This window comes from Lagopus leucura, unplaced genomic scaffold (genome assembly GCF_019238085.1).
Source record: "Lagopus leucura isolate 7727_CA_CO unplaced genomic scaffold, USGS_WTPT01 Super-Scaffold_100001, whole genome shotgun sequence".
Taxonomy (NCBI): domain Eukaryota; kingdom Metazoa; phylum Chordata; class Aves; order Galliformes; family Phasianidae; genus Lagopus; species Lagopus leucura.
Window position 1 is genome coordinate 12,862,270 of NW_024962262.1, and position 62,236 is coordinate 12,924,505.

Below are 62,236 nucleotides of genomic sequence, written 5' to 3' on the forward strand. Positions count from 1 at the left end.
TAGCAGAACTCCTATTTAAAAACAGAACATGGAAGTGAGTGATTAGCCATCTGTTTCAAAGGTGCAGAAATGTGAACATCTGCACTGCCATCAATACTGTTAACTGCAATGAAGAGCACCAGTGGTAACCACTTCACTACCTAGTTGGAGGACAAAAAGCTTGGAAGGACAAAATACTTTCTTGTTAAATTTGCACAAGTTTTGTGTACTTCGCCATGTAGATATTGCCTTACAAGCAATTTTGTAAACATAGAATCATAGAATGCCTTAGGTTGGAAGGGACTTAAAGCCCACCAGTTCCAACCCACCTGCCGTGGGCAGGGCTGCCACCCACCAAATCTGGCTGCCCAGGGTCCCATCCAACCTGGGTCTGAACATGTGGTAGAGTTCTCTATTCTTGGTGAGGTCATCAGGGGAGCCAGCAAAACTGCTGCCTTAGACTTCTGGATGGCAGACTTTGAACTGTTCAGGACACTGGTAGGGAGGTTCCCTCAGGAGTCAGACCTGAAGGGTAAAAGGGTCCAAGAAGGCTGGTTGCTCCTCAAGAAGTTAGTCTTAAAGGTGTAGGAGCAGACTACCACTCCGTGCCATATCATGAGCTGTCAGGAAAGAAGACCAGCCTGGATGACCACAGAATATTTTTCTGAGGCTCTCAGAGAAAAAGAGAATCTATCTCCTGTGAAAGAAGGGATGGGAAACTCAGGGAGAGTACAAAGAACTTGCAAGGATGTGCAGGGAGAAAATTAGAAAGGCAAAAGCCCGGATTGAGCTCAACCTGGCCAGTGTAGTAAAAGACAATAAAAAACATTTTAACAAATATATAAACAATAAGAGGAAGGCTAAGGAGAATCTCCAGCTTTTATAGGATAAGGCAGAAAGCATGACCACTGAGGTAAGAAGAAGGATGAGGTTCTCACTGCCCTCTTTACATTTGTCTCTAATAGTCAGACAAGTTATCCTCTGGGTGCTCTACCCACTGACCTGGAAGTCTGGGATGGGGAGCAGAATAAGTCCCTCATAATTCAGATGGAAACAGAGGCCTACTACTTCATCTAGGCTGTCACAAGACCATGAGGCCAGATGGGATCCACCCAAGAGTGCTTAGGAAATTGACCTGGGGGTGTTGGTCAGTGCTTAGCTGAACACGAGCTAGCATTGTGCCCAGATGGCCAAGAAGGCCAGTGGTATCTTGGCTTGTATCAGAAACACTGCAGGCAGCAGGAGCAGGAAAGTAACCGTCCCTCTTTAGTCATTTCTGATGAGGCTGCACCTCGAGTACTGTGTTCAGTTTTGGGCCCCTCATTACAAGAACAGATGTTGAGGCCCTGAAGTGTGTCCAGAGAAGGGCAGTGAAGCCATGAAGGGTCTGGAACACAAATCACATGGAGAGCAGCTGAGAGAACTGGGATTGTCCAGTCTGGAGAAGAGGAGGTTCAAGGAAGACCTTATCGCTCTCTTCAATGACCTGAAAAGAGGTTGTGATGAGGTGGGGGTCACCCTCTTTTCCCAGGTAACAGCTATAGGACAGGAGGGAATTGCCTTAAGTTGTGCCAGCAGGGGTTCAGATCGGGTATTAGGAAAAACTTATTCACTGAGAGAGTGGTCAGGCACTGGAAGGAGCTGCTCAGGGAGGTGGTTGAGTCACCATCCCTGGGGGTGCTCAAGAAACATTTAGATGTGGTACTAAGAGACGTGGTTTACTGAGGAAATATTGGAGGTAGGTAGACAGTTGGATTAGATGATCTTGGAGGTCTTTTCCAACCGCACTCATTTTATGATTCTATGATTCTACCTACAGCAATGGGGTATCCACAGCTTCTCTGGGCAGCCAGTACCTCACAGACCTTTGAGTAAAGAACTTTTTCCTAACATTTGACCTAAATATCCCCTCTTTTAGTTTAAAGCCATTCCCCCTTGTCCTATCACTGTCAGTAAAAAGTCACTCTCCCTCCTCCTTTAATTACTAGAAGCCACAATAGGGTCTCCCTAAAGCCTTCTCCAGGTTGAACAAGTCCAGCTCCCTCAACTTTTCTTCATAGGGGAGTTGCTCCAGCCCTTTCATCATCTTCACAAATGTGATGCCACTTTATTTTTTTTTCCCTTTGGTTTATTCAGTTCAGCATTCAGTTGTGATCTTTTTTCATAATTCTTTTATGTATTTTTTTAAACTGTTATTTCATAACAAACAGCAGATGCTTCCAGGACTTATTTTAGAAACTGACCTTTTAAGCAGAGGCCCAGCAGCCAGAGAAAATGGCATTAGAAGACGTTACAGTGTGCTCTCTGGTATTATGACATGGCAGCTTTGTAGGATCTGCCTCTGAGAAGTGGATCTTTCCCAGCAGCCACTCTGACTATTCACAGGGTAAGGCACACTGTGAAAATACCCAGTTCTTCCATTATTTCTCCTGAGAACTGCTTCTCACCCGAACAGATGAAGAATCACTTCCTCATCACGCAGCTCCCCAGCTCAGCAATTACGAGGCTCAGACGTCAGAAGTCAAACTTGTCATTCTGGGAATAAAGCATTTGTCACTCATCTGTCAGGAGCTAAACACTTGAATCAAAAAGAACCAATGCTTTTCCCTTTGTTCCCTTTAAATGAAGGAGAGAGCTTAATGTAAATTTGTACTAACTTCACATGTTCATTAGATTCACATTATTTTCCTGAATGTCCCAGCAAAGACTGGAGGAAAAGGAGCAGTGAGCAGTGCCTACCGGTTTAACAAAACAAAACCATTTCTCTACAATTGATTAGTGATGCAGCTGTAGTTCCTTGATGCATTTTCTCTTGAGGCAAAGCTGGTTTAACAGGGAACCAGCCCCATTCTCTGTCTGATCTGCTTTTCTTCCCACAAACAGCCTCTCAGCTGTAGCAGCCTGATTACCTGTGGAGCTTTCTCATTGAATTCAAGAACAATCTGTATTAGCTTGTTACATTTGCTTTTAATATGCAGCCCAAATTACAGAGGGACTGGCAACCCAGCAAGTAGACATCACTATAGAAGTAGCTATAAATCATGACAGGCATCAGCAAAGACAGGAACTTCTTCAGCCAGTTTTACCATCAGAGAAAATACATGGTGTATTTAGTCCAGTGAGACATGAGAAATACAGTACCATTAAGTATCTGTTCTCCCAGTGAAGCAGTGTGAGAGCTCTATCCTAAAGCCCTAGAGAGGGGCTTTACTACAGCAAAGGGCAACTAGTCAAATGTCTCCGTTTCCTGTGTCTTCCTGTGATTCACCCTTCACACTTTTTCTATTAAGTCCACCCTTCCGGAGGAGCTTTAATTCACAAATTGCTATGCAAATCATGTTTCTAAATTTTTAGCTGTACTTGTCAGTCATTGCTATGTCCCAAGTTACACAACAGGATAAAAACAGAAGTTATGTGTATGTGCGTGCACAGATGGCATGTTCCTAATGTTTAAGATGCAGTACAACCCCAGCCTCAACAGTTGTATTGGTACAAATTATTTATTAAAAACATCCCAAGGAGATGTTTTTCCAACTGTTTCTGATGTTCATTTCATAGCTGCAAGGATCAGCCTTTTCCTGGGATGCCAGATTTTCCCATCTGCCTTCCTTCTTCCCTTGGAAAGCTATTACAGTCTGTTCTAATGGAAAACTGGAAGGTGTTCTTTATTCTTTCTTTGACCTCCTGAGGCCAGTTCTGTTCCTCCTAAGACTGGCTCTGCTCCATCCTTCCTTCTTCTCTATAAATTCCACTGGTTAAAAATAAGTACAGACAGAAACTTGATTCTGCCTTGTAAGAACAATCGTTTTACCCACTCTGAGACCTTTAAGAAGGTTTAATCAAATCTAAAGCATCAACATGTGTCAATTACTGTTCAGTGGATGTTGCATAAGATTGGTAAAACACAGTCTTGAACAGAAGATTGAACAGAGATCTTGAACAGCAATGGCTATGACGCTCTCAGCTTGCGTTGCCACTTTTTCAGGCTTTCAGACTACAATGATTAAATGATGTATCCACAGGCACTATGGTCTTTGGTAATAACATTTACTATGTATTTGTAAATAAATATATGCTTAAACAGAGCAGAATGTGCGTTGTTTTTGGATATGTGCTCCAGTACTGTAATGTCTGCCAGCAAACTGAAGCTGTGGTTGCTAACTCAGTGTGGCCACAGACCCAGCAGCAGGGGGAGAGCTGAGAACAGCATCACAGCCGTCTTCCTTTGCCAGGGTACCAGCATCCTCAGCCATGCTTTGTATTGTAACTCAGATGCCTGCAGATCAGCATGTTTGGAATTCTTTAGGAGGTCAGCTGACCACCAATTTCCTGGATGTTTTTGGCTTGTGATAGTTATCCTACCCTTGTAATTATTTTGTTTTTACATGTAATTAATTTTATTCTTCATTTTGTCAACATACTGATGGTATTTTTAACTTTCAGCCCATTCCTGGCAGCTTTTTACTTGCGAATCATATACTTCTCAAACAGTAGAATTCAGTTATTCTACAACATTAGCCCTAAACAATAAAAATTAATTTTAAAAGCCTTTAGGGCTTCTCTTCAGAAGCCTTCCAGAAGGTACTTGCCAAGATTGAACTACCTTAGCTGCATGATTAAAAATACTCCTTTCCCTGTTTTAAAAAGCAATTCTGCTCACTTCATACAGTTCAGTACAAACATTATGGAACCAGCACTGTCTTAAACTCCTGTCAGGAGCAACGCCTTGAATGCACTTAGCTAAACACTACTGGAAAGATCATGGATGTTGGCTTTCAGTTCCCCACACTGCATCTTTCTGTAGCTCAGAGGTCTCACTGAGCTGTATATTCTGAAGTTTACAAGCCATCAACTTCCGTGCCTCTGTTAAATGTTGTGGGAAGTATGAAGATTCTTCTGTAAAATAACATTCATATGAGCTCTTAATCCACTGTCTCCTCCCTAATTCATTTTTCTATTGTCAGTGAGTGTTTTTTGAGGGTTTCAGGCAGACTCCTTATTTTGCTATATGCACTGTTTAGCTTGTTTTTGCCTGTTTCTAATCCAGTGTTGAGTTGTTCTGGCATTAGGGCAAGATGTTCATGTGCTGTGCCCTGGCTCTTGCTGAGTTGCCCCCCTCCCCATCAGTTTTAAAAAGAGGCTGGCACTTCCTTCCTCTTTTTCCATGTGATTCTGCATCTGCCAAGTTTTTTAATGTTTCTGTTGATGACACCCACAAAAAGGGTATAAGGCAATTTCTGAAATTGTATATATATAATATTCTGAAATAAAACTTTCAGACATATTTACCATTCTGCAGTGGTCTACTGCTTTTCATGTAGGGATTTTGGAAAACTTTAGTGGAATGCAGTATGTACTATAGAATCAGAGAATCGAGGTTGGATAAACCACTAAGATAATCTAGTCCAACCATCAGCCCATCACCACCATGCCCACTAACCATGTTACTCAATGTGACGTTTGCCCTTTTCCAGCTGATTTTTGCCAGGTTTCAATAAGAAATCTAGCAGAACTAGGAGTACGTCTGTAGCTTTTTCCTTACTAACTGCTCTTCCCTGCCTGGAAGTGGACTGAAAAGCAGCATTTATTTTTATACATAATGGTATGAAATTACCATTTTATAGCTGGGAATTTGAAATACGCAGCACTGCGTAACACAAAGACCAAGTTCAGACAACAGCTGTGCAGCCTGGCCAGCAGTGAAACCTATGTTTACACAATCTGAATCCACTGCACTATTTGCTGGCCAAGTCAAAATCTGTGCCTGAATCATACCACTACAATATAAAAAGGCCGGCAGTGACTCCAGCGCTTCTGGAAGCTCACATTTTCAGCTGCAGCTCTGTTTTGCATTTTTGCTTGGTGCTTCTAGTTATTCCTGTATGGCACAATCTGGACTTTGTGTCCTTTCTACTTCCTCATGCTTTGCCATTTCCTAAGCTCCTGTGCATGGTTTTCACTTTTTTTTTTTTTTTTTTTTTTTAATTTATTTTTTTTTTATGGGCAATCAGCAATTTCTGAGATCCCCAAAGAGAGCTCAGCTTTGTTTCCAGCCTAAACTGGCGACTAGGCGCTGCAGTTTGCTAGCTTTGAGCCTCCTAAGACTCAGCGCCTGCCAGATGCCTCGACCCTTTTGCAACACAAAAGGATAACTATCTTTCTCAGCAACCTATCAGGTGTGATAAACTCTCCCCCCCAGAGGTGTGAGGGGTGTCCCGCTGCCTGTGTCCTTCATTCCTCCTCAGCCAGCACTCCTCATTCACACCCCATTGACATCTCTTCACATTCAGGGCAATGTCTTGGGTTGTTTGTTTTTATTTTTCCCCCAAATCGTGCAGCAGGACCGGCATTCAGACCGCTGGGAGCTGCATTGGTGCTGCCGGCTGCTCTGTCTGCGGGAGGAAGAGCTGTGGCCGGCAGACCGCTTCCTTTCATTCACCGCGATCTCACTGGCAGGGATTTGTTTTATTTCGCATTATTTTCTCTTTTATTTCGGTCAACCTCGGCAATGACTCGGAAACAAACAACCAACCAACCCGAAGGCAACAAGAGTTGTTTTATTTCCCCTTGTTTTTCCACAGGTTTGCTTCTCCTCGTCCTCAGCACCCCGCCGGGCACGGAGGCGGGCACTCCGTCTTCAGCGCCGCCCCCGCTCCCGCGTCCCTCCCGCCTTCCGAAGGCCGAGAGGCGGCAGCGGCAGTGCGGGCTGCCCCGGCGGGCTGAGCTGCCCGGAGCTGCGGCGGCAGGTGGGGAGCGGGGCCTGGAGGGGGCTCGGGGGGCCGCCCGACCTCAGCGCCCCGTTGCTTCGGGGTACGGCGACAACGATGAACGTGTCCCCGTCGTGTCTGTCCATGCAGTGGCTGGGAGCATTCAGGCAGCGCGGCTCCGGAAAGGTGAGGAGGAGAGGCTGCGGTGGGGCTTCATCCCCAGCGTGGCTTTCGGCTGGGCTAAATACCGAGGTTTTAAAAGCAGGTCTGAATTCTAACGCGTTCCCGATATTGAGGAGGTGGGAGGAAAAGCCCGACTGCTTTATGTTATGGAGAATGTGGTTTACTACGTGCAGCTCTGTTGGCTTGTTTTCTTCGGAGTGTTCCTCAATTACTTGTTGCTGTTTGGTAGTTCAGTAGAAAGAGCTTTTTCTGTGGCATAGCTGAAGTCGCAGCATCCTGGAAGAAAATGGCAATCTTTGATCAGTATTCTCAGAACGCCGGTTGCTTGTGATGTGAGCTAAGAGATGGGAGGGCTTCGTTTTGTTTTTTGGAGATAAAATCTTGAAACTCGGCAGTTCATGCCTGCCCATAATATCCGTGTGTTCAGTCTGGTGTCACAGAACCACTTAGCTGCTGGCTTTACAATCTGACCAGGTGAAAAAGTGTGGTTTATTTTTAAAAAATTCTGCTTTTTCTTTTTTTTTTTTTCATTATGATTATTATTTTTAAATGAGTTCCTGTAAGAACAGTACGATGGCTTGGGTTGGAAAGGACCTCAGGGATCATCGAGTTCTAACCTCCCTGTCACAGGCAGGGCTGCCAGCTGCTAGACCAAGTACTAAACCAGGCTGCCCAGGGCCCCATCCAGCCTGGCCTTAACCCAGGGATGGGGCATCCACAGCATCTCCGGGCAGCCTGTTCCAGCACCTCACCATTCTCTCAGTAAAAAACTTCCCCCTGATCTAAATTTCCCCTCTTTTAGCTTAAAACCATTCCCCCTTGTCCTATCACTGTCTACCCATGTAAGAAGTTGATTTCCCTCGTGTTGATAAACTCCCTTTAAATATTGGAAGGCAATATTGTAAGAAGTATTTTATCAAGTGTTATCAGTAATATATGTGTAAAGTTTGCTTGCACAATGTTTTGTCTCTTTTAGAAAGGGAAAAATAAAGGCCCAATCAGATACCAAACAGAATATTTTTCTAAGTGCTGACACTGAATATTTGCGATTCAGCATGCTTGCTCTGAAGCGTTATTCTTCTGTTGAAAGGGAAATGCTTTGCGGTTTGTAGTTTGGAAACTTCTGCTTTCCATGAGTCTGAGGGTATCTGTGCTAAATCTGACATCTAGATCACCTCACTCTCCCACAGGACTATGAAAAAGGAAACGTGGGCTGGCAGAGGGCAGCTACCCTTCTTGTTCCTTTCTCTTTGTATGGGATCACAGTGATCCCATATGTGGTCCTTTAGACACTTCTGCATGGAAACATCTAACTGTGATACAGTATGTTCTTCAGAACCAGGCATCCTCAGGGTCAGATTGGATCAGAATGCGACCCTGGACAGCTTGATCTAGTGGCTAGCTGCCCTGCCCACAGCAGGGGATTGGAACTGGATGGGCTTTAAGGTCCCTTCCAACCTTAGCCATTCTATGAAGGAAGGAGAGGTTAATGCATGACCCTTACTAGGAATTTGCAGTTTTAAGCAGGAGACCTGTTGCTTTGACGGTGCAGGTGTACCTTGCTTCCTTATGGAAGTATTTCAGTGCATCTTACTTCCCTCAGTACTTGTGCTAAACTGCTTGCCCTGATTCAGCTCATGCTGGTTTGTCAGTATGATTAAATCTGGAGATTGAAATGGAAATTGGAAATGCCATGACCACACAAAGCGAGGCGCTTATCTGCTGTAAATCTGCTCAATCAGTTTGAATGTGTTCAAAATTTTTTGCCAGCTTAAACTGGCCTGCAGTATGCTGGGTCAAGTATTATCCTGTTGTGTCATTTGCTTTGTGCAACTACCTTGCTGACGTCAACTCTGTATGATAACGGTATAACAAATTAGGCTGCCATGGGTGTGTGAGCACGTTTGATGTCAGTTGATACTGCTGGGTGATCAGACAGCCTGGAGGTCAGGGCTTCGTATACAGGCCTTTCCTTCCAGCTATTCACTGCAGCTCCTTGAACTCCAGGTAGTGGTAATCTCTTCCAAGAAAAAAATAGAAATAAAACAGGTGAGAGAAGAAAGTTTTTCTCTTTAGAGACTTGGTCTTATTTTTCTATCATGTTATTTTGTAATTATTTAGAACTCTAGGCTTCACAGAATGGTCCAGGTTGGAAGAGACCTCAAGGATCACAAATGTCCAGCTATCCCCTCCCCTTCCTTCCCTCCCCCCTAAGAGCAAAGCCACCAACCTCCACATTTAACACTAGATCAGGCTGCCCAGGGCCCCATCCAACCTGGCCTTCAGGCTTGGGCACTGAAAATCACCTGCCTTGCAAAGTAATGTGCAAAATACAGAGTTAAGATGCCAGTGGTCTTTATGCAGAGCATGCACTTGGTAAGACTGCCAGACAAGCAGCGGCCTTAGCACAGCTCCTTGTCCCCTGATGGTGGGGCTGAGGTGTCACTACCGGATTACTGCTGTCCTATAACCAAATTTTCTGTGTGTTTTTGTCCTAGTTAAGTGATGAAAGCCTAAAGGCGGATTTTACAGAGTCGGCGTTTTCTTCAAATCTCTCAGTGAGGATTAGCTGTCTTGCTCCAACACCTCAAATTTCAGTTCTCTCAGGTATGCTAATTCATTCCAAGATGCCTCCTAGGGAACTTGACTGGTATTTGTAGTGCTGGTAAAAGCTGTTAGTCTTGGTGTGAGCTAAACAACTACAGCCTTGTTGGAGAAAGAACACTGCTAATTGGCTTTTAACATGGAACAACATCAAAGTGCACTGTACGGTTTGGAAGGAGTCATTTCTTAGGTTTTTGTATTACCATAATTACTCACATGACTATCAGTTACAAAATTGAGGTATTTTTAATTGGAACCAAGCTATTTCTGGAAGTAACTTAAGATTTGTTGCTGGTGTTTTCTGGTCTGTTTTTTTTTTTTTCCTCCAGGCTTGACAGTGCAGAAACCTGTATTACATTTTAAAAATCTGCTTTTCCTTGAATCACCTAAGAACGTGTATTTAACAGATAAAGTCAGCACAGTAGTACGATTTCTTCTCTGTGATGCTGGGGAGTGAATAGGAAGGCTGTCAGGATGGCCTTTGTAGTAGGAGAGCAGAGCAGAATTGGAGACAATGTAGATAGGCTAAGTGTTGTGTCTTGCACAGAAAACAAGTTTTCAGCTCAGGTTACAGTATTCCTGTACAATTGAAACCACTGATAGTTATCAAAATTATACTTTTTTTCCTTAAAAGATCAAAATATACTTGTTTAAAAATCAGCTAGGTTTCATTTTCCCATTCCTGCACTTCAACTATACCATGGCTGGCTGCGTTGTCAAAGTGCTTCTAGCAAGGTCTACTTTGTAAATGCAGTCAATAAAAAATGCTGTTTTGCTGCTATTTTTACAAGAGCTTTGTTCCTAATGGCTGATCTCAACCGGTGTTAAAGCATGGCTTCACAAGGACAGCTATGCAGGAGCTCCCATAGCACAGCTTGAACATGATGTTTCTAATAGTTAATTTTTTCAGTTTCTGTCTTGAGGAGGGGTTGCTGTTTGTGGACTTGCTTTTCCAGACTGCGTGTTTTGTTTTGGATCCCTTCATCACTAAACTTTCTTATCTAAGGAGCAGTTTGAGCGCACGCTGGTTTCCAGGGGAGTTATTCATGGGGAGGTTTGTTGTTTTCCATTGAGATATGCCCAAGGAGAACAACGTCTGGGCAAAGTCTGCAGTCTGCAAGCTTTACTGCTTTTTTCACTAGTGGGGTTTGACATTCCTTATGGTCCTAACTAACAACTCTTTGCCCTGGAAATGAATCCCTTTGATTGTACCTATTCTTAGAATTTTACAACAGCCTTATCTTCCCCGAAGGAGACAGTTGTTAGCTTTGTCGTGGTGTGGTTGATAGTTTCTTCTGAAGAGCACAGACTTCGTGTCTAATCTCTCCGTTCCGAGATGATGGCAGTTCCTATGGAGCTTTTTGTGGAAGGTGTAGGATTCAGTTCAGTTTATTCTTGAATATCTACTGATAGCAGCGCACCCTCCTATATCACACTTCTGTTGCCACTCAACAGAGCTTTCCAATTTTTTTGTTAATCTCCAGTTTTGCAGTAGATCACGTAGGGCCATTGCACGCAAAGGCATTCCTATGAGCTCACTGTGACAGAACTGATTTCCTGTAAATGTTGCCACTTCTGCGTAATGGACTGAAGGTTACTTTAGCCTTTCTGATGGAGGAGTGTCTGACTAAACTGAAACATGCAAGCACGTGACCTTTTATTACTAGCTGTGCGTGTCTTTTTCTTGTCATTGTACTGATTCTGCATGTGTCTTGCTGTAATGTGACTTTCTGTTTACTGGCAATAGAACCAAACCATGAAAACAGTCTGTAGCAGGGCTGTAAGTTACCTATCTGTACCTCATCGAGGCTTGCAGAGCTAGGATGTTTCTGAGCATGCTGACAGTTGGCCACCATTAAAGTCTTAACTGATGTTTGGCTAGAAGAAGCATTCTTTGCAGTTGGTTTATGACTTGGCCTTATCAATGATAGAATTGCTTCCTGGTTGCATAAAGCGAAATCCTTCTTGAAGCAGGACGCAGTGGTGTGTGTATTCAGTTCTTCACTTTCTTCTCACTCCTGCTGAAAATAACGTGCATTTTATTCATGTTGTAAATTAACTTCTTTTTATTATCATCCCCTAACTCTTCTTTGAACCCTTTCTCTTCTTTTTTTGAACAGATGAGTACTCCAGGCCAGCTGTAATTGGACATGCTGGAAGTTTGGCATCATACCCAGATAGCGCTGAAGCTATCAAAGACATTTTGGTGTCTGTTCTAAGCGCATCTGGTCTGAAGCCCTCCCTGCTGTCAGAGCACACCAGCATGCAGGGAGCTGAGCACCCTGACAGCGACCTGGAGCGATGGGAGGAAAGCAGCGATGGGGAGAACGATGACGACACTGACAGTGATTCTGCACATCACAGCACTGCCTGCACACAGACAGACGTTAGGTTTACACGGCACCGAGCCTGCTGGGACAATACAAACTGTGATTCCTCTGGACCTGCCCTGGATACTTTCTTTCATCCACGTTATTCTGACAAGGATCCTGCTACTTCCTCCCTGAATGGTTTCACTCTTTCAGACATATCCCCTTTGAAGCGAGACTGCTTTACACAAGTGACGTTAACGGGTGGCACTGTCACTTCAGCTGTTGTGCATCCTGAAAAAGAATGCCAGAATATTTTCTCTGAACAAGACTTGGCTTTAACAAGGCTTCCTCTGGATTCAACTGTTAGTAAGCCAACAAATCTATTTAAATACCCTGCTGCTTCAGAGCCTGCAAAAGTCAGCACTGCTGACAGCAGTTCTCCCAGTACGTCTTCCCAGTTGGAGCCATTCAGTCAAACAGGTAACTTTACATTTCATAGGTCCCTTACTGTTTTGAGATCTTTGTGCTAGGAATGGAAATATGATGTAAATGTATGCAGCTCAGAAAGGAAATGGTATCCTGGGCTCCATCGGAAGAGGAGTGGGCAACAGGAACAGGGAGGTGATTGTCCCCCTCTGCTCTGCTCTTGTGAGGACCCATGTGGAGTACTGTGTCCAGTTCTGGAGACCCCAGTACAAGAAAGACAGGGAGCTGTTGGAGAGGGTCCAGAGGAGAGCCACGAAGATGATTGGGGGACTGGAGCACCTCCCCTACAAAGACAGGATGAGGGAACTGGGCTTGTTCAGCCTGGAGAGGAGAAGGCTGTGGGGTGACCTCATTGCAGCCTTTCAGTACCTAAAGGGAGCCTAAAAACAGGAGGGGAATCAACTCTTTGAAAGGGTAGATAACAGCAGGACAAGGGGAAATGGTTTTAAGTTGAGGAAGGGAAGATTTAGGTTGGACGTCAGGAGGAAGTTCTTTGCTATGAGAGTGGTGAGGTGCTGGAACAGGCTGCCCAGAGAGGTTGTGGATGCCCCGTCCCTGGAGGTGTTCAAGGCCAGGTTGGATGGGGCCCTGGGCAGCCTGGTCTAGTATTAAATGTGGAGGTTGGTGCCCTGCATGTGGCGGGGGGGTTGGAGCTTCATGATCCTTGAGGTCCCTTCCAACCCTGGCCATTCTTTGTGTGATTCTGTAAATGAAACTGAAATCGGCCCTGCTTACGGTGAATGCTAATGTTGTCATTCAAAATAGGGGGCAGGAAGGAAAGAGGAAGCTTCAAAATGAAGGAGGCATTAAAACAAGAGGCATTCTGGTTTGCAGTACTGCCTGTTGACACAGAAATGCTACTTTGGTATGCAGTCTCCAGTATCATTGATCTGTGATGAATATAGAACATCCCATGGATGAGACTTCCAATTGCTTCATCATTTCTTTGTTACTGCTTTTCTTCTGAAAGCAGATAGCAAATCTGCCGATCTTAGTGTGGACAGCCTCTGTGGTGCATCTTCCTGTGTTTGACATGAACTAGAAGACAGGCAGTTCTTCCATTCTGATTTTGCTTATTTTATTTTTTTGAAGGGAAGGAATTAATGTCTGGTGGTTGGTGACCCTGCATACAGCAGGGGGGTTGAAACTCAATGATAGTTGTGATCCGTTTTAACCCAGGCCATTCTATGATGCTATGAACATCCATTCTTGGTTTGACTAAGGCACTTGTACAGAAACTGGACTATTTTCACTCCTCTTCCCTTTCTCAATTGCACCAGCTGTCTCAAAACCTCTCCAGACCCAGATCAGATTCTCTCTACTTCTTATCAGTCCATATGGATGTCTGTTCTGCAGACTGATGGCTGCTAATGAATTGTGTTGGGCCTCTTTCTGTTCCTGCAGTGTCACGGAACTCAACTTCACTAGATGCTGAATCCCAGAAGGATGGTGCAACTGAAACCTGGTTATTATTTTTTTTCTGCTGGAAAGAGGAAAAACAGGAAGGAGCTGTCAGCCTACCTTTGTGTTCTGTTAAAAAGCAAAGGCCTGGAGGTGACTTTCTGTTAAGCTCTGTTTCCAAGGTCTGATGCTTCCTAGCTGTTTGCTGAAGGCACCTCTCAGGACTCGAGCTGGCAGTGATGCCTCAAATTCCCCTCTGCAGGAATGGGAGCCTTTAATAGTCAGAGCTTTGCCATCTGACACAGGCTGTTGTCAACAGTCAGGACGGCGAAGATGCTGGTTGTTTGCTTCCGTTGGGTATTTTGTTCGCTGACCCAGGCACAAAGTGTTTAAAGCGTGCCAGGTAGAAGCAGGGAGAAGGAAACCACACCCCGTGCTGGGAGCTGGGTTCAGCCAGTCATGCTGGTTTCTGGAGCTCAGTCTGGGAAACAGCCAAGGCTCCAAATGTCATCAGGGACCACAGGGCACGTGTATGAGAGTAAGATGTGTGTGACTCAGGTTTTTGGCACAGGTGGGACGTGTCACAGGTTTCTGTTGGGTCAGTCATGCTCCTGCTTCTCTGCAGAGGGAATATAGGAACACAGCAGACAGGTGGCTGAAGAAGCATGACATTAGTTTACTAACATATAATCCACAATGCTGTGCAATAAGGCAGGCTCTGCATCAGTCCTAGGCTTCTGTTCAGTACAGATTTCATCTTTCACTATTGCTTCTGGCTGTTTAAATCACTTCTGGGTTTTCCAGAATGGGGGTATAGAGATTGTGAAGTGTGATGTGGTTTAATTTTTTTTTCCTTTTATGATAGTCAGGACTATGAGGACAGGAAAAAGAATGGTAAACTGAAAAAGAAGTGCTTAATTTGAGGGCAGGAATGTCACAAAAGGCACCTGCTGTTGGCCTTTTTGATTGTTTTTTTGAAGGTGGTGGATTCTCACTTTTGTTTCTTATTGGAAAACAGGTGGGGGATACTCAAGAAAATGATTTAAATCAGAATACATATTTTTTTTTCAGTGGGATTTAACAAGGCAGCTCCTTCTGCTGATCCTGTAGGACTCCTGCTAAGACTTGTCCCATTTTCACACTTTTAAGGGCTGTTATGCAGTGGCCCCATGAGACGTTCTGGAAAGGCTTCCTGGTGCTAATGGGGAGTGTGTGACAGATTTGTTGAGGCTGCTGTGTCACAGGCATTTCAGGAGACTTGTTCCTGCATTTAATCATTGGGTATGCCAAGGTCATTTCCTTCTGTGGCTGTAAGCACTCCTTCCACAACCTTAGCAGCCTCCAGGCATTGGATGGTGCTCAGGGACAGAAGGCAACCACGTTACTTTGAATCAGACCCAGAGTGAATCCTGATGTTGGATGCACTGGAATCCTTCCCTGTAGACTCTCCGTGCTGCTGGAATATTGAGCTGGCACAAAACTCTCTCCCCAAGCCTTTGTCTGGGAAAGAGCTTTGCCTTGCATGATTTCTGTGCTGCTCACTTAGTTGTTTCATGAGTCCAGAGGTCTGCTGCAATTCTCTATGACATCCTCCATTTGGCACACAGCTTCTTGGACAGAGAATAAAACATTTCACAGTAGTAATTGTTCAGTTAAGTGTCATAGTACAACTTGATTCAGTTGAATGTGGCTCTGGGCAGCCTGGTCTGGTGGTTGGCGACCCTGCGCATAGCAGAGGGGTTGAAACTAGATGATCATCGTGGTCCTTTTCAACCCAGGCCATTCTTTGATTCTATTAAAACCTGTCTGTAGTGATGTATTTTGTGTTTTAAGTGCTTTTACAAAATATGCATTCCTTAGTATGGGTCTTTATCCAGTTTTCTGCCTGCTCTTACAGTTCTCATCCCAACTACATTTGCCTCAGCATGGACATGGCATCCTCCTTTATAGAAAAATGAGGGAAGCAGATTAATTTCTACTGGTAAATCTTCTGAGGAAAACATAAATCTCATTATGACTCCTGTTGAGATTTCCTATTCTTTTAGGTTTTTGTCTGTCCCTGGAACCTTTTTTGTCTGCTTTTTTAGATCTTGTTGAAAATTCATTCTCACAACTTCTTCATTTCTCTGAAGCAGGAAAAAACCAAAACCCTTTAACTCTTAATTTTACCCTTGCTTACATTCCTGGGCAGCTTTAGTAACATGTGACATGCTGGAGCTCTTCCATGGTTTCGGAGAGACCCGTGTGTTCCCTTTTCCCCCTATGTCTGTGTGGCACCAGTCGTCATGCAGTACAGAACTGCATTTTCATACAAAACAGAAGTAAATTGTATTTTAGATTGTGAAACCAGAATTGTTTTTCTGCTTTACACTCTTAAAAGGTGGAAGAAGGGTGAATAACATAAGCAAGAGAGAAAGCTCCATTAGATTTTGCAATTATACATAAATCATAAGTAAAGATAAATTTTTTTCTGTTTCCTTGTTTCTGCTTGTTTTTAAGTAGGAGAATATTTCTTATTATAACTGATAAGAACATTTTAACAAGGGTTGTATCAAACTGTAGGGTCTTTAGCCCTCAGGTACTTCTTTTCCAGAAATATGAACACAGAATAGGTATGGCAATAACCTGATTAGGTGTTGAGTTTGCTTCAGTGATTAAAACTGTTCTGAAGAATCAGATCATCAGCCCCTCCATTATTTCCTTTTGTCCCTCCTTAGTGCATACAGCTTCAGGAAATAAGTATAATGTTCATCACCATTTTAGCAAGTTTGATATGCCGTCTGTGAGTGATTTGAATATAAAACATTAAGGTATGACTTGACACCCTCACTGTTTTGGGAAAGAAGATTGTGACTACATTCATTTATACATAAAGCAGTCCTTGTTACATTGTAAGTCTGCAGATAAAGATATGCCTACTTTTAGGGAATGGTGGAAAGTTCTTAATGGTAAGAGATCAGTTTTTTTTCATAGAATCACAGAAGGGCCTGGGTTGAAAAGGACCACAATGATCATCCAGTTTCAACCCCCTGCTATGTGCAGGGTCACCAACCAGCAGACCAGGCTGCCCAGAGCCACATCCAGCCTGGCCTTGAATGCCTCCAGGGATGGGGCATCCGCAGCCTCCTTGGGCAACCTGTTCCAGTGTGTATGAAAAACTTCCTCCTAATATCTAACCTAAACCTCCCCTGTCTCTGTTTAAAACCATTCCCCCTTGTCCTATCACTGTCCACCCTTGTAAACAGCCATTCCCTCTCCTGTGTTATATGCTCCCTTCAAGTACTCAAGGGAGCATATCCTTCAAGGAAGGATATGGTAACGTAAAGACAGAATTTCCCCCAAACTGCTGTAGTTGCACAAGACCAGCAGTGATTGAATGAGTGCTGTAAGTCTGGACAAAGATTCATCAGATATTGGTGACTTATTATTACTAATAAAGTTCTTGTTATACCCGCAGGTTCTGCTTCCCTTTTGAACATAAGTGCAGTACCCTTGAATCGTACGTTGCAGGACATCTTTGTGCTTCCAGAGGATGTGGAGAAGGTGAGAACAGCAAAAATGTATTCTAATAATGATATTTTCCATTTTTATAGGGATGAAATCACATGACATAAGGCATTTCTCACTAACTGCTGTCAGTTGCCGTCGCCACTGTGGAGACTATACTGTCTGATTGAGTTTAGTTATCAGAAAGTTCTTTTTTTCCTAATCTTTACAAGTTCTGTGTTTTCTTCCTCCCCATTGCGAGTCAACCTACTGACCTAAAATGCCCGTATCTTCATTTGGTTTATCATAATTAAATTTTCTACATTATTTTAAGATAATAGATGTATTTTAGAACTTTTTCTTCTGTCATTTTCACAGAATCACTGAAGGATTGAGGTTGGAAGTGGCCTCTGGAGGTCATCTGCACTGACCTACCTGCTTAGGAAGGGCCAAGAAATATAGAATCATAGTCATCGAGGTTGGAAAAGAAAGGCCTCTAAGATCAGCCAGTCCAACCATCCACCTAGCACCAATATGTTTTCCTAATGAAATTCCACAGGGTCGAGGTTGATTTACTCTTCTGTAACTTTAGAGTAACTATACTAGAGCATGTCACAGTGAATTTTTTGGAGCCACATGCATATGGGTGGGATTTACACATGGTTTTACTGTTCAGGAGGTGGGAAGAGCCTGTTTTCTCTTCTTTCCTTATGAAGAGCATGAGTGATTCCTATAAAAGAATAATAAAATGAGTAATGTGCACTGTAACTGCAACATCTGCAGTAGTTTAAGCTTGGCAGCCCACTTGAACCTATAAACAAGGATAAAGATGACAAGATAGTGCTGTAGCACTTAACTCTGTGTGGTAAATAAGTTCCTGATCTTTTCCAAAAATTGGAAATGGGAAACACTGGAGAAGAGAGGATAGTGTGTACAATTAACTGTAGTGTAATTACAGTAATTCTAGTTGTAGCCTAGAAAAGTTGATTTTCCTGGACAGTAGAAATGTATTTAATCCCATGTCCTGGGCCCAAGAAATAACCTTTGTGTGCAGCATGGGTTTTATTGGAATGGTAAGTTCTGCATTTGATTTGAAGCTCTCAGAGTCCCTAAGGTGCATTTAAAGGAGAGAAGATAAAAGAAAAAAACAAACAAATGAAAAATAGGCTTGTGACCTAGCTTTACGTGTTGCTTTTTGCAAAAAGGTACTTCAGAAGGGAGGTGGTATATTTCTCTACCTGCAGTGTGGGTACCAACGCCAAAATGATTTGCTCTGTCACCAGGAGGCAAGGGAGCAGATTTAAAAACCCACTAAGGCACACAGAGTGTCAGAAGTCTGAGTGTTGTAGTCCTGTGCCAGGAGGGACGTGGGCCAGATGATGTAGGAAAACATCCCACTGTGATGTGAGTGGGAGGGAAGAGAAATGAGAAGCTGAGCTCCTTCCCAAGGTGACAGACCCTAGCAGCAGGCAGAGCTGAAAGCTGATAGTCCTGCTGTGTATAGGAGCACCAGAGTCTGTATTGCTTCGCAATTGCTCTCAGATAAACTCCTAACTGCTTCTGTCAGCAGGACGTGCTGGTATGCTGTGCTCTTCCACTAGCCTGGGGTTAACCAATGTGTGCAGCAGCTTTTGGTTCTTCACAACAGCCTCTTTTCTTCCTAAAAGGAAGAAGTGCATTCATTGCCATTTCCTTTGTTAATGGCATGTCCTGAGATTCACTGAAAGTTGACTCTGGAGGACTAAGCAAGGGGTATTAATCAGCACTAGGTGAAAGATGGAAGTTTCTTTATACCTACAGAGACTTGTGAGATTAATGTGGACAAGAAGAAAGAATTTGGCTCTGGACAATAAGAATGCAATGGAGAGGTCTGCTGTGCTCTATAAGATTTTTAAGCGCCAGTGCCTTTCTTCATGCTTGTAGGAGTTGTCCTGAATACTGACTCAAGTGGTACAATTCCCTGACCTTAAGTCACTCCCAGAATTATTCTGCACTCAGAATCTCTCCCTTTAGGTACTGCCATGAGAGCTGAGAGGTTTCATTTTGAACAGTGCAAGTACACACAGTAGAGGGGAGAGAGGGAGGGTATGCTGAGCTTCCACACCACCCATCAGATCTGGGAACCTGCAGTCTGTTTTATAGCCTATCCCTTCTGGCCTCATGCATGTTAGCATGCGTGCAAAACTGCTTGTACTCAATTGGCAGTGGTGCCATGACTTGAAATTAAATCCTGTTAAATACACTGCATGGATTAATGTTTGCATGTTAAAAAATGCAGTGTAACTAGAAGCCCAAAAATGCATATGTATTAATCAGTTAGGCATGTAATCAAGTTTCTTTTTATCTAAAGATGGGCAAGATAAAAGTAAATTGTGTATTTTAATCAAGGCTGAGACAATTATCTGGGCAGTTGCCTTTTGAGTATTGTCTCCAAATTGCCCTTGGGGTGGTTTTTTTGAGTGTGTGAATGAAAGGTGAAAGAGCTGTGCGTTTTCATTTCTTGAATAGGAAAAGCATGTGGAAAATGACACGTTTAATGTTCCCTTAAGTGAATACTGAATATACAGCACACTATGAGTGTTCCTATCTTGTGTCCAGGAGAACGCCCACTTCTTTGTTGCGGATATGATTATAGCATCCCTGGAAAAGATGAAATGTAATATCCTAAGCCAGCAAGCAGAGTTTTGGGGTATGGATGAAACGAGCGGGTCAGATGGCAGCTATCACACTGATTCAGAGTTATCTTCTTATCCTGGAGAAAAGAAGTCTGATTCTTCTGTTGCCTCCACAGACAGCGGTTATGAAGGCAAGTTACTTCGTCTATAATGCAACCTTTTCTGACAGCCATTGCTGTTCATTCTTGTGCAAGAAAGTACCAAATGAACATGGGCATTGCTTGCAACCACATCCCCTTGCCTGCTTTTTTGAGTCACTCGGTACTTAACCAGAGTTACACCAGAGGAGGTTTAGGTTGGATATTAGGAGAAACTTTTTCTCTCAAAGGGTGGTCAGGCACTGGAATGGCTGCCCAGGGAGGTGGTGGAGTCGCCGTCCCTGGTAGTGTTCAAGAGGCGCCTGGATGAGGAGCTGTGAGATTTGGTTTAAATCCTCATTTGCAGGATTTGAAGGATAGCTCTTTCCTTCTATGCTGAATTCTGCAGTTTGCAGATCAGGCCATGCAATTGATTTGAGTGAAATTGCCCTGAGTATTCATGTATGTTTAGTTTGAGGCAAGTTAATAAGCGTTCCTGGCACTGTAATGCTCGTGTCAGCACATGCATTTTTAAGTAGATGTAAATCTCTTGAGTAATACAAGACTTAGGGGTGTAACTTAAGTCTAAATGACAGCTTCTAGGGAAAATGAATGGTGTGCACTTGAGGAGGCTGCTGTTAAAACTTTTATTTTAGTTTCAAGAAGCTTCTCCCTAAGAAACCAGGAAACATGCTATGTGACAAGCTCCCAAGAATCCACTCTATGCATCTATAAGTTGTTCTGCAGATAGAGGCTGTGTGTTAAAGTTTAGGGAAGCAAAGAAAAGCTGTGTGTGTAATTGCAACTACTCTGTACATGTTGGATAGCTTTATTGGTGCCTTCTTTGTTCTGGGCAGGCTGTGCCCTGCTGATGGGCAGCTCCTCAGTACATCTACCTCTGCATCATGAGGCTACTGGACTTCCTTGCCACAGTGACTCAGAGGATGAATATGTCATTATTGGTAAGACTTTAATTGCAAAAACAGCTTTATTGTTCAACTGAGTATGTTGCATCACTTGGAATATTTATTGACTTAGTAAGTGCAGAGATTGAATGGCAAAATGGAAGGAGCTGTGTAGGTGTGAGTCTTGGTAGAAAACATGCAGAAACTCCTGAGTGGTGCAGGATTTCCTCTCTATAAATGAAATGTCTTTGATTACAGCTGTGCTTAAAGCAAATTAATTTGGGTGAGCAAATGTGTAATGTGATGTAGCAGTATCATTTGGGAGAATTTAGGACACTATGTTATCAGTTTAACTAGAAAATGATTAGGTTTTAGGCAGCTCTACCTCTGATCTTGCACTAGAGCAGACTATCACTGTGCCTTTAATTGACAGTGTTCTGCTCTTCTTCAGGGAGCCCAATATTTCTCTGCTTGCCTTCTGGTTTTTACATATACAGAAATATGAACGCTTACAAGCAGCCTGGGCAATGTTTAACTTCCATCTTCCATTTCCTGTTAACAGATTATTATTATTTTTATTCATGTCATAGCTCTGCAGAAGATCAGGCTCCTTGTGCCTTTTTTACAACCTTAGTTTATTTCCCACGTCTAACAAGGGTGCTGTAAAGATGAATGTATTTGACACCTGTATTAAAACAGAAGATAGATATAAAACAGTGCTGAGTAACAGAAGCTTTGTTTCATGGATAATTTGATAATGTTTTCTCCTTTACCACAGAACTTGAACACCTTGAAAATCTGTCTGTGACCTCAAATGAAAGGTAATGCTTTGTATTTCAATGTAATAGCCCTTGCCATTTAGGCCCAGTGCAGTGGCACTACCTTTTTTGCTGGGCCTGGTGACTCTTCAAGATGGGTTAGGGAAAGGTGTGGGAGTGGAAAGTTAGGTACTCACCAAGAAAGAGGAAGGAATGCTGCTTGACAGCAATGTTTCTGTGGTACTTGGCTTCATAGAGCATTCATCAGGTCCTGGAGTCTTGCTGGAGGGTGGTGTCTGTGGCTCTTCGAGGGCCTGGGTGTGTCAAAGCAAGGGAATAGGAATGAAGGGATGGGAGACAGCTCTTCAGGGATGCAGAAGAGGCAGTGGAGTCATGCAGCAGTGTCATGCTGCCATTTTTTCACTGTCTTTATTGCTTAACTTTCAGATCGTCCTTTGAACCAGGCAGCAATTCTGCTGAAGCAACAGCTCAGGAATTGTGCAGAGCTTTCAGAAAACACTGGTTGCAAACAGAATCTGCAGTGCAACTGTCTGGGTGCCTGGGCTCATCTAAACAGAAAGTGAGTCTGAGCTGAGAACAGCAAGCTCTTTATTCTGCTCCCCAAGTAATTATCTCACTGGAGTTCTCTCCCTGTTATGGGTAGTGGGAAGCCCTTCTCTTGGAATTGATGTGAAGGAATGTAAGTGGGGGGATTGCATGCATGTCAAAACAAAAGTTTTTAAAATCCTGAAGTATAAAGGGAGAAGACTTCTGTCATTTGACATATGTCTGGGTATGAACATATGGCTGTTCATCTTCATGAGTTTGTTTTACCCAATAGTCTGTGAAAGAAGAGATTCCAAGGGAGCTTGAGTCCAGTTTGAATCTGGCTGAAGAAATAAAGCTGCTGTCCAAATTAAGAGAATCTTCTGGCTGGTCCCCACCAAGATCTCAGATTATATTTAGCATTCACCCTTCAGTCAAGTAAGTCTAATTAAGTGAGTACTGTCAGTATAGCAATGGAGGCTTGTCTAAAACATGCTGAAATTAACAGAAGGAGCCTGGGTGATTTAATAGAAGCTAAGATTAGAGCTATTGCATGGATAGTATAGCTTTCTGCAGTGTCCGTCAACAGCTTTGGAAAGCAGATGGCACATGTTTCCCCTCTGTTGGCACACCTTGATTAACACAATGTGGGCAATTTTACATGAAGGGTATGCAGTACACAGTCCTGTGGGGAGGGGCTAAGGGGTTGAGGTGATTCAGTCTGGAGAAGAGAAGGCTTAGAGGGGACCTCATTGTTCCCTACAACTCCCTGGAAAGGAGGTTATGGTGAGGTAGGGTTCAGCCTCTGTTCCCAGGTAACAGTGGTAGGATGAGAGGTGATGGCCTCAAGTTGTACTGGGGGGCATTCAGGTTGGGTATTAGGAAGAATTTCTTCTCAGAAAGAGTGGTGAGGCTTTGGCACAGGCTGCCCAGGGAGGTGGTAAAGTCACTGTCCCTGGAGGTGTTCAGAGAAAGATTCACTGTCCAGGAAAACTGTCTTGCAGGTTGAGGAAAATGATAATAAAACTGCATTTCATAGTGGAAAGTGTAACCATTTATCTCTGTATGCAGGAGAGATGCAGTGGTTGCTGCCCAAAACTTTACATGTGTTGGTTGTGGAACCCCAATAGAAAGCAGTAAGTATTATCACAAGATAAAAGAAAAAAATATATTTGTAAGTGATAATCAAGCTATAATACTTATAGATACAGCACAGTTGTAAAATCTGTTTGAGCTAGAAGGAAAATCTCACTGCTGGCTGTGCCTACAATAAAAGGGGCAGTGTAGCCCACTGCTCAGAATTTGTTATTGTGGACAGAATACAATACTTGATACTTGAAGTCCTTGTGAGGCATAGTTAAAATTAGTGACAGTCAACAACAAAACAGGAAAAGCTATAAACGATTAAGCCTTCAGGCTGGAAAATACTATTTCTACAATTTACAAGAGTTTCTTTCAATAATTCTTTCTCTCTTTTCAACTTACACATTTCCAGAAATCTCTAAAAGCAAGCTGTTGAAACGTGTAGCTTTGTTCTTTTGGGCATTTTTGTTTGCTTGTTTTTTGGTTTGTTTTTTGGTGTTTTTTTTTTTTTTTTTTTTTTCTTTTAATCTTGATCACAAAATCCTACTTGTCTGAGGAGTATTTGTGGTACTTTGTGAGAACTGCTTGACAGCATGGTGATTTTCAGGTCTGGTAACCAGTCCTTGTGTAAGAAGTCTTTGAAATGGCTTTCAGGACCACTTGGAAGGGTCTGGATCAGTTGACAAAGCAGCATTTGTGGTGGCCTGTAAAGTATGAAGAATCTGTGATGGCACACGAACTTGAGCAAGCATAAGATGCTGAGAGAGCTAGGAAAAAAAAATAAATACTTATTACAGAAATGTAACACCAAGATCAGTATGTTTTTTCTGCTCAGTGGAAGTATTTTGCTGCTCTTTTTTTTTTTTTCTTTTGAATTTGTGTTTTTTGGTGGTGTTTGTGTTTTGTTGGGTGAAATAACAGTGGAGTCTCCAAGACTTCATGGCGATGAATACAGTAAGTTCTGTTTGATAGATGTTGAAATGAGGAAAACCTTTCTTCTAATGCAAAACACGAACCACGTGAATGCGTTTACCACAATAACAACTCCTCCACTTTGAGAATAAATAAATACAAGGAAATTCCTTGCCCTCCACTCCATTAGATATGAGCTATTGAGACAGAATGAGCATACAGACAAAAGGTACGTCCCCCAAATATTCACAGTGTCATTGCTGTCTATTTTCCTGCAGAATACATCAGGAGACTCCGCTATTGTGACTACCTGGGGAAATACTTTTGTGACTGTTGCCACAGTTACGCTCAGTCTGCAATTCCTGCTCGAATACTCATGAAGTGGGACTTCAAGAAATATTACGTATGCAACTTCTCCAAACACCTCCTGGATAGCATCTGGCAGCAACCGATTTTCAATGTGTCGTCTATCAACAAAGCCCTCTATACAAAATCTAAGGAAATGGACAGAGTGAGGGTAAGTGGCACGGATTTTCTTTTGTTTTTAAAGTTGTGGATCTGAGACTTTTTGGGAAGAGCTCTTCAGAGCTGGTTGTCCTTTGCTGTGTGTGGGGGAAGGAGGCTGAGTTGTGTTTTCTGCACTGACGCTTGTTTCATCTCCACTTTTGGGACTTGTCCTCTCTGCCCACAGATAATGAGGGAGCAGGGAGAAGTCTCCAATCTGTGCCAGAAGTTTCATTTCTCCCTGTCTTTGGGAGGCATTTCCTTAATCGATTTCAGTTCACTGAATAGCTGGGCTTCTGCAGTAAATAATTGCTTCTGCTTGGCAGTTGGCTGTTGGAGAGCTCCGGAAGTTTTGAATGACTCCATAATTTTATGAGCCACTTGAAAAACACCCTTGACTCATCTGAAGGTTGTACTTCGTACAAGGAGGGCTGCTTTGCAGAAATTCCAAGCTGCCTTCTTGTCTGAAGAGGCTGATGCTTGTTATTACATGGGTTTGGATCTGGCACCTTGGTGAGCTGATGCAGAGCAATTGGCACTACCAAGAATTGTTTCTCTTGTCAGTGAATAAAAGTAGGCTCAGCATTCCTTGTGCCTTCATGCATTAGAAAATCCACTTGTTAAATTTTGTGCTGAGTGTGAAATTCCTTCTTTCCAATTACGAATGATATACTGATGAGTTCCTGACTGTTTTTTCTTACTTATAAGTTATACTCTTTCATTTACAAATTGTTTTGTTTCTTCTTTTCGTTTCGTAGGAGGCACAAGAACAGCTTTTTCATTTAAAGAAGCTTTTGAAAACCTGCAGGTTTGGTGAAAGGTACAGGCCATGATCATGCATGAAAAATAGCTTATAAAACATACATACATATGATAGTCGTAGAGTCGTCTTCTCTAGAGACATTTGAGTGCAATTTTCAATGAGCTAATCTGATAATCAGAGAAAAATCTGATAACAGAACTTCCTTTCCTCTGTTGCACTGCAAATGTTGAGTGAAGAGCAGCTTTTAAGTGGTAGCTTTCTGTTTCTCAGAAATCCTGAGACATTTAGTTGTGCAAGTTGAGTGATTTTTGCTAGGTATGTATTTTTGTTCCTGCTTTGTATGTCTTTGCTTGTCACTGGCTCCTAAAAGGCCAGATATTATCTTCCTTTCTGACATTGTTTGTCATATTGAAAAACCAGCAAGCAAAAAAACGAGATCAGTACATGTTTAAAGATTCCTTCTAGAAATCTGTCATATGCTCAGTTCAGTTTGTTGTATCCAAACATTAAAATGAAAGTAGTAATCCAATGTGAGAAATGCTGGAATATGAGAAGGCGTAAAGCTCATCTTGCTTATTGCTGCAACTTAAAGATATTTGGTGTACGCCTTCCCAAACTAAAGGCATAAACAGTGGTTAGACACGTGAATGATGAAATCACCACAGAATTGCTGACATCTTTAAAAACAGCCATGAGCAAAATAAGCTTTAAAAGTAAGTTTTGTTATCGCTTCAAGATGGGTTTTTTAAGAAAATCATCAGTTGCGTGTTGCTCATCAAAATGAAATAGATATTTTAATGTCTTTCTTCTGCACAACTTTGTGATTATGGAAATAAGCATTAAGATCTTCACTGCACCTTCTGTATTGGCCATATGTGGGACATTTTAAAAGTAATAGTCGTATTTTCAGTGTTCATGTTGCTAGCACAAGTGCAGATTACCTAGTAGCAATCTACGCTGTATAAAAACCCTCATTAGCAAACAAAAAGTAAATAAGCCAGGTTTATTGCACTGGATATGGTGTGGGATTTTACGTGCTGAAAGAGGACAGATTCCTTTATACATTATTTGAAGATTTCTGGGATAACTGCATATTGCTGTGTGCCTAACGAATGCACACTTAAAATAGACATTTTATTCTAAGTCCCAAACCCTCAGTTTTTGTTAATGTGATCTAGGATTGGGAGGGGAGGAGGTGGTATTTAGCAGGGATCTGCTTTGTGTGATCCCTGAGTGACTGGAGAAGTGAAAGAGGCTTATTCTGAAAATATACTTGAAGGTCATCTTTTATAACTTGATGTGGATTTTCTGGTTTTCTTTGCAGTGTACTGAAAGAATTTGAACGGGTCCCCAGCCATCTGACAGAGGAGCTGCATCTCTTCTCATTGGATGATCTGGTGAAGATCAAACGAGGGCAGTTACTGCCCCTTCTTAAAGAAATTCTGAAGAGCTCCACCTCTCATGTTGATGGCTGTGAGGTAAAATAGAGTTGGTCCTCTTGGGTCCTTGGTGTGAGGAATAGCCCTGTTGACATTCCCAAGTATTTATTTTTTTTCTTGGATTAAACTTAAAAAGTAAACCAACTTTCTTCTCACTCTTGTAGCTCTGTCAAGCAAAGGGATTCATCTGTGAATTCTGTCAGAGCGCAGATCTGCTCTTTGCATATCAGATTTCCAAATGCAAGAGGTGCACAGGTATGTTCCAAAGCAAACACTTTTCCTCCTTCCTCGTGTAAAGCTGTTCCAATTGTTATTGTGGGAAAGGACTGAGAACTTGCGTGTGTGTTTGAAAACTATGGATAGTGTGCATATTTGGAACCAGCCTGTAGTGGCTGTCTTGCACCAGGAATTTCAGAGGGTGAAAACTGGGACTTGCCTGATCATAATTACAGCTGCAGGGGGAGGTCGGATCAGTGCTGTCCTGCTGCTATATCACATTTCGCCAACATTCATTGTAAATCCTGGGAATCTTACCAAAACATTTCATCATAGTTGTTACAGTGGTTATTGTTGCCTTGGTTTTATGCTGCTTCTGTTTACTTTTACACTTGGGTGAACTAGGCAGGACATTCTTAAAGGAATGCAGCTACTGATTCCTTTTTTGTTAAACTGCTTGTGTTTATAAACAGAATGCAAAGCATGCTTTCACAAGGCCTGTTTCAAGGCTGGAGGCTGCCCCAAGTGTCTGCGGATCGCAGCTCGGAGGACGCTTTCAGAAACTCCATCATCGGTGCCTCTGTGAAACTGGATTCCTCTGATGGTTGCTCAAAGCCAAGTCTTCAGGTGCATGACTAAGAATTGAATAATGTTGTTTTAGACATTACTATTTTTAATGCGTGTTTCCTTTAGGGGAAAAAAAGAAAGGAAAAAAAAAAGAGAAGGCCTTTAATATCATCATCCTTAAAAACTCTCCCTAAAGGAGTTTCATCTTTACTGGTCACAGAAAGACTGGATGTTAATTCTGGGAGCAGCATTTTCGTGCTGTTTTATATGTAAGATTTTTAATATTGTATTTTTGCCATGTGAAAATGATTCTTCTCTGTAATTATGCAAATAATGTATGTATAGATAGTAAACAAGTCTTGGAAATCCTTACCTGTGTCAGATTTTGGAAATAGAAAACGTGGTAAAATATGAAGTCATTTTCTTGTAAGATCTTACAGTACAAAAAGCTTGTCTGCAAGCTTTACATAGAAGCTGATCTGAAGTTCTCTTCTGGCAAACACTTGATGTGAACTGTGGATTGTAAGTTTGTCTTTTAAACTGACTTACAGCAGCTTGAGGTGGGTTTACATCTGCTTGCTGCCAGACACCCACCCAACTGCTCTGTCATTCCCTCTTCTCAACAAAACAGAAAGAGGAAGTAAGATGGAAAAGCTCATGGGCCAAGTTAAAGACAGGCAGATCCTTTAACAATATCACAGTCAAAACATACTGAACTTGGATAAAATCAACTTTATGTATTGCCAATTAAAAATTGAGTTGGAGGGTGAGAAACAAAGATGACAATACCAACTTCTCCCCTTCCCCTCATTTTTCCCTTAACATTACTCTTCATTCCAAATGCTTCTCTTTATTTCCTCTCATCCTAAGCAGTGCAAGGGAATAGGGGTGCTGGTCATGCCATAACACCAGAAAACTGCTGCTCCTTCCTCCTCACACTTTCCCCTCCCATGGGATACAATTCTTCACAAACTGCTCCAACAGTGGGGCTTTCTCACAGACTGCAGTTCTTCAGGATAAGCCTGTGTCTGCCTGGCTCATCATAGGCCATACCCACTGTCTCCACCACAGTCCTGCCCAGAGAAGCCTCAGATCCTGCAAGCACATACTTAAAGCTGTGCTCTCTCCACCAGGATGCTCTTAATATTTTGAATTTGTCATTTTCATTTTGCATTTTATTCTTCCTGTCCCTGCCTTCTGGCTCCAGTATTTTGTGAGGAAAAGGACAGCTGTCTGTAACCAGGCTCTTTTTAAGTCCACCTCCACGCTAGAACTCAAAGTATGCAGAAGTAGGGATCTTGCCAACTGTTCCACTTAGCTATTTTTTTCTGTGGCCAAAACCAGATTAACTACTTACTGCTCAAGCAAGATTATCATCTCTTACTCAAGATCACCAAAGGGATAGTGACGTAGAGTAAGATGTGATGAGAAGAAGCCTGCTTATATAGCTGACTGTATTAAATGAGATTTTACTCTTGCATAACATTGAAATTGGGTGCACAACTAACTGAATCACATGAAAAGCCTTGTTGTAGGGATTTTCTTACAAAGGAGCTCACTTGAATAATCCTTCCGTGGGTTAACCTGTGGGGTAACTTATATCTTTTTCATTATTCACATATTTTGAAGAGCTAATCTGGTTTCTGGCTGTGCTTTTCACAAAGCTTGAGATAGACAGATGTACATAGTGGGGGGCAAGGGGGGAGCCAGAGGGTGAGTTTCACATTTTACATCCACTCAGTTGAGTCTAGGTCTCCATAGAGCATGTACAGCTTATCCTGACTAATCATAGCTAAGTATCACAATGTGAACTCAGCATTTCCTCATCAGTTGAATATAGTTAATTACAAGAGAGTATCCTTGATGAATTTGAGTAGTTAGAGGAAAGACCCAAAAGAATCACTACTGCTGTAGGTCAAGTAAAACTAGTAAAAACGTTCAGCTGGTGACAATAAAGCATGAAGGACCTGCTGGTCGCAGGGTGGAAGCAATAACAGACTATTTGCTATTTCGGGGGAATGGACTGAAGAGGGTCAAGACAGGAGTATGCTGAGACTGTAGTTTGTTTCTGTAGTGAGAAGAAAAGCATGGGTGACTAAAGCCTGTACCTATGATGTGTTCTTAGTGCCGCTGAGGTGAGTTTCTTCTTGTCAGCTGCCATCCTGGGATAGCACAAAACAATGAAATCAAAACTGAAAACGTTTCTCAGTATCTTTTTTGTGTTTGGTGACAACGTGGCTTTGGCAGGAAGGAGTGATTTCTATGCTGTGTCCCCTCTACGTGTCTTTAGGGCATAACTAATTAGACTGTGTAGGGATGGGGTTAGGAAGGCTAAAGCCCAACTCAAACTAGACGTGGTAAGGGGTGCAAAAAGGAATAAGAAAGGCTTCTGCAGGTACATCAACCAGAAAGGGAAAGCCCCTTGCTACTCCAGAAGGAGTACCCTTGCAAATACAGCAATACAGGTAGGCTGGGAACAATGGAGAGAGTTGGGGCTGTTCAGCTTGGAGGAGAGAAGGCTGCAGTGAGACCTAAGAGTAGTCTTTCAGTTGCTAAATGGGGCGATTACAAGAAAGAAGGGGACAGAATCTTTGGCAGGATCTGCTGTAATAGAATGAGAGAAAATGGTTTCAAACTAGAACTGGTGAGACTTAGACTGGATAATAAGGAAGAAGTCTTTTATGGTAAGGGTAGTGAAACACTGGAACAGGTTGTCCAGAGAGGTGGTGGATACTCCATCCTGGAGACATTCAAGGTCATGCTGGACAGGGCTCTGAGCGCCTGCTCTACCTGTAGGTTTCCCAGTTCATTGCAGGGGAGTTGGATCAGTTTACCTTTCAAGATCCCTTCTAACTCAATTATTCTATGAACTGTGTTCTCTGAATCAAGTTGTGAAGTTGGGTGTTGTCCTGAGAAGCTTAATATTATTGAGCATGTCTCTGTAAGTAAGTGTTGGAGTTTAATTTTTTATGAGGTTAAACTAGACTATAATGCAGATCCAAGGTAAAAACTGATTAAGAAGCAACAGCTATATGGATCTGGCTACAGTGAGTTTCCTGCACGTGGAGATCTCTATGAATTTAAAGAAGGGTTAGACTGTCTTTTCAAGGGGCCAGGCGAACTGTTAGCTGGAAAGATGGATGTGTTCCACATAGAACACCGATGCAAGAGATACAATTCTTCAGCTATTGCTCAGGCAAGGTGGACCATTGCCCGTTCTTTACAGTGGTATTCCACAATGCCACGTTCACACAACAGGAGCACTGCTGAGGATTCTACTGGCTGTATGCTCTTGGAGACACGAGACAGACAAACCTTTTCCTGGTAGCTGCCTGTCTCATTCTGCTAACAGAATTCAAGACAAGACAGTTTAATTACTAATTTCCATAGGAACAGGTTTTCGAAGGGTACAAACAACTCACTCTTGCTGCTAACAGTTTTTACCTGATTTTGTAGCAGTTTTGTTTATGCTGTTACATGTATTTTTCATTTAGTTTCAATTCTAAGTGGTCCAGAGGTGGAAGTGCTTTGCTAAGACTTTGTACAGTGCTTTGCAGCCAGGATCTTTCACGATACAGCATACATCTGTTACTGTCAATAATAGAATAATATTAATTGCTTAGTGTGGAATGGACTCACATACATAGGTCTTGCTGTAAGCAAATACATTGACTAATTAAGGGGCTTTATAGAGCTGTACAATTCCAGGGATGCCTGTCACACCCATTCACTTCAAGAGAAGAAAATATCTATGTGTTTTATTAGAAATAAAATCTGCTTTAGTTGGCTTGGCCATAATTACGCCACATTGTCCAGTGCAGATATCCATGTCGCAGTGCCCAGAACCACTGCTTAATTTGCGTGTTACAAACACTACTAGAATCATAGAACCATAGACTGGCCTTAGTTGGAAGGGGACTCAAAGATCATCTATTTCCAACCTCCTGCCATGGGCAGGGTTGCCAACCACTGAATTCAGTGTTAGATCAGGTTGCCCAAGGCTCCATCCTACCTGGCCTCGAACACCTCCACAGATGAGGACTGCCAGAATCCAACAAGCACTGGCATCTCACCATTTTCTCTTCCTCCCACAGTGCAGATTTCCCCTTAACGTATTGCTTTTATTCTTATTTGCCATCAAACCAAACCCAGTGCTGGCCTAGTAACAACTGGGACTGACCAGCTGGGGGAATGCAGGGCTGAATATATTCCCTGAGCATGCTGAAGACATGGGAAGAAACAGCAAAGCACCAGCTGCCTGAAAAGCCAGCTCATTTATACAGAAGAATCAGAAAGTAGTTGAAGAAATAATCCAGCTGTTTCTGGTAATCAAGAGCCAGCTTCTATACTGTAGAGTTTGTGGGTCTTACAGTGAATATATCTATGAAAACACCATGGGGTACCTATGTAGGTGTGGGCAGAGATGCTCTGATGGTATGAGCAGAACACCATATAGAGAAACCTGACAGAAGGGAGTAGTGACAGTTGGACACCAAAGCAACCTGAGTGTTCATGGCAAAGATTTGTGTGGTGGTGGTGCTCATTCTGTGGACCTGGAGTGGGCATCCACTTCCCTTTGCAAATGCACAAGGAGTCAGACGTCAACAGCCTGGATCCAGTAAAAAAAAAAAGATGATGAAATCAGGTTTAAGGTGGAATTGAGTCAAAAATGGCTATTTACAGAGGCCTAAATTCCCATGGTTCTTTACAGTAATGTTCTTTCCATGCCTAGAGGTCTTCTCCTCAGATCCTCAGGTCCTCATTGGAGCAGCTCGGCACTAGTTTCCTGCCTAGGTCTCTTTTACTCACTTACTCACTTACTAAACCATTATTTGTCTCTTTACATCCCAGCAGAATTTCCTTGAGGTATAGTGATTATGATAATATAATACAATATGAATGTACTTCATGGAGGGACTGGTTTCTATATGTGAAAAAAACCTAAGAAAAAGGAGGCAAGTTCATTGCGGTGGTGTCAGCCAGAATAAGAAAAAGGAAGAAAGAAGAAGGAAGTGGAAGAAAGGAGAAAGAAGAAGAAGAAAGTAAGAAGTAAGGAGGAGAAGAAGAAAAAAAAGACACAAAGCAGAAGGAAGGTGGTGGTGTGGTCAGTCCAAAGCAAGCCAGTAACTATGAAGCAGTGAAGCAGCTGAGAAATGCTGCTCTTGTGTGTTAAGGAGCATGGTGTGGGAAGGGAGAATTTATTTGCCTCACCGGTAACTGGAAGATGTTTTCCTGTGCTCTCATCTCAGTCCAATGCTTACTGTAAATCGAATTCCCTCTTTCAATTTTCTCAGAAGGTGAAACTAGATCAAAGCTGGAATGGTTTCATTGGCACAGAGTATGTTTTCAGGCTTCCTACATTTCATGGATGAGACAAAAGAATACAAGCAGTATTTTTGTGCTAAGTCAGCAGAGGATATGTTTATGCTTCTTGTGCAGCAGAGAATTTCCTAATCTAACTCAGACCCAAGTAACATCTGGTTGTAATAGCAATGGCAGGATAAGCTGCTCAGCACAGTGCTGACAGGGCCAGACTGTTTCCGAACTGGGAATGCAATCCACATGGGTCTGCATCAGCCTAGACAAAAGTGTGGGGGTGTACGACTGAAGCAGAGCCCAATGGCTGCTTAAAAGCACACAAAAGATTGAGCAGTCTCTGAAGTAAGAAAATCTGAAGAGATGAGTAGCTTGAGAAAAGTGTTAGCATTCTTTTGCAGAGCAAAATGGAAGCAAAGTGGAGCTGAGTCTAAAGCAGCCCCAGCAAATGCTGGTTCAGCTGGAAGCACATCCAATATCTAGGCCAGCATCCTGAGCTGAGGCATATCATTCTCTCTGACTTTTGGAAACACAAGAGGGATGGAGGCAGATTTTCTCAAGAAGGATGAAGAAGGGTGAAGAGGCCCTGTCTATTCCCTTTAGTAAAGAGAAATTTGGTTCTGCTGTGTTTCATCAGTTTTAGCCAAGATGTTAGCAGCTTCACTCATCAACCACCTCTCACACAGTACGCTTAGAATGAGTGATCTGAGTGTCCAGGACCACACTATACTGCCTGTAAAGATGCCTAGCATTCCCCGTGTTGTGTAGCACTGTGTTTATTGCTGCACTGCTTCTTTAGTTGGTTCCAGTAGTCAGACTGGTTTTGTTCCCGAGCTGGAGAGGCCAGAGCCCTTGCCAGATTGATGGGAAAGCAGAAATAACTACCAGTGTATCCTACATACTTCCTATTTCAAAACCCTTTTCTGTCCAGTTAACAAATGCACTTCCCCTTTTACAAGCAAATGCATGCAACTGCTGCTTCAGCAGGTGCTGGCTGGTGATGGCTGGGATCCTTCCTATGCCTCCTGCAGCATTCATGTTCCTTTCCAGGAGGTGGAAAAGTCCACAGGCAGCCCATCTGCTGGCCCTCGATCCAGCCTCTAGGCTTCTGTTGCTGGACCCAGGGCCCATCTCATAAATGTCTCATCCCAACACTGTGTTTCATGCTCAACAAAGAAGTACAATTACCTTAATCATACCTCCCATTTTCCCAGCACATTTTTGTCTTCTTGGGTCTCCTTTCCACAAGAAGACTCCTCAGGCCATCCTACTCCATCCTCTTCTCTATGAGTTCTTATGGACCTATTGTTCACTCCAATTCTACCAGGGGTTTCTGGTTTCCTACAGCCACTCCTTCTCCCTCTAGCATTTCTTTTCCTCTTCCTCTAGCATTTGCCAACAGTGATTTTCCAAAACTTTCAGCCTTCTTTCTTTCCCCCTCACCTGCCACCAATGCAAATATGCCTGCAGCTCATTGCCCCCAGCATTGTATTTCCTTGGGAAATTATCCCAGGCCCATGTGCCCCTCCTCCAGAACAGTGGCCCAAGGGACTCTCTTTTTCCAGAGCACATCACAAGAATTAGTCTTTGACTATCACTAACAAGCTTCTCTTTCTGTATGACTGAAATTCCCGCTGCTTTCTGCCAGTTGCACTTTTAGCACTTATCCTTTCTGCAATCCTGACCTGACTGCCAGTGAAACCTGAAACACCTTCAAAAGCTTACCATGGCTCTGCTTCCTATCAGCTTTCTTTCACCTACAAAACTTTCCCCAGCCCAGTGATTTCAGAAATTCCAGTCAAGCTTACAGGAAAAATCCCCTTCTGAACATGTAAGACTGAGATACCTTACACTTCTACTTTCCAAGTCCGGTTGAAGACAGAATGCAAAGACACATCTTCTTAAAAGAAGAAAAAATAAATAAATTGTAAATCCCCTGTTCCCATCACCCAGGGAGCTGCACTTGCTCTAGATCTATAAATGCCAGATGCATACCATGCATCATGAAAAAATGACATTTCTTTGTCTTCAAAGCTGGGCTACAACTCCATATGCTGCAGTGTCTGCCTGTCATTTGGAGGCAATTTGACAAGCCAGCACAAGGATGCTTCCAGCCTCTTAAGTACCAGGTCTTACCAGGAAAACAAATGCTGAAGTCATGCTAGTACGTAAGGATGAGTTTCTCAAACAAAACCAATTGTCCAAATCTGACAGTAGATGGCATCAGACTTTCCTCCTGGTCCTGCCACTGCTGTATCATAGACCATTTCCAGCTCTGCTCAAGCGGGACCAGGAGGGCACCTGGTGTTTATAGAATCATAAAATACCCTGAGCTGGAAGAGACCCACAAGAATCATTGAGTCCAATGCCTGGCCCACACAGCACCATCTAAAAATCATACCCTATGTCCGATGGCATTATTCAAACACTCCTTGAACTCCAGCAGCTCGGGGCTGTGCCAACTGCCATGGAAAAGACTGTTCCATGCCCATCACCTTGTGGTGAAGAGCCCTTCACTGATATCCAACCGGAGTGTTCACTGTTTGCCACTAACTCCTGCCTGACCACAGATATTGTACGAAACACTATTAAACACACGACTTGTACGTAGCCAGGACTTCACTCATGAGTTCCTCTGGGGCCAGGGAAAAGGGGGAGCAAGAGAAAAGTTGAGGGCATGGAATCACTTATTTTCGTATCCTGGTGAAATAAAAACTGATTCAGGTACGCCCTGATTTTTGGAAAAGGTTGGGTGTTTAGTCCCTTCCTTCCTGTCAAACAGATCCCAAAATACGGGGTTAATCCCTACATTTTCACTGTCACACTGCAGCACTATTGCGTTTGTTACAGATGGCGTGGCCTAAGCTTGTGTGGTGTGTGCAGGTTTGGTGCCACAACATAAGGAAAACAGAAAGCCACTAGAGAGTGTCCAAAGGAGGGCTACGAAGATGGTGAAGGGTCGAGAGGGCAAGATGTACGAGGAGTGATGAGGCCTCTGTTTTGCTCAGCCCAGAGCAGAGGAGCTGAGGGGAGACCCGATGGCGGCTGCAGCTTCCCACAAGGAGCAGAGGGGAAGCGCTGAGCTCTGCTCTGCGTGACAGAGGCAGGGCCCGAGGGAACGGCATGGAGCTGAGTCAGGGGAGGGGCAGTTACTGTGGTACACTTCACTCCATGGCATACACGCACCTTTCCTGTGCTTGCCTAACGCACAACTCTGCTGTAGTGGACAGTGGCTTCATGGCAGGAGTTCCAGAAGGGACCTCAGCGTGTGCTCCACTCGTCAACCAGCAAGTGCTGTGGCCTAGAAGCCTGTATTTTGCAGCTACAGAATGGATGTAGACCCCCACAGCCCTCAACCTTTGGCTTTTCCTCCCATAGCAACGGCAGAGGACATGCCTGTTGGTCATTACAGAATCACAGAATGGCCAGGGTTGGAAGGGACCTCAAGGATCACGAATCTCCAACCCCACCACCACACACAGGGCCACCAACCTTCCCATTTAATACAGGACCAGGCTGCCCAGGGCCCATTCAACCTGGCCTTGAACGCCTCCAGGGACGGGGCATCCACAACCTCTCTGGGCAGCCTGTTCCAGCACCTCACCACTCTCTCTGTAAAGAATTTCCCCCTGACATCCAACCTAAGTCTTCCTTCCCTCAACTTAAAACCATTTCCCCTTGTCTTGCTTCGTACTTCATGACTTCATATATCAAATATGATGCCTATGCTCCAGGATATGGCTCAGTTACTTTAAGTTACACTGCAGTGAGTACTACTAATAAAATGCTTATGTTGAGCTTAGGATGTTCGTTTGGTGTATCCTAGGCAAACAGAAAGGCTTGAAGGCCTTTGCATAGGAGAAAAGAGAGTCCAAGTTGAATTGGAAAGCCATGTATCCACCTGCTAAGTTGCAATTTTGCTCAGGTTTGCTTGGTTTTCATTTTCATTTCACACTGTGATAGGAATTTCAGGAGGCAACTGGCTCCCTGTGCCTTGTCCTTAAGGGCAGAAGAGCCTGGAAGTGATTCGGAGAGCTTAAACCTTGGTTCATGTCATAACCTCTTCACATTAGTGTGCGTATATAAAAAGCAAAGCAAAACCAAACAAAATCCCAAAGCAAAACCCAGCCTCACAAGGTGTAAGAACTTAGAGAGAAATACCACTAGAGGGAGCTGGCTGTACGTAACTTCATTCAGGCTTATGAACTGCAGGATTAAGCAGGCGATAACTGTCGTAGTACTTCGGTTCCACTGCAGGTATTTATTTGGCCAGTGCAGACCTAATGGACAGCCTCAGCCTGTGCACATATACCTCGGGTGTATCCATGCAAGCTGCCAGATCTGCCCAGAACTAGAGGAAAGCACTGAGTGCTAACCTCACAAATGTCACATTGATGTGCTTGTGCTGCTCTCCAATCCAAATGTGCGTTCGCAGAGCCACACCAAGCTGGAGGTGAGCATGTGCTCATCCTGGGGAAGCACTGTCCACATGCAACAGCGGTTCTTTTTTCTCCAGAACACAACAGCACCCATCATTTTCTTCATGCTACTCTCACACCATCAAATGCCCACCTCTCTTCCTACATTGCCGTAACTCCCTTTACAAGTAATTCACTGTGAAGGACACACCAAGTGCCAACTCCACTGCTGCCAAGCTAGAAATGCAGAGAAAGTATGGTCATCTACCCTGGAGCCTGGCAGAGAGGCTGTGAGTCTGATTCAGAAATCCTGACTGCATTTGAAACTCTCTCAGTCCAAATATCTTCTATTAATTAGTCCTGGGAAGCTTTACATCTGTTCATAAAATAATTCAAGAAACTATTGAAGACAACCCTGGAACATTTCAACATTAGCAAATGTCATTGTCTTTGACATTGTCAATGTCTTTGACATTTGCTAATGTTGGAGTGGTAGGAGTAGGACTGTGTGGTAATGGTAGGAGTAGGACTACCGTGCCCTAAAAGCATAGCAACTGGGACAGGGGCTCACACAAACCACCTCCTCAAGCCAGTTTGGCACAGCCCAGCTCTATCTGTTCTCAGCAAACCAGCTCCAAGCCCAAAGCACAGGAAGCTATGTGTGTCTGTGTTTATCTGCAGCCAAAGCTGCAGAAGGACCTACGGTACTCCTCAGTGTTACAGCTCACCTTCCTCACCAGGAGCAGCCAGGAATATGTGACACAAAGCCAAAGGCTGCTGGGAAGTTCACTGGGCATCTTGCTAATTCCTGGCTTTGGTGACATTCTGATATTATTTTGAATTTCAGCTATTCGTCAGCATGCACAAATACTCCAGGTTACGTCAGTTCCAGACAACTTTATATGAAGATAAAATTCTTCCTCCACTGCAAAGTAGCTGGTTTCTTTCAGTTCCTCTCAATATTATGGGGTGGTAGCTCAGCTCACCTGCTCAGTGGTAGGCATTGCAGATGCTAAATCATTTCCTACCCTGCATGTGAAGGCTTAGAATTTAGCAACTGGCAGTATTCAGGTAAGTGACATTTCCCTGGTTTTTGTCTTTGAATAATGGTTGTTGTCTTTTGCATAGCAGCCTTCAGATCTCTTCACTGTAGTGCCGTGAGTTCTGGTAAACCCCTGAATTCCCCCTTTCAGTTCTCTTTCTGAACTATTCATTTCTGCTTTTGCATTTACATCGATCCAACTTCTTTCCTGCCACCAGCCTCATTCCTGGGTAGTCGCACTGAACGCACATCCAGCTAAACACACTGCCTCCATTAAAGTCTCAGCACAGATAAAGCAGTTTGAGTTTTTTACTATAACTAGTACAGTAAGTAAGGAAAACGTTGCAAAGTTATTTTCGTGCACAGATACACAGAGGCTGAAGCACCTACCAGGAGGTGAAAAGCACTCCTTATGCTGAGGCAGCTTCGACTCCCTGTGATCATATATCAGCAGAGTGCACCGGTCAGTCAGCAGGAGTAATGTGATGAGGGGTGGAAAGCAGAGGAAGTGATGGGGAAGGATAGGGTGCTGCTTTTCTTCCTGTGTACTGATGCTACCGACCTGTCATCAGACATCCAGGACTGATGGGACAGAGAAATCTGCAGAAGTTGCCTTTGTGGCCCAGTGCTGATGACACTGTCATAGGAGAATGGGCCCTGCTCTTGATGCTGCTGATACATTTTATACAACAATTATTCTGGGACAAATTCTGCCATCTAGTCACTGGAGCAGAGATGGTGGTCCATCCATGGGACTGCATGCATACAAAGAATGCCATCAGTTTTTCATCTCTCCCTTAACTTTTCCTTCTTCTTCCCTTTGGACTGTCTCTGGATCATAGCTGCCTTTATAATGGATTTTGATCATTCAATTAAAGATGTAAAAGATCTGTTACATGTGAAAGTTCAGTAGCTGTACTGACTGATAATAAAATCAGATAATTAGGTTTTTTTCTTTCCTAAAATGGCAGATGAGTTTCAATATCTTTGTATATTTTAACACTTTCACTGACACAGGGTGGGAAACAACACAAAGCATTGACTGTGCTGTACTAAAAGCATCAAATCTGAAGAGAAAGGAGCTCTGATCCCAGATCTGTTTTAGGCTGTCTTCCTCATTAAGTCATTCTGATGAGGGTTTTGTTTATTTTAATATTAGTATCATTATGTTTAGAAAAGCAGACATCTCAGCTTTGGGGACTGAAATTTGTTAAAAAAAAATTAAGAGTTTTTGCTATAGTAGAAGAAGTGCTTTATAAATAAAAAAAATATTTACAGGACCTTCCATGACTTCCATGACTTCCATGACAGAAAATATTGCAGATTTGACAAATAACTGAGGAACGTAATATGTACCTCAGGAATAAAGTTATCCATTCTTAAAGCACTGACAAGAACAGTGATGTAAAATGGCTTATTGCTAGTTGTGGGGAAGAATCTCATACCTCGTCAGGTGTCACTGGAGAAAACACAGAGTCAGCATCTAACTTCATTGACTTTACATAGAGCTGAGCCTACATTTCATTTCAATACAGCTACATATTCACACGAAGCAGACCATTCAGAGCTGAAAGCACTTTAAGAAAGATGGAGTTGCAGGAAGTGATCCCGTCACACCAGCAGAGTCCCAGGCTGTCCACCTGAATGACACAACACAAGATCTCATATTTCTGAACCATTTTATCCCATTCACAGTTGCTCTGCAATCCAGATACCTTTTCACAAAGTACTGGAGTCAAGCTTCAGGCTGAGACACAAAGTTTCTGTGGCACGATGGTGAGCAGGCATAGAAGTAAAAAGGAAGCCTTCCAAATTTAAATACATTTCTGTACATTTGGATGAGCTGAAGTCCTTTGCCATATCGAGGTCCGCTGCAGCAGTCACAGACACTAAATCTAAAATGGTAAGAAATTGGATCAAAAACTTTGCATCATCCTCCTAAGGTTACATACCCACCCCCAGCTGTTCAACTTCCTCACTCAAAAGCACAAATTAAAGAAATCATCTGGCCTCAGAATGACTGTGGTTCATCACTGAAGAAGGTGCTTAAACTTCTTCAGTTCCACTTTAGCAGAGGCCCGCTCTATTCCAAAAAAGTAATTACTCTAGCCTTAATGCACCGTCTGCATGGCTCCCATGGGGAAGGAGGAGACAGGCACATCAAAAATAGAAGGATGTGCTGTGCAGTTGGGGTGGAGTGGAGAGGCAGGGAAGAAAATGATTCTGAAATTCCCAGAAATGGAGCTGACATCATTTTCATCTCAGCTGTAAGCTTCAGGTCAATCTCCCTTCCCAACAGACTGGCTCAATGTAGGGCCAGAACACGAAGCTGCAACACAAGTTTTGTCTGGAGGACAAGTGTCTGTGTGAAATCCTAGGAACATTAAATAGAACAATGTATTTGCATGCAGCATCCGACTAATCTTAACTGTATTTTCACATTCACTCAGATACACTCAAAATGTGAACTGAACATACCTACATGGAACGATAGCTATTGCTATTACTGCAGTATGTAATAGCATAGCACTGATCAACACTAATTTCATGTGAAGGAATGGATAAAGTATGGACTTCCACACTCCTAACACTTGCATTCCGACTGGGGCCAACTAACTATTTTTTGCACACAGTGCTCCTCTGTTGATCAAGAGAACAAGATGTAATTCTGTATTACTTACTCATCCAAAATCTTTTTAATATCTTCGGTAATGTTGTATCTTTCCTTCGGATTATTTGTGGGGAAGCAGAGGGCAGCCAGATGAATCAGATTCTGAGGTTGGTTCTGCATCTTTTCATTCCGTAACAAAGGGTGTAAGAAATTATTTTCTATTCTGAGGAATTTTAGTGGAAGATTCAAAACCCCAGATGGCAAAGCAGAGAGCTGGTTCCTTTCAGTGTTCAGATACTCAAGCTTTCTGTAATTTTAAGGACCATCAGGAATTTACAGGTTGTTCACAGCATATCCTAACGTGACAGTGATTTATATAATTGCCTAACTCTCATCAGATTAACTACTGAGCCACTTATGCACAAAATGCTACATGTTTTTTTGCAGCACGCTTTATGTACTGGATAGAATTGTACATATAATATTTTTCTAAATATAATTTAAATACTGAGTTATCTTGAAAGACAAGTCTGGTATATCTGAATGCATTAGACATGCACAGATACCATCAACATTAAGGACACACATGAATAATTTGCTTTTCTACTGTTTCTACTGGGTGAGTGAGCTTGGTTTTAATTCTTGTTTAATCAACACTTGAAACAGCACTGCTTGAAAGCAACCACACCTGGGCTGGAAGTGTATCTTCTCTTTCCTTATCATAAGAATCAAGTGCATGTGCACGCATGTAGTCCAAATGAGAGAACAAGCATGTTTTGCATGTGAATATTTGACTTACAGCTACCATCAAGTGACACAGTTATACAGCTGTCATTTACTGCTTCAGTTTAAATGAGCTTTTCACAGAGGATAGGAGAAGGGAGAGAGAGGGCACACTGAATCTTCCTCACGTGTTCACTTACACAATTAACATCCAAATATAGTCCATATATTATGCTGTAGAAATCTAATTTCAGTTTATGCTGCTTATACACCTGAGGTTCTTGATGTCATTAGGAATATAGCTAATATAATTATAGGCAATGTCCAGTACCAGAGATCTTCTAATAAAAAAAAAAAGCTATAAAGAAAGAAAACAGAACTAAGAATTAGAAACCTAAACAGAGAAACACAAAAATCAGAATAATAAATGCTGAATGGGACCTTTGGAGTTCATCCAGTCCTGCCCTGAAGCTCAGACCATTCCTTACTGCTTCACATTGTGTAGGCCTCTATTTTTCATATCTGCTACGATGTTTTAGTCTCTTTTAGGTATCCAAAACTATGGTTCAGCTCTTACATGAGCTGAAATGACCTCTAGAGGTATTCTCTCCACTCACTGTGGATGGATGCCTAAATGCCTAAATAAATAAATACCTAAATAAATACCTAAAATACCTAAAGCCAAGGCGGTTGAAGCTGGGTCTTAGCATTCCAAAATACTCTAGAAGTGGGATTTTACTTCCATACCACAGCATCTCAACAGAACAGTCATATTTTAATGTACTAAGTTCTGAATTTCACCTATTTTTACTGCAACACAAAGACAGACAGTAGAGCCAAGGATGGAAGTCATAAGGTCATTCTTCCCCAAAATATTTTCAGCTAAAATGTCAGTTTACTGAAAATGAGCTGCAGCAAACTAGTGTACCTGTACATTCTTAGTGAAGATTCAATAAGGCAAGCAATTACAACTATTCCAATACTTCTATTTTCTTCACCATGATAAAGTCTTTCTGTTTGGCTTAGTGATATGACTAAAATGAAAGTTAGTGACAGATTATAACGTAGTTCAAGACAGAAATCCACAAACATCTCAATGAAAACAAACAAACAAACAAAAAAATAACTTACCCAGATGGAAGTTCTGATAACAAATTGAAGGAAATCGTAAATTTCTACAGCGACTTCAATCTCTGAATGTCATCTGGAATTTTTCTGATGGGGTCACTCCGGAGCACAAGGACTTGTAAGGATTTAATATGAAGCACCTGAGAAGAGAAGAGGACAGGGAATGATAAAAACCAGCATCTGTTCATCATACAGCATGTCACTGTTCTGTTGTAAGCTTTCTGCATTTCTATTAACAGCAAACTATGCTGGAAGAATGAGGAAATGAATATAATAAGATTTGCTAGCACAACTACTACACAGATAGATGGATAGTATTACTGCAGATACCACATGAGGCACAATTGCCAATCACTGTATTGATTACAACACTGTAATTGAGAATTGCAAGCAGAGTCGCAAGTGCTGCTGGTTTTTAAGACTGTTCAGCATTTCTGATGACATGCCTTGTTTTTGTTTCTGATCTTGCATTTTTTGAGGTGAAATTTGCAATTTCTATTACGCCTGCTTCAAAAATGCTTCTGCTAAAGACAGATGAATGGAAGTGGGGAAAAAACCTATTTTGTTTGGTCAGCATTTAAAAAGAAACAACCTGATGAATACTCTTCAACTTGATGAATTTTTTTCTCTGAAAGCGTGGTCAGGCACTGGAATGGGCTGCCCAGGCAGCTGATGCAGTCACTGTCCATGAAAGGGTTCAAGAAACGTCTAGATGTTGTGCTGAGAGACGTGGTTGAGTGGGCAATAGTAGTGGTAGGGGGAAGGTTGGATGTTCTTGGAGGTTTTTCCAACCTTGGCGATTCTATGATTCTATGATTCCCAGTTCTGAAAGGGCTACTGCAGTGTTTTCCAAATCATGGATCAAAATCACAAAAAAGAGCTGTGAAAGTTTTCAAAAGAGACTGTTAACTACTAGGATCATTATTATTTTAGTTATTCACCTCGCTTAAGCTCTTGTATGCTTGGCTGCATACAGATGGTAAGTCAGAAAAGGCAGGGAGGATCACATTTTGGAAAAGCTTGAAAAATACTGTTTTACCTCCTATAGCTCAGAGGCCCTGCGCTGTTGAGGATGACATGAGAAAGTCTAAACTAGCACTACTCTGACTGGGAATTTGGACTGGAGAACCTCCAGAACCATCCTAGTCTGTATCTGCAATGTTAAGCTGGCCAAGCACAGCCTTTGTCAAGACAAACACAGCTTGAATGGAGGTGACCATGTAACTACGTGGCTACCAGTGCCTCAGCTACAATAACAGTGTGCATGCTATCCTGTGCAGTGCTTGGAAAAACAAGAAGCAGGGAAATTGGGGGTTGGACTTAATGATCTCCAGAGGTCCCTTCCAACCCCTACAGTTCTGTGATTCTGTGAAATGTCCACAGTCTTCCAACGTGCAAACATCTGACTGCATGGTCAGAAATGGATCAAATTGCAAGTGCCTGGAAAAATAATACAATCTGTATGTGTTCACTTTTCTAAACTTTAGAAGCTACTTACTCCTAGTGATTTGGTCCACACCAAGCATGCTCTAATTTGTTTTTTCACAGTAAATGCAGATTTTAAGCTGCCTTAGACCCTGTCTGAATATCTTAAGTGCGTTGGGAAAACTGGAGACATTTGGAACTATTGCTGCAGGCTGCTGGAGCAAGAAAATATAAAAGGGACAGGATGACTGTGGGAGCAGACAGAAGCCTGGGAGAACAGTTGCAAAGACTGCTGTGATTGTTCCCATAATTCTTACTGAACCCCAAGTAACCAAAGCATATTTTAACATTTAACTATTATTTTTTTTTTCATTTGTTCATAAGCAGCTCTGCTATGACACTTGCATTTAAACAACAGCTTGTTGAAAGCTAATTTTTATATCCAAACAGTAGAATTTCAGATTTAGATGACTTTTAGTAAATCATGGAAAATAAGCAGTGCATACCTCCATAGGAAAGAAGAGTAAATTATTGAATGACAAGGCAGACCAAAGTATCCATCAATGGGGTCAGGTCTGGAAGGTGAAACAAAAAATAGGCCTAAAAGAAATATTAAAAAATGGGACAGCTGAGTAAGGAAATCTCTCAGCGTTTTCACTTAAATGCAATAAGTAACATCCTTAAGAACAGTTCTCTGGGACTCACAGATGTGTCATGAATGTTAGAAACACCACAATTTGATTCTCCTTTGGATGGAGTCAGCTTAAGCAGCATCACTGATATGCCTGAAGACAATGTCAGCAAACCCAAAGCCCAGCCCACCTTGCCTCTTGCCACAAAGTCCTCCACTCTCATTCCTGCTCATTTCCATCACGTCCAAATAACCTGTTCTGTTTTTTCAAGCGTGGACAAGGTCCAGAATGCAACTTTCTATTCAGTTTATCAAAATATCCAAAGCAATCCCTTGCCACAGGTCATGTGGTAACTGAGTGGCACATGCCCTGCCTGGCTGGCCTGCTTGAGAACAGACTGCACTTACACAGCATAGCTTTTGGCTATGGAACTCCCTTCTGCTTTTGTGTATAATTATTATTCTGCAAGGCTTATTTTCGTTTTCAGACTGCAGTCTGAAATAGCATGAGGGCTCTTCCTGAAACCTGCCATACTGATGTCCTTATAGAGCGTACAACAGTATACAGGAAGAAAGGCCCTAAAGCATTCAACTAATATGGAAAAGAAAGATAAAGCAGGTGCTGCTCTCAGATCTACTATAAAGTTTTGTTGTGGAGGGACTTGTTTGTGCACACCAAGAAAAGCTGCAGAACAGTGAATGCTTTTTCAGTGTAGATAGATCAGAGAAGGAATGTGCAATAAAGCACAGAGTGCTGTGATATTGACACACAGTATCTACACCTGTAATCACCAAGAGCACCAAGGTCCTCTCTTATCAGTGCCCTCATTCTGGCTGCTTTCCTAATTGTTCCACGGTATAAGTGGCCCACTTCTGTAGCTGCCTGAAGCTCTGTGATTTTTGGCTTACTTTTTCTTTTTTTCACCTACTTTCTAATGTTGTTCAAACTGTGTTAGACTTCCCTTTGTGACCTTCCTAAAGTATACCTGATTTATCAGCTCAACCCATCCAGTCTAGTTCTGGAATATACTCACCCTCTCAAGTGGATCCAAAACTCCCAAAACATGCAATCCAAACAGCTTCAGATTCAGGCAATGAAGCACTTTTTCATTTTATTGCTCCCTTATTGAACTCTTACTTTCAGTTCTAACATGGGAAGTTTTATTCTAAGCTCTGCTAGGAGAGTGCTGCTTCTGCATTATTATGACCCCTCCGGAATGTATGTGGTTATTGTTACATATCCAATCTCAACTTCATAAATGCTGAGATAATATTTAATTAATGTCACATACAATTTCAAATATGCCTGAAGAGATATGTGAATCTAGCCTCTTGTTCCCTGTAGGCCAGAATTACTTGCCATTTTCGTGGCAGATAGATACACAGTATACATAACATACGCTACCTACTGAATTGCTGGTGGTCACATCAAATCTGGATCTAAGGGTTATAATACAATACAGTACAATCTAGGAGTTAGAATAGATAGATATATGAATGTAAATCACAAATAATGCCATAATGAAATGAGATTTACATACTGCATTTGAGTTCAGAGTTTTCTGGGATTCTTTGAACCTGTTTTGCAAGAAAAACTGTACCTCATTTGAGGATTTCCCGTGGTAATACTGCAGGACTGCAGGTAGATTCTTTACATTTCTTTAAACTTAAAATCCAAACTGGAAATTCTTCTAGGTGTTAAAAAAATATCTGCTAATTTTCATTCTAAAGAGGAAAAGTATTTCCAGCAAAAATGAACATCCAGTGCAATGTTCTCATCACTGCTTGTGAAATCTTCAAGAGACGTAGGATGAGCAAGATAGACTTAAATACTAGAAGGATTTTGAAGGATTTTTCATGGATTTAAATGTGTTATGCTGATGAATTATTTCAAATTGGGTAATTTATGAACAGATAAGAGTTCTCAAGTATCAGTTCTTCATACGAAACAAAGCTCAGTTCTTCAACAAATAGCTGCAACAATTCCTTCTGATTTTAAACAACCATCTTTGAGCATGCAGAGGAAAAACAGGCACTTTGCCTTCTAAGCAACATGCCCAAGAAGAAATATCTTGACATTTACTGAGCTGTGTGAATTGAAGTGGTTCTGCTTCACATGCAAGCCCTTCCCTTTTTCAGTTCATAGCATTTCTGTTTCTAAATGAGTGGTTTCTGAAACAGCAGCAAACCCTGGAAATGTGTCCTGTTTCAGCTTAAAGCAGATGATGGCACTGGGATTCCCAGCTGGACCTAGGCAGGAGGGCTGGCATTCAGCAAGACTGGAAAAGGGATGCATCTCTGGACTCCTCTGTCTTTTCCAGAGTGCCCTGGAGTCAGCTACTGTGCACTAAGGGAGTTTGGCTCCTTAATCCCATTCTGCATTTAGACAGATCTCTTTCTTTAACTTCTCCACGGACAAGACAGTGGGCTGGATGCTTTGGTCCCTGTCTGCTGATGGGATCATAAAAGCCTAAAAAGCAGGCACATTTCTCAAACAACAAAATAACTGTGGTTAGATATCACTAAGTTAAAGGATGGCTTTTGCTGGAGCTTCTAATTACATCTTCAATCACAAAAGCAATAATTGCTGTAGAGCTGCATGAAAACATACTTTCATATCTAATACCCTTCTCAGACACTGAAAAATATTTCCTGTTCACAAAAGAAAGCAGTATTGATAACATTTAGGATTGCTTTATATTCAGCAAATTGCAACTTCTTGGTGACTCAGGAAAATAAAATTGCTAACTAATCTTTTAATGAATCAACACTTCTGTTTTAGTACTTCAAAGGAAAGGTGCCTTAGACAAATAAGACTCTGCTTTGTAAAACAGAGATAAAGGTATGTGAAAGAAAGCTGATAGTGTTGACAACTGTTATATATTAATTGCACTGGAGGGTTTTGGATTGATTTTCAATGGCAGCCAAGAGAGCTTACTCTGAACTGAGTTTAGCATGACTCAAGGTAGTGACCATGCAATTCCTTTATGCAGATATCTTTACTGACTTCACCCAGACTTCTGGAATTTCTAGACACAGGGACAATTTTAAGGAACACAACCCCAGTGTCAGTAAAACATCACATCTCTCTGTTCTCCCATAGATAGAAAGAACAGTGTGACAAATCTTCACATTCCCATTACTGGAGGACTCAGCAAAGCTGCATGAAGTTATACAGTGTCTATTCTCAGGTAGCAGTGGGGAGACTCTAGGAATAAGTGACCAGTTTGCTCCAGAAAAGGAAGTAGCACAGCCATAACAGTGCAGTGTTACTTGGCTAACCTGCAGATCCATCCTGTCTCCTGCTTGTAGCCACATCTTTTGGTGTGAAAATGTCAGCTCACTCAAGGCAAGTCTGGATTTCTCTGCAACATGCATCGGGAGAATAGCCCTCCCTAAGGCAGGGTCATTGCAGTGGCATATGAGCACTCTTAAGCAATGTAGAATAGAATTTATGCAGCTACTCCTGAAAAAGTACAGATGCAGCACAGCAAGGCAGATTTCACCAGTGATGACCGTGTACAAAGAGCCTTTTTAGTGCGTGGTGAAGCCCAGTGAGACACCTCAAAATATCTGTGAAATGACAGCAATGTCAGCAAATAATTCTCTCAGTAACTAGGAAAAATGTGCATAAGTTGAATAAAAGAAGTAGGGATCACTCAAGGATGTCAGCTCTTAGCTGGTAAAGTGTGGAGTAGCTCCATTGATTTGGATGCTTTGGAGGTGATTTATATATCAGAAGAGTTAAATTATTGTACATTTCTCAGCAAAGAGAAAAAAAGTTCTATAAATATCTTTTTCTATAACCACTTAAGGGCATTGCTGGCAAGAAGGTGAAAAATCAATAGCTGCTTTTTATAGCACTAAAAAAGAGAACTCACAGCAGCTCATGACGATAGTTCTGGTATTTCCATCTCTGTTACTGCAGTTTAAATATTGGTGAAATTTGCAGAAATGGATAATAAAGTAACACAATCTGCTCGATTTGATAATGACACTTCTTACGTGTATGGCAGCAGAACTTCAAAATGAATAGGTATCAGACAACGTTTTTACCATACTGGCAAACAACACGGGGCACTTGTTATCATTTCCTCCAAACAGCCTCATCACAGCATCGCAGTTTCAGATACTGATCAAATTCACTGGGAATACTGACATTTCAATAGGTTTTCTAGATGATAGAATGTGAAACAATAGTACCAGTTCTTTCAAGATCACAGTAAAAGGAATGAAATACTTACAGTTAATTTACCCACAGTATTTGCTTAAGGCTGGTGTGCATTTAAAGCAGGAAGTATTAAGTTAGAATTGTTCCCCAAATCCCTGATCAGTTTTTCCCCATCTACCTTTTGACTAAAGGTATTTACTCTGAGAATTATAGTCCATACGTGAAACACTATCTACCTCCAAGAAGGATTTTGCTTATCCAGATACCAACTCCTACTCCAATGAACGCCTGCTGCAGACAGTGGGTTGTAGCATGCAAACTATATAAAAGTGGCTTAGAAAATTATTTCATTGTGTTAATTTATGGTCAGAAACATGAATTCTGGCAGAGAATCCCAAGTGTGAATTTGGTTGAAGCTTTATCTGACCAGAACGGCTGGTTCACATCCATTAATGGACAATGCTTATATCAGCAGGCATACTCACAGAAACCCTGAAATATGAAATCTCTGCTGATTTCTTACCAAAAGCAGGAGAAATTTTCTCTCATTTTCCACATCTGATGAGTCCTTTTCGTGGAGCTGGCATAATTTGGGTTGAATGGCAAACACTTAGGCAGAAGGTATAATTCAGAGCAAGTGCCATAAAAACTATGTGGAATGCATCAGAAAGAAAATAAGACAGTAAAAGGACAGGGTGAAAGTACAAGAAAGAACAAATAAACAGTGAAGAATTTAGGCAAGGGTACTATAGAAGAAAAGCATGTAAAAGAGCTATGCTTACAGCTGCTCTAATTTTGTCAAAACCATTTTAATCATTCTAATCACTTCTTTTTTTCATGCTGTTGTCCAGGACCAATTTTAAGGTTGTTTTTTTTTTGTTTTTTTTTTTTCTGTGGATGATGTTGCAAAGCCTGGAATGAAAATAGACTATTATGTGCATGGATGTTGGAATGAAAACTTCCAATGCTTGGATGCTTGGAATGAAAACTGATGATTAAATACAGCAACATGTGTACTGCATCTTTAACGGCTGTACCTGAAGGCTGAGAGCAGTCTTCCTGTTCAAGAAGCAATGCCATACTTTTACTTGGGATCTGAACATCAGTTTTTCCTCTTCATCTTTCTTGCTTGCCATAAAACGGAATCTGGTTTCCCAGTCACCCTTCACACTACCACTGTCAGGGGCATTATTAGCATCTATGATATGAAAAAGTGTGTCAAGCACTACAGAATTTCTTAGGGGAATGTAAACACTAGATAATAAAGACTGAATGAGAGGTGTTCTGCAGACTTCCTGAATCTAATAATTTATATCCTCTGTTGCCAAACACAGACAAGACTCTCACATTGTAATATTGACTCATGAACGTCTGCAAAGAAATATAAAGATTGCAGGTTGTTTACAATCTCTTCCTTTCTTTTTCCTTTGATAGGGGAAGAATAGGTCTTCGTGTACAAAAACCAAACAAATAAACAAAAAGTAGAATTGGATTATGGCCTGCAGTAATTTTGCCTTCCTCCATAGTTACTATTCTCTGAGATAGAGACTACAGGGTTGTCATTGTGTTGGATTGTTTTTGAACCCCAAAGGGTTCAGAAGTAGCAACTTTCTCCTGTGTGCTTTAGGCCTCGTGCCTTCAACCTCACTGTCGCTTCAAAGCCAGGTCAATATTGTAGATTGTTTTCTTATGCTACAATTCCACTGTTTTGCTACTTCAACAACATGTAGTGGCTGTAGCCCCCACAGGCTGATGCTGTGACATATTTCTGAGAATGATCTATCACAGTGCCATTTTATGACTATTGCACAAAAGCCTAGTTCATACCTGAAAAGGGTCCTTCTTCTCTATCGGGTTCAGTTAACTTTACATAATGTATAATATATGCTTTTTCTTTCTTTTGTTCTTGCAAAACTTTTTCTGGTATATCAGATTTTCTTCTTTTCTCTTGCGAGGCCATTTCTAACGGGAGGTAATAGCAGACGTTGCATACACAAGAAATAGATTCTTTAATACATATGGCTCAGAATCTGATTGCACAAAAGCCCTATATATTATTTAAATGCAGTAAGAAAGACCTTAGATATATAAGAGATAAATACTAAAGCTTCAGTCAGTACAAGAAACAAATGAAATCATAAAACCATTCTTATTGGAAAGGATCTCCAAGATCATCAGATCCAGCTCCCTGTTCAAAGCAGGACTAGATCTGTTTGCTCAGAGTCTTTTCCTGCTGATTATCTCCAAGGATATAAATCCACAACTTCTCCCATCAACCTGTGCCAGTGTTTGGCCCACACAGCATAGGGTTCCTTATATCTAATGAGAATTTTCCATTTCCCAGCTAGTGTCACTTGCCTCTTCTGCTGTCACTGTGAACTTCTGAGAAGAGTTTGACTAGCTGAAGACAGAAGTAGGATCTCCCTTTAAGCATCTCCTCTTCACACTGTACAAACTCAGCTTTCAGTCTCTGCTTCAGCTTCCTGACCATTTTTGTCAGCCTCTGCTGGAGTGTGTCAATATCTGACCTATAGTGGGGAGTCCCAGGTGTGGTTTACAAGTGTTGAATATGAAGTTATAATCACTTCCCTTGAACTGCTGGCTATGCTTTTTAAAATATTGCCAGTATGTGAGCGGCTTTCTTTGCCACAAGGACATGATGCTGGGTCACATTCAACTTGTCAACCACCAGGTCTGCTGGTCCTTTTGTGCAAAACATTTTCCAACCAGCTGGACCCAGCCTGCTTGAGAAGTAATTATGTCCTAGAAAATCTGAGCCTAAGATTGATCATAAAAAGGTTGATCATAAAAAGGTTTGTGCTGACACTGTTACAAAATAGTTTCACAGAAAAGCATTCTCAGCACTAAAATCTGACATCAGATAGTAATTTGCCCAAGCAGTACCAGGAGGTGAACAAATATATAGCTTAGCAGCTGCACACACTCAATTTACTGGTTCTCTCAATTAATCTCAAGTAACGCCTTTCTCTAAGCCACAGTCACCATATCTGTATCTGTGGTGCAGCAACCAGAATAGAGCCTCATTGCTGGCTATAGTGAACAGCTTTCAGTTTCTGTGCTTAAAATAGTGTCGCCATGGGTCTGCTCCTTTTCACGCAGTTCTGCAGCTGACCATGGGTGTATAACATGAAGTGTCAGTCAGCAAATGTCACTGCAAAGCTGTATTTTATTATAAGTGGTCAAAAAGGAGGTAATCTATTTTGTGTTTCGTTCATTCCATTCATCTTAGATGTTTATCTTGGGTTAGTACTTGCCTTCTGGAAGTTTCTGTCCCTCTCTCCATGGGCTAAGGAAGAAGCATGCTTTATGATTATGATTAAATGATCAACTTGAGGGATTTCACATTGGGTGGTACGAACTGCCTCCCCGAGGTTTCAGTTTCAGCATGCAATCACTTACCACTTAAGGTAGCAGTGGTTTGCCAGCTTCACAGATCTCTTTAAAAATGCTTTTGAGATAACACTCAAAGTTAGGAAGAAAGGATGCATCTGCCTGAGAAAGAAAGGGAGAAGGGGACACTACAGTACCAGTTATTCCCTGGTTGGATGACCTTGACAGGGACTGGAAAGGCAGAGACAAGGCCTCAGGAAAAGCTCTGGATTTATTATACTTCCCTTCTTTACAGTGCTGCTGAAGAGAACCACATTCTGTGCTGCTCCAACAAAGTACCTTTCCAGTAGGATGAAATTCCACATGTTGTTCACCTCCTCAAAACTACTTTTCTAGTCCCAAGTGACACAGCACCTATATTTCCACCCATGCAGAGTTTGGATAAGCAGCGCAGTCCAACTAGAGCCTGCAGAAAAGCCCATGGCAACCATATGGTGCTGCTTCTAGCCTTTCACATGTCTGGGTACATGGAATACAACTAGGAACACAAACTTTATAGCCAGTTGTCTGCCCCTGCATTTCATCAGAATAATCTGAGTGCCACCTTTCTCTTACAAAATGCATCACATTTCTCACACTCTGACCACAGGGAACAGAGTTCCTGCCAGTGCAATGGCTTCCCTCTTGAAGTTGTGCCTGTGCAACAGAACCACACATCAGTAACCAGAATCGCATCCCCTGTGCCAAAGCACACACAGTCCCTAAGTGTGACCACTATTTGAGACTGTGCATTTCCATCTTTCATATTACCATACACTGACACACCATTTCCACTGTGCTAATGATTTATAGCGATAGTACAGAAATAACTCTATACCTGCTTCTAGACTGCCACAGTGGGAGGACGAGGCAAACACTTCTTCCCGTGAGTCACAGTTACTCACTTGTCAGTAGTGGAAAACTGACGCCAAGGAATACAGTTGAGACTTGGCTTTCTGAGAGAAAAAAAGGCTGAATTCATGCGAAGTAATTACAAAATATCAGCTTCTGGGAGCACCTCTAAACCCAGTTGTTAAACCCAGCTTCACCTTAACATATCCCAGGATGGAACCCATGGAAGGCTTTTCTCTGCTATAGCTGTGGAAGGAAACTTATTTGCAGAAGCACCGAAAAAGCCAAAAGGATCCTCTAGGGAATTCACCACTCTTCCTCCAGCTCATGAACAGTTTCTAGTGCAGAGGTTCCAAGCTACTATGTAACTGGAAGCAACATCAGATTACGGAATTCCCCGTTGCTTCTTCCTTCCACTTCTTCCCTTCTTTTGGCTTATATCAGCTCAACCATTTGTGCAATATCACTAAAACAGGACACAGTAGGTCACTGGTCAGTCCTGAAGAAAATCCTGCAAAAACAAATATATCTTTGTTTTAAGCTGGAGCATATCCAGAGAAGGGCACTGAAACTGTGAAGGGTCTGGAGCACAACTCTTATGAGGAGAAGCCGAGGGAATTGAGATGGTTGAGTCTGGAGAAGAGGAGGCTCAGGGGAGGTGGTGAGGTGGGGGTTGGCCTCTTCTCCCACATAATAGTGATAGGACTAGAGGGAATGGCCTTAAGTTGCATCAGGAGAGGTGCAACTTGGATATCAGGATATCAGGATGGATATCAGGAAATGCTTCTTTTACAAAGGAGACATCAAGCACTGGCACAGGCTGGACAGTGACAGGGAGTCACTGTCCCTGGAGGTGTTCAAGAAACATGGACACATGGTACTGAGGGACATGGTTAGTGGGTGTGGTGGTGATGGGCTGACAGCTGGACTAGATGATCTTAGAGGTCTTTTCCAACCTTAATGATTCTGTGATACTATGCTTCTAAGTCTGTTCCTCATTTTGCATTCAATAAGATACAGGAAGACAAGGCCAAAGACCCATATAAGGGTCAGAACTGCCTTCCTAAATCCACGGTGATGAATGGACCCACCATTTTCAAAGACCTAAATGACAGGACTTTTCACAATTCCCATACACCATCTTTATAATAAAGTTGCATACATTTAAATCACCATGTGCTGTTATCTGAAGACACAACATTTCATTTAGTTATCACAAGTTATAATTCTGCACTAGTTATTTCTCAAGTAATGAGGGCAAATTCAAAGACCCACACAAACAAAAACAAAGGTTTTTTTGTTTGTTTTTTGGTGTTTTTTTTTTTTTCTTTCTCCCTGCAAGAGATTGCAAAAAGATACTACAATGTTTAATATTAATTACCTAGGAACTTCTGCTGCTCAGGCTTTCTTGTTTCATCTGCAGGTAGAGCAATGTTAGACAAAATCACTGTGTTAACTTCAGTCTGCAAGCTCCTGTTTTCAGTCATTAACCGGTTACTGAGGACTTCATAGTTGTAGCGGGAAACAAACGGCTTTTTGAGGGTTGTCTTCAAAGGCAGATGGTGAGAAGAACCTGCAGCTAAACTTTCCAGTGTAAATACAGGAGGAGTGGAATGGGCAGGGCCAGTGCTCTGTAATTTTTGATGCTTCACATGAGAGAATTTATGATTTTTGCAAAATGAGGAGTAATCAGACCCACTGGGGCTTTTAGTAAGAATAAAATCTCTCCTAGGAATTTGGGCAGAAAACACATTTTTTTCTTTGCTTTGGTTTGGCATTGGTCTGCTTGAGCAGATAGGAATAACTTCATATTGACCAACCAGGCTTGCAGTATTGCCTCGTAAAGACCAATGTGCAGACTTATTATTCTTAAAAACTAGATCACCCTTCTGCTTCACATCTTCTGCGGGGAAACTTGTTTCAGACAGAATTAAACCTCTCCTTTGGTCATGAAAACCTGTCCTTTTGGACTGGATCTGTGTTTGCCTATATTTACTGTCTTGATTAAGCTGATGTACATGTTGGTGTTGGAAATGTACTGAACAAGAGGAAATGTGGTCAGACTGGGGTTGGATACTGCTGGACAGGTATTGAGACTGAAGGAGATCTTTGAGTTGGATTTGTGCTTGATTTTGGCAAATCTGATGTACAGACAGGAATGTATCTTCGGGCTGGGCTTTCACCGGATTCTGGGAAATGTGACCATGGCTGAAGAAGATGTGACCATCTGTCTGCTTGACTTGCCCTTGAGTACTGGCATAACTGTCAGACACAGCTTTTCCATTTTTATCATTCGTACTCTTCGTCACTCTAGCTCGGTATTGTTCAAAACCCCTGCCTGCTGAAAACAAGAGAAAAGAAAGACATTGAGAATGAAGCTTAGAAATTCTATTGACTTAGCTTATTCATCTCAGTTTAATGAGTAACATGTGTGGTGTGATGGTGCTGAGCCCTAGTGTCCCACACCACTGCGGTGGAGATTCATTTCATACTCCTCACATAATAGCCACTTTGCTACCAAGGCTCATTCTGAAGGTCTATTGGCTCCTTAGCTAGACCCCAGCTTCCAAACAGTACTGCATCCAGAAGTAATTAGCCCTGAACACTTCTATCAACAAAGAAATTCTTACAAAATTACTCTTCATTCAGCCTGTGTAGTTCCACAAGCTTGCTGCTTTGCTCCCTTTGCTAGGGAAACTCATTTTCTGGTACCTGCTGAATGAGAAGCCTCTCTCTCTAGCTCTCTGTTGCAGCTCAGCTCCCAAAGAAAGCTGGGACCATTGGGTTATCTCCCTCGATTTCTTGCCCTCCAGTACTGTGGCTGACAACTGCAAGCTCTCTACCAGGTACAGTCCACCACCACATCTCCTTGAAATTTCTTCTCCATTTTCAGTCAACTGCTTTACTGTATTACATCCTCACTTTCTACAGTTCCCTGCTGAGGAAGACACTTATGACGTACCACTAAAAGGCTCATCTTTTTTTTCCTAGCTCAGAGCTCCAGGCCCCAGGTCTGAGTCTCACACTTCATGAAGCACAAAACAATTCTGTCCCCAAAAATGATTGAAACACCATTGCTGAAGAGTTGCTTTTTGATCAATGGTCATGCTGCTGTTTAAATATCTGTCAGGTGCAACGGTTACATTTGGAGAAATGATCCTTGAACAAACTTTATTGTGCGGATCTTGGATTCTTGTCAGGTGTACCGTATAAATACATAATCCACAAATAGCAACCATCACTAATCATATGCTCTACTACAAGAAGAGCCATCACAATAAAACTCTGAGGATAAAAGGTTTATCTATCACTTTTAAAATGTTTTAAATCATGGGAGCATGGCTCTGGTATTGAGCCAGAAATATTTACATCTGTTTCGACAGCGCCAGGCTGGAAATGTATTGAATAGATTTTGCTAGCTTCAGAAGGGCCTAATAATTACTTTTTGTTTGTTTGTTTGTTTAACTGAATTCTCCTTAATATTTTTAGCACTTTTATAAAGAAATTACACAATATGTCATCGTTTTTCCTTTAAAGTTAGTGTTACCTGTTAATAATTACAAATATAGCATAACAGTGTTCTAAAAACAAACAAAAAAAAACAACCAAAAAACAAATGAGCTGTAACAAATAAAGTTGCTTATAATTTATTTCAAACATAACACAAAATATTTTTTCCTTCTAGTCTCTCATGATTACGTGAAGACTGAATAGTTTTAGCTATTTAGATGCTCTAACGGAATTACAGAATCCAGAGGGAAATAAAAAGCAGTAAATGATTTGTTCTATCACTTTAGATCAGTTTGTAGGGACAGCACAGTTCTTTGATACGACCTTTATTATTTCATATTACCTTAATTTTCATGTGTTAATCGGTGGAAAAAAAAAAAAAGTTGAACAATTCAGTATGCCATATTTCTATAGCAGATCTATTTGCTGAAGTCAGCAAATCTGTTCAAACATCAAGAATCTCTTTTATAGATCTGGCTTCAGGATCAGTGAATAGTTTCCAGCTTCTTATATCACTTGTGTTAAAAATATTTTATTATAGATCATTTTATTGTTTTTCGTTTTTATTTTTAAAGGTTAGTGCTTAAATATTTAATCAATAGCTACTTTATATAAACTGAAAAGAGCTTTTCATTCACATATACTGGCACATAAAATGTCTGCTTATTTCTGAACCATACCGCACTGCAAGTCTCTGTTCTTAAATAGGATTTCCTGATGCCTTTAAAATAATATAAGCCAGTATATATCTTTTCACATACATAGACATTGTTAGAATATGACCCCCCCCCCCCCCCCCCAAACATTTTTTCTTATTTTCTCTGAATCAAAGTTGTATATCACTACCCCTGTGGTTTGGCTCTCATCTGTTTCAATACAACTTTTCCCGAAACCAGGGGTTTCTCATGTTATATCTTATTTTCTTGGACAAGCTAGTGGGGTAGCATTCAAGTCAGAAAAGTGGCAGGTTCCCACACCTGTCTCAACCACCTTTCCATTATTTTACATGAACAGCCTCCCAGAGAGATGCAGTGGTTCAGATAATCACACAGTCCTATTCACACTGCTCTGCCCTAGCAGCTTACAACACATGCTGGTAAGGCCAGGCTGGATGGGGCTTTGAGCAAACTGGTCTAGAGGGAAGCGTCCTTGCCTATAGAGGGGGTTGGAACTGGATGATCTTAAAGGTCTCTTCCAACCCAAATCATCCTATGATTCTATGATTATGTAGACTAATCACTTATTGAAGAGCCACAGCAATTACAAATAGACACCTCCAGCACATTTTGCACTCAGTAAGAGAGTGGGCTAGCATCAATGTGCATTAGTATGCTTGCACTGAACATCAGCATTGTTTAGGATCTTCCATACTGCACTGTCAAGGAGCTTCAGCATTAGAACTGCCTGACTGAAGCCAGCATGGGTATTTCCCTGCGCTCTGTTGTGAATTTACAGATTAACCAACAAGATTCATCTTCTTGTGTGTTAACTTCAGAGAACATATGGAATTTGAAACTATGCACTACAAGAACTGTTTTTATATAATTTACCTTTACCAACCTTCTCCCTTGATGTAGGCAGTTTAGATGGCAGCCTCAGAGGCAGAGGTCTACGAAGTAGTTTTGGCTGCTCAGCCATTTTCTGCTTTGCCTTTGTTCCTGAGAGATGACTGAAGACGTTTCCAAAGATCAGAAAAATCTGACAAGAAGACAAAACAAAAGAAATAGTCATCTCCAGTTGAATGTGCTGAACTATGGATGGTCTGCTCATATAAACTGGGCAATACAAGAATCATAACACAGCACAAGTGGCCAAAAAGGGAGATATGTTCTCTCAGTGATTGATTCAACATTTTTTCTAATTATCGTTAGTGTTTCAAGAAATAAATCAGTGCTATTATAAAAAGAAACTGAAAGAGCTATTCCATTAACCTTGGAGTGCTTCCATTAAAGAATGATTTTCAGCAGTTTTGTCACAGAAGGCAAGGCAAAATTTTTCTTGTCTGAGGAAAAGGAGGAGCAGGAAATTAGTGAAGCACCCCACATTAAGCATTCTGAAAGGTCTCAGAAATAGTTTTCTGCTGGATAAACAGATTTAGTATGAGCAACAGCTGACCCAGTTTAAAAAAATAAAAGAAAAAAAGCTGAGTATGCAAGTAGTATATTTATGCTTCTTTCCGGCTTCCTTTTAGATTATGATTGTAGACAATGATATTTATTTAAATCATAGAACTCCTGATTTGGTTTCAGGAGTCCTCTCATTGCCAGCCAAGTTTAACACACTTCTGCTTCACAGTGATTTTCAAGGTTAGCTACGTTCCAGATTAAAGAGTTTAGGTTTCTTTTTTTAGTATAGAGCTAATATGACATAAGACATGAAATAAAGACTCAGTCTTAAAAACTTGTAATCAGAAGGAAAGCACAGAAGACAAACCAGAGATGGTGACTTTCAAGAGAAATGAGAAGTTCCATAATCAGAAAACTACTGGCTCACAGGAACATTTACAAAGATTAAGAAAATTCTCACATGAACATACAAACAAGGGGATCTCTAGGAAAAGAAAATACTTCAATAATTCATTTTAAAGATAGGTAAGCTTGAGACTACAAATTTCTATGTGGACAAGATTAATTTAAATGGAAGTGCACCATTATAAAAACTGTAACCAACAAAAATTGTGATGAAAAGAATGAACAGAGTCCTGAAGCACGTAAGCAGGATCAACTTCAGATTTGACATTCAGCTGACAAGCTTTAATGGCAATAAAATAAGGGGATGGAGAAAGGAAGAAGCAGAAACTTGAAAAGGAAGCCTGGAGTCCAGTGTTAACCACGGCAAATTTGAATGAATGGTCAAACATCACAACAAACATAATAATAATGATAATAAGACAATAACAGCAACAACCCACAATGCAGGAATTCTTACCAAGCCAAAGATCAGTTTCAAGAACTGGGAAAAAAAAAAACACTCCATGGTCATGTCTTGCCTTCCTACGTGATCCACTACATCTTACCATTCCAGTCCTTGACTGCCAGATTCTGCCTGGCACTGGGCCATAGCACAGGACAAACATCCAGGCTGGAAGGGACAGGAGGGTTGAGTGTAGGATACTAAGAGTTTTAACCAGGCTGGTCTTGAAAACCACCAAGGATGGAGACCTCAAAGCCTTCTGTGCAACCTCTGTGCCTCCTGCAACACTGATAAAAATCCGGATGTAGAGTTCACAGCTGATAAGCACACACACATATGCATGGCAAAATGTTCCTGGTTTCTCTTATGTAGGTTGCTTGGGTTCAAACTGACTGGGATTAAGGAGTGTGAGTGGTGTTTGATCAAGAAACTAAAGAACCAATGGAGTTGGAAGGGACCCTTAAAGTTCATCTGGTCCAACTCTCCTGCAATGAACAGGAACACTTACAGCTACATCAGGTGCTCAAAGCCCCTCCAGCCTGGCCTTCAATGTCTCCAGGGATGGGCCATCCACCACCTCACTGGGCAACCTGTGCCACTGCCTCACTACCCTGATTGTAAAATATTTCTTCCTTGTATCCAACATCTAAATCTTCCCTCTTTTAGTTTGAAACCATTTTCTCTTGTCTTATCACAGCAGACCCTGCTAAAGTGTCTGTTCCCTTATTTCATACAGCCTCCCTTTTAATACTGCAAGGCTGCACTCCGGTCTCCCCAAAGCCTTCTCTTCTTTGGGCTGAACAGCCCCAGCTCTCTCAGCCTGTCCTCATAGGAGAGGTGTTCCATCCCTTGGATCATTTTTGTGGCCCTCCTCTGGACACATTCCCACATCTCTGTCTCTCCTGTACTGAGGACTCCACATCTGGATGCTCAATACTCCAGGTGAGGTCTCATCAGTGCAGAAGAGAGGGGCAGGATCACCTCCCTTGCCTTGCTGGCCACACTGCTTTTGATGTAGTCCATCATACAGTCGGCTTTCTGGGCTGTGAGGGCACACTGCTGGTGCATGTCCACCTTACCACCCACCAGTACCCCTAGGTCCTTTTGGCAAGGCTGTGTTCTATCCTTACATCCCCCAGCTTGTACTCGCAATGGGGATTGCCACTACCCAGGTGCAAGACCTTGCACTTGGCTTTGTTGAACCTCATGAGGTTCATTTGTGTCCTCTGCTCTAGCCTGTTTAGGTCTCTGCATGGCATCCAGTCCCTCAGGCATGTTGACTGTATCACACAGCTTAGTGTCATCCACAAAGTTGCTTAGGGTGCACTCGATTCACATAATCACAGAAACACCAAGGTTGGAAAAGACCCACAGGATCACCCAGTCCAACCATCCACCCATCACCAACAGTTCTCACTAAAAAATGTCTCTCAACAGAAAATCCAAACGTTCCTTGAACACCTCCAGGGTCGGTGACTCCACCACCTCCTCGGGCAGCCCATTCAGTGCCTGACCACTCTTCCAGAGAAGTAGTATTTCCTAATGTCCAGCCTAAATCTCCCCTGGCACAGCTTGAAGCCATTCCCTCTAGTCCTATCACCAGTTACATGAGAGAAGAAGCCGACCCCCAGCTCACTACAACCTCCCTGCAGGCAGTTACAGAGTGCAATGAGGTCTCCCCTGAGCCTCCTCCAGACTGAACAATCCCAGCTCCTTCAGCCGCTCCTCATAAGCCCTGCGCTCCAGACCCCTCACCAGGTTTGCGGCCCTTCTTTGAACCCGCTCCAGGGCCTCAATGACTTTCTTGCAGTGGGGCCCAAAACTGAACACAGCACTCGAGGTGCAGCCTCACCAGAGCTGAGTACAGGGGATGATTCCACTGTCAGTGTCACAGATGAAGATGTTAGAGCAGCAGGCTCAGTACTGACTCCTGAGGGACATGCCTCATCACCAGTCTCCATCCAGACATTGAACCATTGACCACCACTCTCTGGGTACATATCTTGGTCTATCTTGTAACCAGTTCCTCATCCATTGAACAATCAACCTGTCAAACACGTATCCTTCCAATTTGAATAGTAGGATGTTACAGGAGACTGTGTCAAAAGCCTTACTGAAGCCCAGTGTCTCTTTCCTTGTCCACTCACACCGTTTCATCATCACAAAAATCAACAAGTTTGGTCAGGCAGTACCTACCCCTAATGAAGCCATGCTGGATATCCCGTATCACCTCCCTCACTTCCCCATATCTTAGCATAGCTTCCAGGAGGATCTACAGTCTACTCCATGGTCTTCCACACCACCAAAGTGAGGCTGACAGATTGGTAGTTCCCTGGCTCTTCTTTCCTATCCTTCTTAAACACAGGTTTGACACTGCCTTTCCAATCACCAGGAACTTCACCTGACAGCCACTATTTTCCACCAATACCTTGAGGAACACCACCTGCAAATTAGCAGGGATAGAACAGACTGGAAAAAAAATGAAGGCCTAGGATGAAAGTGG

General features: G+C 42.1%; 2 protein-coding genes across 2 annotated transcripts; one reads left to right on the forward strand and one right to left on the reverse strand.

Moving 5' to 3' along the window:
* The first annotated feature begins 6,767 nt into the window (after positions 1–6,767).
* On the forward strand, positions 6,768–27,898 carry RUBCNL (rubicon like autophagy enhancer). The gene is made up of 15 exons (XM_042867310.1): positions 6,768–6,872; positions 9,368–9,476; positions 11,594–12,265; positions 17,130–17,215; positions 19,757–19,964; positions 20,768–20,872; positions 21,594–21,636; positions 22,021–22,153; positions 22,415–22,557; positions 23,191–23,255; positions 24,393–24,631; positions 25,377–25,438; positions 26,706–26,859; positions 26,985–27,075; positions 27,510–27,898. Exons 1-15 carry the CDS (start codon positions 6,804–6,806, stop codon positions 27,620–27,622), a joined length of 2,292 nt encoding a protein of 763 aa, XP_042723244.1. The 5' UTR covers positions 6,768–6,803; the 3' UTR covers positions 27,623–27,898.
* A 12,216-nt stretch (positions 27,899–40,114) lies between these two features.
* LRRC63 (leucine rich repeat containing 63) lies at positions 40,115–58,551 on the reverse strand. Its single transcript, XM_042868155.1, is given in 11 exon segments — positions 40,115–40,274; positions 41,061–41,297; positions 41,986–42,040; positions 42,043–42,071; positions 42,845–42,981; positions 44,773–44,809; positions 44,811–44,866; positions 50,106–50,266; positions 50,896–51,030; positions 54,692–55,651; positions 58,371–58,551. Coding segments are annotated over 11 exon segments (2,148 nt in total).
* Positions 58,552–62,236: the final 3,685 nt, after the last annotated feature.

Bases quoted from the DNA above. Each gene is read 5' to 3' on its own strand.
- RUBCNL (XM_042867310.1), top strand. From the start codon at position 6,804: ATGAACGTGTCCCCGTCGTGTCTGTCCATGCAGTGGCTGGGAGCATTC. The intron at 12,266-17,129 runs GTAACTTTACAT...TTATACCCGCAG, and splicing joins GGAGCCATTCAGTCAAACAG to GTTCTGCTTCCCTTTTGAAC. The intron at 19,965-20,767 runs GCAAGTTACTTC...TGTTCTGGGCAG, and splicing joins CACAGACAGCGGTTATGAAG to GCTGTGCCCTGCTGATGGGC.